Source organism: Leucopleurus acutus (assembly GCF_964270905.1).
Source record: "Leucopleurus acutus genome assembly, chromosome: 5".
NCBI classification, from domain to species: domain Eukaryota; kingdom Metazoa; phylum Chordata; class Mammalia; order Artiodactyla; family Delphinidae; genus Leucopleurus; species Leucopleurus acutus.
In genome coordinates this window covers 44,706,685-44,778,773 of record NC_139147.1, presented here as the reverse complement: position 1 = coordinate 44,778,773, position 72,089 = coordinate 44,706,685, and positions in this window count along the sequence as shown.

Genomic DNA, 72,089 nt, shown 5'->3' with positions numbered 1-72,089 from the left:
GTTCTTTACCTGTTGATCCTTAATGTCGGTGACATACTGTCTTGATTATGGTAGCTTTGTATTATTTCTTGAAGACATGTAATACAAGACATCCAAATTTGTTTTTTCAAGAATGATATTTATTTTCTATGTTCTGTGTATTTCATATACATTTCAGATTAAGATTTGAAATTTTCAAAAAATAAGTCCTGCTGAGATTGTTTTTAAATTGCTCTAAATATAGAAAAATTTGCAGAGAATTGACAGCTTAACAATATTGAAATTTCCAACTTATGAACATGTATATCTCTCCATTTTTTAGATCTTCTTTAATTTCCTTTAGTAATATTTTATAGTTTAGTGCACATCTTACACATCTTAAAAAAATTTTATTCCTAATTATTTGGCCTTTGATGCTATTGTACATGGATTTTTAAAATATTCATATTTTTTGTTGCTAGTACAGAGAACTACAATAAATTTATGCATCTTAACTTTGTATACTGCATTTTTTCTAAATTCACTTAGTACTGTGGTGTATATACGTGAGAGTAATGCATACAAATGTCCACTAAAATCATGTGAAAAATGTTCATAGTGGCACCCTTTTGTAATAGCCAAAAATGAAACCATACAAATGTTCATCTACAGAAAACTGGATAAATTGTTATTTAATCAATGGGATATGATACAGAAATAAACATGAATGAGCTATTACATACAAAAACATGGGTAAACTTTCCAAAAAAAATTTTTTTTTTTTTTCGGTACACGGGCCTCTCACTGTTGTGGCCTCTCCCATTGCGGAGCACAGGCTCCGGACGCGCAGGCTCAGCGGCCGTGGCTCACGGGCCCAGCCGTTCCGCGGCATGTGGGATCTTCCCGGACTGGGGCACGAACCCGTGTCCCCTGCATCGGCAGGCGGACTCTCAACCACTGCGCCACCAGGGAAGCCCCCAAATATTTTGAGTGAAGGTACCCAGACACAAGTAATTTTATCTATATAAGATTCAAAAGCAGATAAAACAAATATATGATGATAGAAGGCAGAAAATATTAAACTTTGAAGAGGAAGGAGGGAGGTAATTAGATGGGGGTAACTGAGAAGCTTCTGAGATAATAAGTAATGACCTATTTTCTCTCATGTTTGGGAGTTAACTGGGTATATTAATTTTGTCCTCATTCCTGTATATGTACAGTTGTTATTTGTGTACTTTTTTTTTTTTTTTTGCACGGTACGCGGGCCTTTCACTGTTGTGGCCTCTCCCGTTGCGGAGCACAGTTTCCGGACGGGCAGGCCCAGCGGCCATGGCTCACGGGCCTAGTCTCTCCGCGGCTTGTGGGATCTTCCCAGACCGGGGCACGAACCCATGTGCCCTAGCATCAGCAGGCGGACTCTCAACCAATGCACCACGAGGGAAGCCCCTATTTGTGTACTTTTTATGTGTGCTGTATTTCAATGTCAGAATTTTACTTAAAACATTCCCCTACTTATTCTTGTATAGACTTTGTAAACCAAAGTATTATAATTCAGTATTGTTTTGAGGAAATTATATTCAGTCACTAACTGATGAAGAGTAAAACTGTAGTGAGGAAAGGATGAATGACTCTAATATAACAACGGATGAACTGAAAGATTTTACAATACACTAAAAATAGGGTAGGGGAAATCACCTTACAATTGCTTAAGCAAGTTCCTTTTTTTTTTTTTTTCCGCAATGTAAGTAAAAGTCATTTTGTTTACTATATCACTAATAAACTTCTGGGTAACGTATTTTTTAAATAGTTCATATTTTCCTAATAAAAATTCAACAATGGGGAACATTTATAAAAAAATAATTGGGCTGGACACATGACCAATTGTGGAGTAAAGAAATATTGCCTCTAGGATTTTCCTTTCCTTTTACTTCTTTTCTAAGCCATTTAATCCAGAGCCTGCTGATTGGGTAGGACAGGTAACTGCCTAAAGTGACCATATATAAAGGTTTCTGAAACATCAAGGGAATGGATTAAAATACAGTTTTTAGAAGTAATTCTTTATTTAACTAGCAAAAAGGAAAACTGAAAATGCTTCAGTTGCGATAAATACATACACATCTACAGACACAAAAAAAGGGAATAATATGGTATTACAGAAAAGTGCGAAATGTTTTACTAATTTTTTCAAGACATTTCCCATGAATCAATTAGGAGTTAATTATTGAATTTATTTCTCAATGTAAATTTTATTTATAGATAATAAGGAGGTCTTTCCATTCTTATTAGATAATATTGAATATATTCAATATTATATTGAAAAACAATTAAAGAATATCTATTTCAAAATAAACCTTATTATTAGCCTGTCCATAGCGTCTACTATAGGTTTCCATATCACACTTTTTATACTGTTTGCTATGTATCCTTCCAGGTACTTGGCCCTGGGGCATAGCATGCAGAGGGATGAAACTGAGTATTAACTAGCCTCAAAACCATGAATAATTCTGCAAGCTCATAATATTAACTGAGCCTTTGCTTAGAGAGCTATTGTCATTGCCTGAACAAGAAAGAAACTTCTCTTAAAAATATTGTTTATAATTAAGTTCCAGAGGCATTGGATGGTTTAGAGGAGGCACAGGCTCAATGGAACATTAGGAGACGATTGTTCTCCAGCAGAGGGTAATAAACAGATCACATGCTTCCACAGAGGCAACTCTGGCTTTCATGCTTTTCTTTTAATTAGTATTTAATTGCTTAAACTGGTAATTTTCTCTCTTAAAAGCATCAGTAGTTCTCAGTAATAGGCACCTGATTAAATAGCCTTTATAATTCTTATTTGCCCTATACCTCTCTAATGTTAGAGATAAGCCAGTCCATTTCCTTCCACTCCTCCAGTTCACTGTGTGTAAAAATCTTAGTAATTGCCTTCTACAGGATGTTAAGAAACATCAATATCCCAGTATGGAGAGACGGGATTCTTATTGTTTGCTAGCTGATGCATGACTGAACTCCAGAATCCTTAGAATCTGCTTCTTAGGGCCATTCCTGTACTAACTCTCTTAGATTCAGTTCCTGGAAACAGAGACTAAGACAAGAATTTGAGAACACACGATTTATCAAGGATTTTCTCTTAGGAGAAAAGATTTACATAAAGAAAGAGGGATAACACAGTGGAGACCCATGCAAGGACGTGGTCTCAGGTCTAAACTGCATACATTGCAACACAAAGTTGATCCCAACTTGAGGCAAAAGGAGTAGGAATTTGTGCCCCCTTTTAGTCAGTCCTTGGCTGTGGGCTTCCCCTGGATGGGCAAGACCTCTCAATGAGGCATCTTCTATTTTGCCAAGGGCAATTTTACAATAAGAGGGAATCTTTGAGCCATTAGAAGTCAACTCTCACAACAGCTGGGAAATAAATGCACTGGCTCAGAAAAGTGGGCTGGTAACTCTGCTATAAGAAGTGAGTTATGGCAAGAGTGAACAGTTAAAATTTGAAATTGATATATAATTTCATAACTTGCACCCTATCTGGTAACTGATATTTTATCAAAAAGTGATAAAAATGTCTGCAATGAATATGTTTTATTATCTTTCAAGAACTGAAATAAAGATACCTCAAAATGGTATTACATAATAATTTTTCCTTATTTTTGTAATCTAAGATTATTTATTACCTGTATTATAATTAGCAATAAAATAGTATTTAATTAACTCTAGTAAGTAGCTAAATCATTGGTTATATCAACACTTGAAATCATCTATCTTGGGTAGAAAACCAAATATATAATAAAAAACATTTAACATGGATGCAAGGGAAGAATACTCTTGGTTATAATATCATATTTGTATAATTTTTGTTATATATCTTATTGGAAAGTGACATTCCCTTATGTCTGAGGTTTATGCTAAGATAAACCACCTATAAAACAATATATAAATGAGGCTACATATAAATTTTTTGGAAAACCTTCTGGAATAACTAATAAAGAAGCAGTGTAGAGGCTGGACTTCTATAAACTCATCAATCTGGCTGAGCTGTCTATAGGCAGGAGTCCCTACTAACAGCTTCTGCCAGTGTCCTGATGGATCTCACTGGATTTTATTTGTAGTGAGAGACTGACAAGATGCTCTATTGTGAATGAAGGTCCTCTTCACCACCAGATTTATCAAGCAGGCACTCATTAACAAAATCACACCACTCATTTTTTCATTCGGGGACTGTTTGCTGATTTGTGTTCCCAGAAGAGGACGAGCAATTTCTAATTATAAAAGAAAGCCCATGAAATGGTGATAAAAAAATGTACATTTTTATAACACTGTGCAGTTTTTCAACCACTGTCACATTTTTCCTCTCATCTGATTGTTGCAACTGCACTATGAAGTTGGCAGGGCATAACATAGCTGGATTTTTGGTTTATTCGTTTTACATTTTTTCTTTATTTTTTTTAATTTTTTATTTTTTGCGGTACGCGGGCTTCTCACTGTTGTGGCCCCCCCGGTTGCGGAGCACAGGCTCCAGACGCGCAGGCTCAGTGGCCATGGCTCAGGGGCCCAGCCACTCCGCGGCATGTGGGATCTTCCCAGACTGGGGCACGAACCCGCGTCCCCTGCATCAGCAGGCAGACTCTCAACCACTGCGCCACCAGGGAAGCCCTCTTTATTGTTTTTGGTGAAAAACAGACATTCAAACATATCCAAGGTAATATAGAAAGGAAGTGTTAGATCCAAGACCAGACTCTAGTCCATTTCCTGATATCTCCAAAGCTTTTTAAAATTTATAATGGTACAGTGTTTTCTTTCAGTAGGTAATGAAGCATTTTATAAATATATGTTTGTAAAAAATACATATCATTATTTTTACTTTATGAATGAAATACATCAGTCACATACTCCTAGAGGTTTAATAACACAAAGTTTAGTAGGCACCATTTGATACTTCCCTGTATTTGGAGAATTACAGTTTTACTAATCACTACCTTTTCAATTGTTAGCAGCGGAACTTACACTTGGTGGAGGATTTTAGCAATGGAATGATACTTAGCAAAGTGGCCCAAATTCAGGTAGCAAGCTAAAAGAGTGTGGCAGTACAATTCAAAATACCTTCCCAACAGGAAGCAGTTTAACACATTTGCTCTGTTCAGTTTACTGCACAGTGCTGTTATGTCAGCTGCTTAACTCAAAGATCACTCAAGTGCAGCTCCCCTCCCTTCTAACGAGGAGACAGCAGGTGCAAAGATCACATTCCTTCCCTGATGTGGAAACATGGCATTCAGCAGAGTAGGCAGGGACTCAAATCAAACAATAGGTGTCAAGAGCATGAACCCTACAGAATAACTGCCAACCTCCTGCACTCCTCAGATGGATGACTCCAGCTTACTCCATCTTCCTGTTCAATCTGATCTTTAGGAATGATTCCAACAGTGGAGAATAAACAGCAGGGGTTCAAGAAAATAAAGAAAATGAGACAGTCAGATAAATTTACGGCCCATTTAGAAATCTGTGTGCTCTTACAAGTCTTACATTCGGCAGTGTACCACAAGGCAAAAAGGGGAAATCTGAAGGGGTTAACACTAGCTTCATTATATGGCAGATGGTTTATATCTGAGGCTTTGTGCTCATGCCAGTCTCAGGCCCAGGTAATTTATAATAGCCTAAAGTTCCAATATAAAAAGCACATACCTGTAGGGAGACATGTCAGCTTCCCTTATGTAGCCTGTCATTTCCTTGGAAACATAATAATTAAGATGTCTGGTATAACTGCTTCTGCCAGAAATATTTTTAGATTTCAGCCCATTTCAAGAAACTCTGAATTCAAGGAGAGAATTATTAAATACTGCATGACAAACTAAGGAAAGTGGTCTTACAGATTTAGTCTGTCAAAAGGAACAGATACTTCATCTAAATCTCTCGACAGTAAGTAGAGGAATACCTAGACTTGAATTAAAAATAAAAGGATTGACAATAGTTTGATTAGAGCAAAATCAGTTGAGATGGGAGAGAAACATGTACTCCTAACCAAATGCAGTTTTTCCATCTAGAAGACTGACATGGTTTTAAAGGTAGAGTGGCATTGTCCCCTCTTCTCAAATTAATGCAATTCCCTCTTCTGATTACCCATATTATTCATAAACAAACTACTCATCGTAGCATAAGGGTGCTACTGAGGGTGCTATTCAGTATCAATTTGCTTGCAGCTATCAGAGGAGGCAACCCATGACATTTGTATGGTAAATTAATTTCCTGGAGGTATGATAAAACTATGTCAATTGCACTAAAATAATTTACCTTGTAATATGTTTAACTTATAGAGGAATATGATTAGATATTTAAAGGAAGATTTAAATTCAATGGGGGTAAAATAATTAAAAAGAAGATGAGAAGTTCCCTTTAATAGTGAAGGCTATTTTTCTGACCTCTTTCAGGTATTTTTTTTTTTTTGCAGTACGCGGGCCTCTCACTGTTGTGCTGTTGTGGCCTCTCCCGTTGTGGAGCAAAGGCTCCGGACTCGCAGGCTCAGCGGCCATGACTCACAGGCCTAGCTGCTCCGCAGCATGTGGGATCTTCCCGGAAAGGGGCATGAATCCGTGTCCCCTGCATTGGCAGACGGACTCTCAACCACTGTGCCACCAGGGAAGCTCCTCTTTCAGGTCTTCTTAATAAAATCTCTTATTATGAACGCAGGTGAGGCCATAAATTCAGTTCAATTACAGTAAAACAGTCAATAGCTGTATGTTGACAGCAAAAACTATATTACAATTTTATGATGAATATTAGGAGAAAGAGTAATTAAAAAGACATTTAGGGCTTCCCTGGTGGCGCAGTGGTTGAGACTCCGCCTGCCGATGCAGGGGACACGGGTTCGTGCCCCGGTCCGGGAAGATCCCACATGCCGTGGAGCGGCTGGGCCCTTGAGCCATGGCCGCTGGGCCTGCGCGTCCAGAGCTTGTGCTCCACAATAGGAGAGGCCACAACAGTGAGAGGCCCGCGTACCGCAAAAAAACAAAAACAAAAAAAACCAGTCATTTAGCTTCAACTAGCATTAGTTTAGAACTTAGTATGTGCCACGTAATGTGCTAGGTTACCACCCTGACATGTGTTGTTATCTCATTTAATCCTCATGACTATCTACTTAAGGATCCATTTTGTTTCCATTTTTAAGCAAGGGGACCGAATCTCAACATCATAGTTATCAAAAGGCAAATTTGTAATTTTTCTCTATTACGCTTAGTCAGTGACTCTTTTAAGTTTGAATTACATTTCTTTAAGATTTTTATTATCTATTTGTTTACATGGAAAACCATTAAAAATAGCATGCTAAATTATAATTCTACCATATATCTACCATCACTCATTACACAAAAAGGTCCTTGAGAATGAGAAGACTTCATTTTGAGGAGCTATTTAAGCTACAATAATACTAGGCTAAATAGACTCCTATTCAAAATATGACTTAGAGGCTTCTATGGACTTTGCTAATACAAATCAAAGAAGTAGAACCTTAATTATGTGATGTTTATTCTCCTTTCTTGCTCTATTTATTGCACTGATAATCTCTTTAACTCTACTTCTACCTCTATTTCTGTATCTATTTCTTTGTATACCTCCATATATATGTATACATTCTCCTATTTAAAGTCTATTTATTTATATTTGCTGCCCCCCCATCCCAATAAAAAGTGAGCAGCACCTTGAAGGCAGAGAATGTGTTTGGTTCATTGACATTTTCCTTCATCTGATTCATAGCAAGTTCAATAAATATATATATATATATATATATATATATATGTTTGGCTGCGTTGGGTCTTCGTTGCTGCACACGGGCTTTCTCTAGTTGCGGCAAGCGGGGGCTACTCTTCGTTGTGGTGTGTGGGCTCTCATTGGTGGCTTCTCTTTGTGTGGAGCACAGGCTCGAGGCGTGCGGGCTTCAGTAGTTGTGGCTCACAGGCTGAGTAATTGTGACGCGCGGGCATCAGTAGTTGTGGCTCTCAGGCTCTAGAGCGCAGGGTCAGTAGTTGTTGCAACAGGCTTAGGTGCTCCGCGGCATGTGAGATCTTCCCGGACCAGGGCTCGAACCCGTGTCCCCTGAATTGGCAGGCGGATTCTTAACCACTGCGCCACCAGGGAAGCCCTCAATAAATATTTGCTGGATGAAGAAATGATGTACTTATTGACTGTCTTATAGAAATGTCTGATTTACAGGTGTATTGGGTTGAATTATATCCTCCCCAAATTCATGTCCATCCAAAAACCTCAGAATGTGACCTTATTTGGAAATAGAGACTTTATAGGAGTAATTAGTTAAGGATCTGGAGATTAGATCCTCCTGGATTTAGAACGGCTTAAATCCAATGACTCATGTCATTCTAAGAGGAAAGGGCACAGACACACAAAGAAAGCGATGTGAAGATGGAGGCAGTGATTGGAGTTATGCTGCCACAAACTAAGGAATGCCTGGGGCCACAAGAAGCTGGAAGAAGCAAGGAGGTATTTTTCCTTACAGCCTTCAGAGTGAGCATGGCCCTGCTGGTGCCTTGATTTCAGACTCCCAGCTTCCAGAAAGAGTAAAGTTCTGTGTTTTAAGCCAACCAGTTTGTAGTACTTTGTCAGGGGTAGTCCTAGAAAGGAAGTACAAAAAGGGAAGTCCTTTTTGTATTTGATCAACTTTGGCTACAAAAAGAATTTGCCAGAGTCCACTCTTCCCAAAGAATTGAGCAAGGCATATGGGATGCAGAGGTGAATAGGATTAAGTGGTACGTAAGGAATTTACAGTTTTCTAGAGGAGACAGAAAAAGCACATAGACAATTGTAAATCACAAAAATAAGCAAGTTTGCTAAATGATAGAGACATAATAAAGTTACAAGGTATAAGAAAATCAATATTTTAGTTATAAGAATATGAGAAAAAAGTTAATACCACTTTTATATGTATTCTGGTTGCTCCTATCTTAAAATAAGACAGTATGACAGTATGGCTACCATGAGTACACATGTGTGTGATGTGTGTGTGTGTGTATCTGTGTGTATACATATATATGCCACAGATTATTGCACCAGTCAGTTGTCTGTTATATTTGTATTTATGTGTGTGTATGTATACACACACAGCCATACATGTGTAATAAATATATGTATGCATAGAAACAAATTGCTAGAATGCTTGGCCTAAAGTAGACGTTTAAAGAAGAGAGTTGTGTCTTTGTCCTGGATCACTTAATTGTCTTAATTTTTAATTACTCTGTTCTTGTATGAATTATTTATTAATACTTCCAGGTCTCCAGATGTTTTAATCACTTGCTGGCGTGTGTACTGAAAAGTGTTTTATCCCTCTGTGTCTAACGTGCAATGTTTAGTCCAAAAATTATGGCCTAAGCACACAATGATCCTCTTCTTTCCTATTCACTATTTTTATTTTCTAAGTTTTACTGAATAAATCTGTGCAGGGAACTAAACACTTTTGTCCAGGTACTATTCTGCAGTTTGGGCAGTTCCTCCAGGCTTGGTTGGAACTAAAGGGGGCTTTCTTGACTTTGGCCCCCAGCAGGAAGGTTGTCACATTCTATCTTAAGTGCTGCTTTGGAGACTGTTTTCTAAAACTCTTGTCCTCACTGGTGTGTTAGCTCTCCTTACCAACTGCAATAAATTTTCTGTGTTTGGACCTGAGTCTTATGGTCTTATGTGGCTCCCTTTGCCAAATATATACCATCTCTTTGCACAGAGTATCTGCTCCATATGGATAGGTAAAAGCAGATAGGCGTATTCCACAAGGCTGAATCTCTCAGGAATTATCCTCATGAAAATGTTTCATTCTTTCATCAAAGATTATTTCAAAAGTACACTTGACATGAGAGGCACTAATGAGGATGAAGAGATAGAATAATTAATTGGAATCAGAATGCTTGCCTTCCTAGCCTTGAGAATGTAATTCTGATGAGGATTCTTGGTTTTTCAGGCCCAATTTTTAATATTTTTCCATCTAGAGAAAGAGTAGGTGCCTCTTACACCATACATCAGATCACCAATATAGCAGTTGGGATGATGGTCTGTCGGTATTTCCAAACTGAAGTTACTTTTTAATCAATACTTCTAATGCTAGCATCCAATGTTTACACGTCTACCATCGCCACTACATCAAACTAAAACCTATCACAATGTTAATTATTCACATTTAAATTTGTTTTTGGAGTGGTGATGATGGGGAGAAAATATTTAAAATTTTCATTAGAATCTCCTAAGTCAATGAGGCCTTGAAATACAATATTTGATATATGTTTATATATTTGTGTTTTGGGGGTATAATTTTAAATTATAACTACATTATATACTCTGGTTTAATTATACTTTATTAAATTATTTATATGAAACAATCATATCTAGGTTTCAAAGATTCACTTATATATTCCTTGACAGCTACTGACCCAGTACAAAATCCATGATTTCTCTATTCACCCGCACTATTGTCAGGTGTACCTTACAATTCCCTTTTGGTCACATTTTACTTCCTTTCTACAAGTTCTAATCATGCCCACCATTTAAGAACGGATTTAACTGTCATTACTTTTTGATAGTATTTGGTTGTAAAATATAAACCTATTTTTATTTATTTTTATTTTTTATTTTTATTTCTTTTGTGGTATGCGGGCCTCTCACTGTTATGGCCTCTCCCATTGTGGAGCACAGGCTCCGGACACGCAGGCTCAGCGGCCATGGCTTACGGGCCCAGCCGCTCCGCGGCATGTGGGATCTTCCCAGACTGGGGCACGAACCCGTGTCCCCTGCATCGGCAGGCGGACTCTCAACCACTGTGCCACCAGGGAAGCCCCTATTTTTATATTTTTAAAACTGGAAATATTTGACAAAATTCAGATTCTTTACCATAATAATAAAAGTCATTGAATGAACTTGTATAATGACTTAACTCTCCCTAACTGTTAAACATTTACTAAGCAGAACTAACAAAGTCTTCAATAGATAGTACTATTACATATATGCTGTGCCTATAAAGATATGGCATAATGGTAATATCTAGAATATTAGTGTGTATATTTGAGAGGACCATTGCTGAAAAGAGATATTTCAAATTTTCTTTGTATAGGATTTGAAATATGTAGCAATTTGCAATCAAATTTGTCATTAGAGGCAAAAATATCACCAATCCTTTTTTTAATTTGGAAGCACTTAGGTCACTCTCTATACATTATTTTATCTCTTTGTTCTCCCAACTCTGGTTAGCTTAGACTGCACACTGTCCTGCAACTGTTAGTTTATATCGCTGCCATTCCCTAGTCTGTGAATAACATAAGGGCAAAATATGATTCATTTATCTTTGGGTCCTGAGTTACTGGCACACCTGTAGAGTTCAACTAGACAACCTTTCAATTTATAAGAATGTTTAAATTTAAAGAGGTTAAGTGACTTGCCTCAGAAAATAAAATTGCGTGTTGACAACAAGCTAGACCTTTGTTTGTTTTTATCTAAACATTGAAAACAAAGACATTGACAGAAAACTATGAAGGATCTTTTACTCACTAAAGATGATCTTTGGCCTAAGCTGGCCAACAGCCCTCAACAGTATTTAATAAAAGATGTATCTGCCACTATAATATCCACACTGCAGATTATCTATAATAAATTACTCTCCTGACAACCACTATATTTTAATTGAGGTCATCTTCCAATCAATTGGTATGTTAGAAGAGGAACTGATTAATTTTAAGCATAGAATGTACTAGATATAATCATGAAGCAAATTTCCCTCAAATTTCAGGAATAAGTAGGAATGAATGTTGAAGGAAGCTGTACTCTAGTTCTGAATAAGTGTATAACCATTTGATAAGCGTTTTTGAAACGTCTGTGAGAGGTAATGGTATTTTGCTGCCTAACTGAGATGTTTAAATCTGATTAATCCATGGTTGTTTCATGCAAAAGTTACAGTTTAGACAATTCTACAGGCCCTGAATATTCCATTTTTTTCCAACTGGTGGCATCCAGTTCAGAAAGTATTCTTTATGTCACTTATCTATAAAAACTTTGAAGCTATGGATTAGTTTTATTGTTATACTTCCCTAGTCCCCACCAAGCAAGGAAATATAGAGATGGATAAATTTCATTTGCAAAGCATAGGTATGACTGTTTATCAAGATATTCTGCTCCAATTCTTATAAGGATTCCAGCACTGGAGAAGAATTATCCAGGAAATAAGATATCTCAGAATTCAGTTTACTGTATAACCCACCTCTTGTCTACTTAGATCAGTAGTGATAGTATTGTATGCCATTAAGGAAAATATAATTTATTGCCCATGTTGATATTACCATTTTCACAGTCTAAATTTTTTAGTCCCTTATGACCTTCTCTGGAACTGGAAACTGTTCTTCTGCTCTTCCCTTCTGACTTCCATAAGCTGAGTAGATATGCTAACTCCCTTCAAACTGATATCAAACATTGCTATTAAAATCCCATCAATGAAGTAATTTTCAAAATTGCATTTGTTTTCCATGACTTGCCCATGGGGCTTTTCAATAAAAAGTAGTGATTTCCATTTTAAAAGACTGTAAAATTGTCACCAGCTTCAATTCCCTGATGACTTTAATCTAAGTAAAGGTCATTGCTATCCTATTACAAGGTTTTTGCGAAGGACCAAGCGAAAACAAAATTGACAGTAGAATCTCTGGTCATAAATATATTCATAAAACCTTATTACTTCAGTTGAAAACCCAGGATATTACTATTTCAGCTGTGCCAGTAACAATAGAAATCTGAATTGGTTTAGATCTATATTTATATTGTTAGCGCCTATTTGGCAAGACATGAGCTTTGTAGCTTTTCCAACAATGGCCAAATAGCAATAACAACAATAAAATAAATATATATTTCTGAAAAAACCTAGGCTATGATTATGTCTAGTAGGAAGTTACCAGGAAATTGCACTAGGACTAGACATCCCTTCTAATAATTCTGTTCCTTAGAAAGAGCCATATTTTGACATTGCTTTACAAATGTTGCAAAGCAAAATATGATTTAATAATTAATACTCTCAAGGATAAGAAAATAACCTCTGAAATAAAATTAATTAATATAATTTTATTAGAAGAAAAAAATGCTAAGCTGCCCTTCCATATTTACCTTAGATACATATGAAATTGTGGAGCTGGGTTTATAGAAGGTTAACCAGTTTTATCAATATGATTCTGGCTACAAATTTTAGAGATTCTTGGTATGGTTAAAACTGCATGCTGTGGGTTCTAACTCTTGGAACTCAAGCAGAGTGTGTTGGGAAATAGTCTTTTTTTTTTTAACATCTTTATTGGAGTATAATTGCTTTACAATGGTGTGTTAGTTTCTGCTTCATAACAAAGTGAATCAGTTATACATATTTGTATGTTCCCATATCTCTTCCCTCTTGCATCTCCCTCCCTTCCACCCTCCCTATCCCACCGCTCTAGGTGGTCACAAAGCATCGAGCTGATCTCCCTGTGCTATGCGACTGCTTCCCACTAGCTATCTTTTTTATGTTTGGTAGTGTATATATGTCAATGCCACAACTCTCACTTTGTCACAGCTTACCCTTCCCCCTCCCCATATCCTCAAGTCCATTCTCTAGTAGGTCTGTGTCTTTATTCCCGTCTTACCCCTAGGTTCTTCATGACCTTTTTTTTTTTTTCCTTAGATTCCATATATGTGTGTTAGCATACGGTATTTGTTTTTCTCTTTCTGACTTACTTCACTCTGTATGACAGACTCTAGGTCCATCCACATCACTACAAATAACTCAGTTTCGTTTCTTTTTATGGCTAATATTCCATTGTATGTATGTGCCACATCTTCTTTATCAATTCATCCGATGATGGACACTTAGGTTGCTTCCACGTCCTGGCTATTGTAAATAGAGCTGCAATGAACATTTTGGTACATGACTCTTTTTGAATTATGGTTTTCTCAGGGTATATGCCCAGTAGAGGGATTGCTGGGTCATATGATAGTTCTATTTGTAGTTTTTTAACGAACCTCTATACTGTTCTGCATAGTGACTGTACCAATTTACATTCCCACCAGCAGTGCAAGAGTGTTCCCTTTTCTCCACACCCTCTCCAGCATTTATTGTTTCTACATGTTTTGATGACGGCCATTCTGACCAGTGTGAGATGATATCTCATTGTAGTTTTGATTTGCATTTCTCTAATGATTAATGATGTTGAGCATTCTTTCATGTGTTTGTTGGCAATCTGTATATCTTCTTTGGAGAAATGTCTGTTTAGACCTTCTGCCCATTTTTGGATTGGGTTATTTGTTTTTTTGTTATTGAGCTGCATGAACTGCTTGTAAATTTTGGAGGTTAATTCTTTGTCAGTTGCGTCATTTACAAATATTTTCTCCCATTCTGAGGGTTGTCTTTTGGTCTTGTTTATGGTTATCTTTGCTGTGCAAAAGCTTTTAAGTTGCATTAGGTCCCATTTGTTTGTTTTTATTTCCATTTCTCTAGGAGGTGGGTCAAAAAGGATCTTGCTGTGATTTATGTCATAGAGTGTTCTGCCTATGTTTTCCTCTAAGAGTTTGATAGTTTCTGGCCTTACATTTAGGTCTTCAATCCATTTTGAGCTTATTTTTGTGTATGGTGTTAGGGAGTGATCTAATCTCATACTTTTACATGTACCTGTCCAGTTTTCCCAGCACCACTTATTGAAGAGGCTGTCTTTTTCCACTATATATTCTTCTCTCCTTTATCAAAGATAAGGTGACAAATGTGCCTGGGTTTATCTCTGAGCTTTCTATCCTGTTCCATTGATCTATCTTTCTGTTTTTGTGCCAGTACCGTACTGTCTTGATTACTGTAGCTTTGTAGTATAGTCTGAAGTCAGGGAGCCTGATTCTTCCAGCTCCATTTTTCGTTCTCAAGATTGCTTTGGCTATTCGGGGTCTTTTGTGTTTCCATACAATTTGTGAAATTTTTTGTTCTAGTTCTGTGAAAAATGCCAGTGGTAGTTTGATAGGGATTGCATTGAATCTGTAGATTGCTTTGGGTAGTAGAGTCATTTTCACAATGTTGATTCTTCCAATCCAAGAACATGGTATATCTCTCCATCTATTTGTATCATCTTTAATTTCTTTCATCAGTGTCTTATAATTTTCTGCATACAGGTCTTTTGTCTCCTTAGGTAGGTTTAATCCTAGATATTTTATTCTTTTTGTTGCAGTGGCAAATGGGAGTGTTTTCTTAATTTCACTTTCAGATTTTTCATCATTAGTGTATAGGAATGCCAGAGATTTCTGGGCATTAATTTTGTATCCTGCTACTTTACCAAATTCATTGATTATCTCTAGTAGTTTTCTGGTAGCCTCTTTAGGATTCTCTATGTATAGTATCATGTCATCTGCAAACAGTGACAGCTTTACTTCTTCTTTTCCAATTTAGATTCCTTTTATTTCTTTTTCTTCTCTGATTGCTGTGGCTAAAACTTCCAATACTATGTTGAATAATGGTGGTGAGAGTGGGCAACCTTGTCTTATTCCTGATCTTAATGGAGATGGTTTCAGTATTTCACCATTGAGGCTGATGTTGTCTGTGGGTTTGTCATATATGGCCTTTATTATGTTGAGGAAAGTTCCGTCTATGCCTACTTTCTGCAGGATTTTTATTATAAATGGGTGTTGAATTTTGTCAAAAGCTTTCTCTGGATCTATTGAGATGATCATATGTTTTTTTCTCCTTACGTTTGTTAATATGGTGTATCACGTTGATTGGTTTGCATATATTGAAGAATCCTTGCGTTCCTGGAATAAACCCCACTTGATCATGGTGTATGATCCTTTTAATATGCTGTTGGATTCTGTTTGCTAGTATTTTGTAGAGGATTTTTTGCATCTATATTCATCAGTGATATTGGCCTGTAGTTTTCTTTCATTGTGACATCTTTGGTTTTGGTATCAGGGTGATGGTGGCCTCGTAGAATGAGTTTGGGAGTCTTCCTCTCTCTGCTATATTTTGGAAGAGTTTGAGAAGGATAGATGTTAGCTCTTCTCTAAATGTTTGATAGAATTCGCCTGTGAAGCCATCTGGTCCTGGGCTTTTGTTTCTTGGAAGATTTTTAATCACAGTTTCAATTTCAGTGCTTGTGATTGGTCTTCATATTTTCTATTTCTTCCTGGTTCAGCCTTGGCAGGTTGTGTATTTCTAAGAATTTGTCCATTTCCTCCATGTTGTCCATTTTACTGGCATAGAGTTGCTTGTAGTAATCTCTCATGGTCTTTTTATATCTGCAGTGTCACTTGTTACTTCTCCTTTTTTATTTCTAATTCTATTGATTTGAGTCTTCTCCCTTTTTTTCTTGATGAGTCTGGCTAATGGTTTATCAATTTTGTTTATCTTCTCAAAGAACCAGCTTTTAGTTTTATTGATCTTTGGTATCGTTTCCTTCATTTCTTTTTCATTTATTTCTGATCTGATCTTTATGATTTCTTTCCTTCTGCTAACTTTGGGATTTTTTTTGTTCTTCTTTCTCTAATTGCTTTAGATGCAAGGTTAGGTTGTTTATTTGAGATGTTTCCTTTTTCTTAAGGTAGGATTGTATTGCTGTAAACTTCCCTCTTAGAACTGCTTTTGCTGCATCCCATAGGTTTTGGGTTGTCGTGTCTCCATCGTCATTTGTTTCTAGGTATTTTTTGATTTCCTCTTTGATTTCTTCAGAGATCACTTCGTTATTAAGTAGTGTATTGTGTAGCTCCATGTGTTTGTATTTTTAACAGATCGTTTCCTGTAATTGATATCTAGTCTCATAGCGTTGTTGTCGGAAAAGATACTTGATACAATTTCAATTTTCTTAAATTTACTAAGGCTTGTTTTGTGACCCAAGATATGATCTATCCTGGAGAATGTTCCATGAGCACTTTTGAAAAATGTGTATTCTGTTGTTTTTGGGTGGAATGTCCTATAAATATCAATTAAGTTCATCTTGTTTAATGTGTCAGTTAAAGCTTGTATTTCCTTATTTATTTTCATTTTGGATGATCTGTCCATTGGTGAAAGTGGGGTGTTAAAGTTCCCTACTATGAGTGTGTTATTGTCGATTTCCCCTTTTATGGCTGTTAGTATTTGCCTTATGTATTGAGGTGCTTCTATGTTGGGTGCATAAATATTTATAATTGTTATATCTTCTTCTTGGATCAATCCCTTGATCATTATGCAGTGTCCTTCTTTTTCTCTTGTAATAGTCTTTATTTTAAAGTATTTTGTCTGATTTGAGAATTGCTACTCCAGCTTTCTTTTGATTTCCATTTGCATGGAATATCTTTCTCCATCCCCTCACTTTCAGTCTGTATGTGTCCCTAGGTCTGAAGTGGGTCTCTTGTAGACAGCATTATATGGGTCTTGTTTTTGTATCCATTCAGCCAGTCTGTGTCTTTTGGTGGGAGCATTTAATCCATTTACATTTAAGGTAATTATTGATTTGTATGTTCGTATTCCCATTTTCTTAATTGTTTTGGGTTTGTTATTGTAGGTCTATTCCTTCTCTTGTGTTTCTTGCCTAGAGAAAGTCCTTTAGCATTTGTTGTAAAGCTGGTTTGGTGGTGCTGAACTCTCATCTTTTCCTTGTCTCTAAAGGTTTTAATTTCTCCATCAAATCTGAATGAGATCCTTGCTGGTAGAGTAACCTTGGTTGTAGTTTTTTCTCCTTCATCACTTTAAATATGTCCTGCCACTCCCTACTGGTTTGCAGAGTTTCTGCTGAAAGATCAGCTGTTAACCTTATGGGGATTCCCTTGTGTGTTATTTGTTGTTTTTCTCTTGCTGCTTTTAATATGTTTTCTTTGTATTTAATTTTTGATAGTTTGATTAATATGTGTCTTGGCGTGTTTCTCCTTGGATTTATCCTGCATGGGACTGTCTGTGCTTCCTAGACTTGATTATTTCCTTTCCCATATTAGAGAAGTTTTCAACTATAATCTCTTCAAATATTTTCTCAGTCCCTTTCTTTTTCTCTTCTTCTTCTGGGACCCCTATAATTCGAATGTTGGTGTGTTTAATGTTGTCCCAGAGGTCTCTGAGACTGTCCTCAATTCTTTTCATTCTTTTTTCTTTATTCTGCTCTGCAGTAGTTATTTCCACTATTTTATCTTCCAGGTCACTTATCTGTTTTTCTGCATCAGTTATTCTGCTTTGTTCCCTTGTAGAGTATTTTTAATTTCATTTATTGTGTTGTTCTTCGTTGCTTGTTTCCTCTTTAGTTTTTCTAGGTCCTTGTTAAATGTTTCTTGCATTTTGTCTATTCTATTTCCAAGATTTTGGATCATCTTTACTATCATTATTCTGAATTCTTTTTCAGGTAGGCTACCTATTTCCTCTTCATTTATTAGGTCCTGTGCGTTTTTACCTTGCTCCTTCATCTGCTATGTGTTTTTCTGTCTTCTCATTTTGCTTATCTTACCGTGTTTGGGGTCTCTTTTTCGCAGGCTGCAGGTTTGTAGTTCCCATTATTTTTGGTGTCTGTCCCCAGTGACTAAGATTGTTTCAGTGGGTTGTGTAGGCTTCCTGGTGAAGGGGACTGGTGCCTGTGTTCTGGTGGATGAGGCTGGATCTTGTCTTCCTGGTGGGCAGGTCCACGTCTGGTGGTGTGTTTTGGGGTGTCTGTGGACTTATTATGATGTTAGGCAGCCTCTCTGCTAATGGGTGGGGTTGTGTTCCTGTCTTGCTAGTTGTTTGGCATAGGGTGTTCGGCACTGTAGCTTGCTGGTCATTGATTGAAGCTGGGTGCTGATGTTGAGATGGAGATCTCTGGGAGATTTTCACCGTTTGATATTATGTGGAGCTGGGAGGTCTCTTGTGGAACAGTGTCCTGAAGTTGGCTCTCCCATCTCAGTGGCACAGCCCTGATGCTTGGCTGGAGCACGAAGAGCCTTTCATCCACAAGGCTCAGAGTAAAAGGGAGAAAAAGTAGAAAGAAAAGAAAAGAAAAGAAAGAAAGAAAGAAAGAAAAAGAAGATAAAATAAAATAAAGTTAGATAAAATAGAATAAAGTTATTAATATAAACAATAATTATTAAGAAAAAATTTTTTAAAAAAAGGACGGACAGAACCCTAGGACAAATTGTGAAAGCAAAGCTATATAGACAAAATCTCACACAGAAGCATATACATACACACTCACAAAAAGAGAAAAGGGGAAAAAATCATCTATCTTGCTCTCAAAGTCCACCTCCTCAATTTGGGATGATTTGTTGTCTATTCAGGTATTCCACAGATGCAGGGTACATCAAGTTGATGGTGGAGATTTAATCCGCTGCTCCTGAGGCTCCTGGGAGAAATTTCCCTTTCTCTTCTTCGTTCCCACAGCTCTCAGGGTTCAGCTTTGGATTTGGCCCCACCTCTGCATGTAGGTCACCTGAGAGCGTCTGTTCTTCGCTCAGATAGGACGGGGTTAAAGGAGCCGCTGATTCGGGGGCTCTGGCTCACTCAGGCAGGGGCGAGGGAGGGGTATGGATGCGGGGCGAGCCTGTGGCTGCTTTCCTCTTTAACAAAGAATGTGTTCTTCATTATGGTTCTTACACACTTGTGTTAATTAGGACTTTAAAATTCTGTTTCTATATTAACCATAATTAATTATTCATCTTTACAATATATTGCAGATCAAATTGCTATCTTGATGTGTATTCATTTATAAACAATAGAGTCAATGTTAATCATATTTTTATGCCTTTTTAGAAAAACAAACAAACAAACTTGCTTTACTTTCAGTTACAAATGTTGATTCTGAATCTGAGTTTTCACTTCCTGACATTTCTCACAAGATGCCATCATCTGAGCTTTGTTGTGAATGATTCATTTTAGAGGAAAGCACATTTAAGAAAGCAAGTTTGATGGTGAACTGGGAAACATTCCATTCACTCCTTTTTTAAATCAGGTAATGGAGTAACTGTCAAGTGTCTGAAACATTTTCCTTTTAAGCACCAAATTTAACATTTATTGTAACATAGGCATTTTTCTAAAATTGCACTATTTTATGCTTTTGTGGAAAGAATTTTCTAATGAAAAACTTTTCTTGATGCTCAAGGATATAATTATGAATGTTATTGTATTCTTTTAAATAAAAAATACTTAAAATGACTGAAGTATATAAAATTATCTACTCACACTTAAAGGCCCTAAACTTATATGATTTGTAAATTCTGTAGTTTTTCAGAATCTCTGGCATCTTGTTCAATGAGACAATACCAGACTAACTTTCTTTTTGTAATTGAGAATAAGTATCTAGCAGTCATTAATACAACAAGTCATAAGCTTTGTTTCAGAAAAATCGTGTTTGAGTACAGGGTATATCATGGAACTTGGTTAAATTAATAATCTAATGACGCCTCAGTTGATGACAATAAGAGGATCTAACCTAGAGTGTTGTGCTGAGATTTAATTAAAATCGAGCATGTAGAGCTACTAGAGTAGTAATAAGCAGTCAATAAATGTCATCAATTGCTAATACTATGACTTTAATGCATACTAGTTACATATTTGAGCTAAAATCTGAGAGATGAAAAGTCAACCATGCAAAGACTGGAGTAAAAAATATTCCAAGCAAAGTTGCAACTGAGACATCCTTGAAGTAACAAGAGTATTTTTGAGTCACAGATATGAAGTCAGTATGCTTTTAGTAAAAATCTGAAATAAAGTTGGAGCTGTAAGAACCCTTCATGAAGGGCCTATAGAACATGGCAGAAAGTCTGAATTTTCCCTTAAACTCATTGCATGAATTTAAGTAATGGAATGTTCATGATTTGATTTCTGTTTTAAAAATACTACTCTCATTGCTTTTTATGTAGGAAAGTCTATGTAGATAAGTGTAGGGAGACAAGAGGTGTAGTATAGGTAAAAAAAAGTAATGGTGAGGCAGATTAGGGTAGTTTTCATAGAGAGTGAAAGGAAAAGATGTTTCTCCCTTATGTTTTATTCTTGGATTCCATAAAATTTGATTTGTGATTCCCTAAGGGAATTATAGGCTTACTCATTTTTTCATGCTTTCACATGCCAGTGTTATCCTATACAAATATATATATTTGTGCATATATATATGTATATCCATTTATATATCACCACTTTATGATTACAACATCCCCTTGAGTTTGTTATGTGTTAAATTGTGTGCCCCCTGACCAGATTCATTGGTTGAAGATTTAATCCTCAGTATTATAGAATGTGACCTTATTTTCAAGTAGGTTGTGGCCAATGTAATTAGACAAGTTTAGATGAAGTCATTCTGGAGTAGGATGAGTCCTTAATCTAATGATGACTGGTGTCCTTATTAAAACAAACAAACAAAAAATGTCATGCCGAGATACTTGGCACAGGGAGAACACCAGGTTCAGATTGTAGTTCGGTTACCACAAGTCAAGGAAGTTCAAGAAGCTACCAGAGAGAGAGGCCTGGAGCAGTCATTTGCTAGAGAGTTTAGAGGGAACATTGCCCTGCTACACCTTGATTTCAGACTTCTAGCCTCCAGACTATGAGACGATAAATCTCTGTTGTTCTAAACCACCCAGTTTGTGGTACTTTGGTATAGTAGCCCTAGCAAACAATTACACAGTTATATGATAGTACTATCATCTGAAGAAACTAAGACAGAGAGGTTATAAATTCATCTAAGATAAGACAGCAGTAAATATTAGAGCTAAAGTTTAAGCCAAGTTTAAGCTAAAGTTTAAGTCACTCCAGAGACTGAACTCTGAATAATGATGCAAAGCTGCCTGATATGTGACATTGAGATATCCCTTCAGTGTGATGAGTTATGTGCCGTCTCTATATTTTTATCCAATGCATAGAAATTTAAGATTCTTTTTATAGCAGTGAAAATATTTCTCAGAAACTTATATTTGAATCAATTAATTTAGCTTTAAAAATAATAGAGTTAATTAGTTGGAATTTATAATACTCTGTACGCTTACGATAATTTTTACATTTTACATGAAAGCATATGATAAGTAAGTTTTGTTTAGAAAATATTTTAGGGGACTATCATTAATTAAATATTAGATACTCTTAATAGACTGAATATTTTGTCACTCTCAATTAGTCTTTTTTTAAAAGGTTTTTAACAAACTATGAAATTTGAAAGCCATTGTTTAACTTTTTATCTCCTAACAGTTGTCCAACTATTATTTAATATGACATAGAGAGATATGATGTACCAAGAAAATGTAGTTTGTAACCTATTTTTATTCATACTCTTGTATTTTTATGATTATTAGAAGTTTAAGCATAAAGTACATATCTTTCCATCAGTGTTGCTTGTATGAGGGAGGAGGTAAACTGCATTTAAAAGTTTAAGGGAACATTGCAGTGGCCTTGTGCAAAACAGACTTGTTTGCAAGGCTCTCTTCTTAATATTTCCTCATACTGTAGTTCTGTACTATAAACCCCAAACACCATATTATAATAAATTAAATATTAAATTGTGTTTATAATTACTCAACTTTTAAAGTACTTTTATCCAAAGAATTAAAAAATGACTTAAAATACTAGCTTAATCAGAGAAAAACATTGTTATTTTATTGACAAAAACATGCATACATAAAGAAAATAATTCAGAGGTCATTAAATTATCTACTCTTACCATGTCATGCTGTAGAGGAAGAATCTGACGCTCAAAAAGATGAAATTCTGGGCTAAATTCCCAGAATGAATAGTTGCACAGCCTAGAGTAATGGCATACTGGTTTCTAAACTTTTAGATTTTTCACTTTCTACTACATTATTCTGCCTGTCATGACTTTACTATATTAGGAAATGATTTTCTTTTAAATCCTCTTTTTCCATATCCTGTCTACTTGTGCCGTGTACTCATTACTATTCGAAGATGTTCCAATGGTCAGCATTGCTATTTTAAAAAGACTCTAAATTTCTTAAACATTTTTCTTGCATCTACACTGCAATTTTATAGTTTTGTTTATCTTGAGAACCTATTTTTCTCAAATAATAAATTTACCTTTAAATAGGAAAAGTCAGCTTCCTTCTATTACCATCTCTATATCCATTGCCCTGGAGATATGCTCCGTAATTAGTCAAATGGGCCACCTAATTAGCTGAACTCTAATTTTGATCTGTCTGTTCACTACCTTCTTCTTGACTGAGACAAGCCCTCGGGATTTGAAAGCTTGTCATCATAGTTTCTGACTGTGACGGGTTATAGTTCACATAATTGCTGAATATTTTATTTGTCATTCAGCCTTTTCTTTGCCTCTTGCTAGGAAAGTACTACTTGCCACAAAAACATATTTGTCTGTCTTAACCTTTCTGACCCAAGCCAGCTCACAATCGCCCAAGCTAGATCACAGTCACAGGTGCAGTTTCTACGTTGAAGTCAAAAACAGATATTGTAATTTTAACCACTCCATACTAACTGTATTTTTGTAAGGAATAAAGGACAAAGGAGAGGTTTGAGGGCATCCCCTCTTCCCACTTAATTTTCTTTTTAATGACTCCAGCCCTCTTGGAAAATACCATATGTTTGGCTGAGTGGGCATCTTAGCTTCTTTTTCAGAACATAGCTGGAATTATCTAAGGAGACAGAGACAATATATCTCAGTAAATGTCCCTTAAACAACATGATTCTTCTGTAGAATAATGCATTTTACTAAGCAACACATAAAATCATAGAGATTATTTTAGCAATTGACAAAAATTATATTCTTTAATACATACCAATATGCCACTTGGGGAAAATAATCATTGCAAGTTGCATGCATTGCATCACAGTACCTTTAAAACAGAATGCTCATTAGGGAGATGTAGTTGTTTGACATCTTTTCATATTGTATTCTGCCAAACACTTAAGTATTTTCAGCGATCTTAGGGCATACCTCCTCTTGGGTTTCAGAAAAAGAATGGTTTCATGGTAAAGAAATGAACACCTAATAAGCATTCAGAAAACCTACTGGTTGATTAGCTGACCTATCTTTATGAGTGCCATTCTTCCATTCATTAATATATTTGATAACCACTTTCCTAGGAAATGAAGGAAAATTGTTTTCACCAATTAAGGCATTAGCTAATCATATGATAGATTAAAATGAAGCCCTTTTCCTGAAAGCAGAGTCCAATAAGGTTTTCAGTGACTACATCAAGATTTATCCCAAAAAATCTCCAAAACTTTTGCTGCCACATTCCCTCCTCAATAGGCTGAAATTCACAAGGTTGAGGAGATAAAACTTAAACTGATTGAATTTTTATTCTTCTGTTCACTGTACATACTTATTACCCAAGACTCAGTCATTCATCGTATTAAAAAATAAATCAGGAAATATAGATAAGAAAAACAAAAGGAAAAAAAAGAATAAACATCACCCTAAATCCAACCACACAAAATTAAGCACTCCTATCATCTTGTATAAAGTCTTTCAGGTTTTTCCCATGATATTATGTTGATACACTGTTGGCATCACAACACACTCTGTTCTATAATCTGTATTGGTTACTAAATATTTTTATTCATCTTTTTCTATCAAGAAACATATAACTACATTTTCATTTCACAGGGCTGTATGTAGTATAATAGCTTTAATATTCCATAGTTTTGATATGCAGACCCCTATTCTGGACCTTAAACTGTTTTCAGATTTACAAAAGTATTTACAAATAGCCATCTTATATATGGTTAACCAGGTATTCAAAATGATTTACATGAAATTTCATCTGTAGCATACACAGGTTTTTTGTATTTGTATATTGTCCTAGCTTTTCTTTAATTTTCATTAATTATTGACATTTTAGTATTATTGGTATATTTTACTATACTGTGTCCCAAAACAAATCTGAATAACCTATTTATCTGTTAGTCATTTTAAGAATAATGGTGTTGCAGGAAGAAGAATTTATGTATTTTATGCATTCTTCCCATTTCATCACATGGAACATGAAAAAAGACGTGTATATAAGTGTCTAAATTGAATACAATTCATTACATTTTTGTTTCATCAAGGGCATTTAAAAAGTGAAACTGACATTTTTATTTTGCTGTGAGTAGATGGCTTTGTAGAATATAATGACTATGAGCATAGTTTGGTGCCACTGTCAGAACTGTTACCCACCATTTCTTTTGGACCATCAGTGCCAATGTTAGCATAGTGAAAAAAGGCAAAGCATGCCTTGGTATTATTATGAAATTAGTTTCCACTTTGGGTCTCCCCAAAAGAAACTTAGAGTCATCTCTCAGTTAAAAAACCACTTTTGTCTACCACTGACCTAATGAGACTGACTTAGTTATGTTGTCCATGTAGTCTTAGAAGCATTCTCTCAACAAGTATCTACTGAGCACATTTCTAGTCTGTGGAGACACATTAATGAACCAAATAGTGAGTCAAACTCACTGATGTCTTTTAAAGTACAAAATAGTCATCATATGTGAAAATATTGAAAAAATATTGAATAGAAGCTGATTATTGCAGAATATTGTAAGATCTTGGAAAATGCTATTCATGATAAATTGATTTTTTTTGTTTTTTTATTTTAAAGGTCTGATCTTACTTTTTTTTTTAATAGATCTTTATTGGAGTATAATTGCTTCACAATACTGTGTTAGTTTCTGTTGAACAACAAAGTGAATGAGCCATATGCATTCCTATATCCCCATATCCCCTCCCTCTTGAGTCTCCCTCCCATCCTCCCTATCCAACCCCTCTAGGTCATCACAAAGCACCAAGCTGATCTCCCTGTGCTATGCTGCTGCTTCCCACTAGCTATCTAGTTGTATATATCTATATATACATATATATATGTATATATAGATATATAGATATATACATATATATGTATACATATATACATATATACATATATATACATATATGTATATATGTGTATATATACATATATATGTATATATATATACATGTATATACATGTATATGTATATACATATATATGTATATATATACATGTATATATACATGTATATACATGTATGTATATATATATACATATATATATATATCTAGATATATATATGTATATATCTATCGGTTGTATATATATGTTGCTGCTCCTCTCACTTCACCCCAGCTTCCCTCTCCCACCCCCGCGTCCTCAAGTCCATTTTCTATGTCTACGTCTTTATTCCTGCCTAGCCACTATGTTCATCAGTACGATTGTTTTTTCTAATTCCATATATATGTGTTATCATATGATATTTGTTTTTCTCTTTCGGACTTACTTCACTCTGTATGACAGACTCTAAGTCCATCCACCTCACTACAAATAACTCCATTTCATTTCTTTTTATGGCTGAGTAATATTCCATTGTATATATGTGCCACATCTTCTTTATCCATTCATCTGTCAGTGGACATTTAGGTTGCTTCCATGTCCTGGCTATTGTAAGTAGTGCTGCAATGAACATTATGGTACATGTCTCTTTTTGAATTATGGCTTTCTCAGGGTATATGCCCAAAAGTGGGATTGCTGGGTCATATGGTAGTTCTATTTTTAGTTTTTTAAGGACCCTCCATACTGTTCTCCATAATGGTTGTATCAGTTTACATTCCCACCAACAGTGCAGGAGGGTTCCCTTTTCACGACACCCTGTCTAGCATTTATTGTTTCTAGATTTTTTTGATAATGGCCATTCTGACTGGTGTGAGGTGATACCTTATTGTAGTTTTCATTTGCATTTCTCTAATAATTAGTGATATTGAGCATCTTTTCATGTGCCTCTTGGCCATCTATTTGTCTTCTTTGGTGAAATGTCTATTTACGTCTTCTGCCCATTTTTTAATTGGATTGTTTGTTTTTTGATATTGAGCTCCATGAGCTGTTTGTATATTTTGGAGATTAATCGTTTGTCCATTGTTTCATTTGCAAAATATTTTCTCCCATTCTGAGGGTTGTCTGTTCATCTCGTTTATGGTTTCCTTTGCTGTGCAAAAGCTTTTAAGTTTCATTAGGTCCCATTTGTTTATTTTTGTTTTTATTTCCATTACTCTAGGGGGTGAGTCAGAAAAGATCTTTCTGTGGTTTATATCAAAGAATGTTTTTCCTGTGTTTTCCTCTAAGAGTCTTATAGTGTCTGGTCTTACATTTAGGTCTTTAATCCATTTGGAGTTTATTTTTGTGTATGGTGTTAGGGAGTGTTCTAATTTCATTCTTTTACATGTAGCTGTCCAGTTTTCCCAGCATCACTTATTGAAGAGGCTGTCTTTTCTCCATTGTATGTTCTTGCCTCCTTTGTTGTAAATTAGATGACCATATGTGTGTGGGTTTATCTCTGGGCTTTCCTGTACTGTTGATCTATGTTTCTGTTTCTGTTTCTGTGCCAGTACCATACTGTCTTGATTACTGTAGCTTTGTAGTATAGTTTGAAGTCAGGGAACCTGATTCCTCCAGCTCAGTTTTTCTTTCTCAAGATTGCTTTGGCTGTTCAGGGTCTTTCGTGTTTTCATACGAATTGTAAAATTATTTGTTCTAATTCTGTGAAGAATGCTATTGGTAGTTTGATAGGGATTGCATTGAATCTGTAGATTGCTTTGAGTAATACAGTCATTTTCACAGTATTGATTCTTCCAATCCAAGAACATGGTATATTTTTCCATCAGTTTATGTCATCTTTTATTTCTTTCATCAGTGTTTTATAGTTTTCTGGGTACAAGCCTTTCGCCTCCTTAGGTAGGTTTATTCCTAGGTGTTTTATTCTTTTTGTTGTGATGTTAAATGGGATTGTTTCCTTAATTTCTCATTCTGATTTTTCATTGTTGGTGTATAAGAATGCCAGCGATTTCTGTGCATTAATTTTGTATCCTGCAACCTTACCAAATTCATTGATTAGTTCTAGTAGTTTTCTGTTGGCATCTTTAGGATTTTCTATGTATAGTATCATGTCATCTGCAAACAGTGACAGTTTTACTTCTTCTTTTCCAATTTGTATCCCTCTTATTTCTTTTTCTTCTCTGACTGCCATGCCTAGGCCTTCCAAAATTATGTTGAATAATAGTGGTGAGAGTGGACATCCTTGTCTGTTCCTGATCTTAGAGGAACTGCTTTCAGTTTTTCACCATTGAGTATGGTGCTTGCTGTGGGTTTGTCATATATGGCCTTTATTATATTGAGGTAGGTTTTGGGTTGGCATGTTTTGATTGTCATTTTTTTCTATGTTTTATTAACATTTCTTCTTTGATTTTTATGCCCATTTCTGGAGAGTTTTTTTTTTATCATAAATGGGTATTGAATTTTGCCAAAAGCTTTTTCTGTATCTATTGAGATGATCATATGGTTTTTATTCCTTAATTTTTTAACGTGGTGTATCACATTGATTGATTTGCGTATATTGAAGAATTCTTGCATTCCTGGGTTAAATCCCACTTGATCATGTTGTATGATCCTTTTAATATGTTGTTGGATTCTGTTTTCTAGTATTTTGTTCAGGATATTTGCATCTATGTTCATCAGTGATACTGGTCTATAATTTTCTTTTTTGTGTGTGATGTCTTTTTCTGGTTTTGGTATCAGGGTGATGGTGGCTTTGTAGAATGAATTTGGGAGTGTTCCTTCCTCTGCAGTTTTTTGGAAGAGTTTAAGAAGGATTGGTGTTAGCGCTTCTATAAATGTTTGGTAGAATTCACCTGTGAAGCCATCTGGTCCTGGACTTTTGTTTTTTGGAAGATTTTTAATTACAGGTTTAATTTCATTACTTGTGATAGGTTTGTTTATATTTTCTAAATCTTCCTGGTTTAGTCTTGGAAAATTGTACCTTTCCAAGAATTTGTACATTTCTTCTTGGTTGTCATTTTATTGGCATATAGTTGTTTGTAGGAATCTCTTATAATCCTTTGTATTTCTGTGGGGTCTGTTGTGATTTCTCCTTTTACATTTCTAATATTATTGATTTGTATCCTCTCCCTTTTTTTCTTGATGAGTATGGCTAAGGGTTTATCAATTTTGTTTATCTTCTCAAAGAACCAGTTTTAGTTTTGCTGATCTTTGCTATTGTTTTCTTTGTTTCTATTTCATTTATTTCTGCTCTGATCTTTATGATTTCTTTCCTTGTATTGATTTTGGCATTTTTTGTTCTTTCTCTGGTTGCTTTAGGTGTAGGGTTAGATTGTTTATTTGAGATTTTTCTTGTTTCTTGAGGTGAGATTGAATTGCTATAAACTTCCCTCTTAGAACTGCTTTTGCTGCATCCCATAGGTTTTGGTTTGTCATGTTTTGATTGTAATTTTTTTCTATGTATTTTTAAATTTCTTCTTTCATTTCTTCAGTGATCTCTTGGTTATTTAATAGCACACTGTTTAGCCTCCTTGTATTTGTGGGTTTTTTTCAGTTTTTTTTTCCTGTAATTGATTTCCAATCTCATAGCATTGTGGTCAGAAAGGATGCTTGAAACGATTTCAATTTTCTTAAATTTTTCGAGGCTTCATCTGTGACCCAAGTTGTGATCTGTCCTGAAGAATGTTCCATGTGCACTTGAGAAGAGAGTATATTCTGCCACTTGCAGGTGGAATGTTCTATAAATATCAATTAAATCTATCTGGTCTGTTGTGTCATTTACAGCTTATGTTTCCTTATTTATTTTCTGTTTTGATGATCTGTCCATTGGTATAAGTGGGATGTTAAAGTCCCCTACTATTATTGTGTTACTGTTGATTTCCCCTTTCATTGTTGTTAGCATTTGCCTTATGTAATGAGGTGCTCCTATGTTGGGTGCATAAACATTTATAATTGGTATATCTTGTTCTTGGATTGATCCCTTGATCAGTATATAATGTCCTTCTTTGTCTCTTGTAATAGTCTTTATTTTAAAATCTACTTTTATCTGATATGAGTATTGCTACTACAGCTTTCTTTTGATTTCCATTTGCATGGAATATCTTTTTCCATCTGTTCACTTTCAGTCTGTGTGTGTCCCTAGGTCTGAAATGGGTCTCTTCTGGATAGCATATATATAGGCCTTGTTTTTGTATCCATTCAGCCAGTCTGTGTCTTTTGGTTGGGGCATTTAATCCATTTACATTCAAGGTTATCATTGATATGTTTGTTCCTACTACCATTTTCTCAATTGTTTTGGGTTTGTTTTTGTTTGTCTTTTTCTTCTCTTGTGTTTACCACTTAGAGAAGTTTCCTTAGCATTTGTTGTAAAGCTGGTTTGGTGGTGCTGAACTCTTTTAGCTTTTGCTTGTCTGAAAAGCTTTTGATTTCTCCACTGAATCTGAATGAGATCCTTGCTGGGTAGAGTAACTTGGTTGTAGGTTTTTCTGTTTCATCACTTTAAGTATATCCTGCGTCTCTCTTCTGGCCTGCAGAATTTCTGCTGAAAAATCAGCTGATAACCTTATGGGGATTCCTTTGTATGTTAATTTTTTCCCCCTTGCTGCCTTTAATATTTTTTTTTGAATTTAATTTTTGTTAGTTTTATTAATATGTGTTGTCTGTGTTTCTCCTAGAGATTATTCTGTATGGGACTCTCTGTGCTTCCTGGACTTGGGTGACTATTTCCTTTCCCATGTTAGGGAAGTTTTCCACTATAATCTCTTCAAATAAGACCCTTTCCTTTTCCCTTCTTCTTCTGGGACCCCTATAATTTGAATGTTGGTTCATTTATTGTTGTCCCAGAGGTATCTGAGATTGTTTTCAATTCTTTTCATTCTTTTTTCTTTATTCTGCTCCTCAGCAGTTATTTCCACCATTTTGTCTTCCAGCTCACTTATTCATTCTTCTGCCTCAGTTATTCTGTTATTGATTCCTTCTAGTGTATTTTTCATTTCAGTTATTGTGTTGTTCATCTCTCTTTGTTTGTTCTTTAGTTCTTCTAGATCTTTGTTAAACCTTTTTTGTATTTTCTCCATCCATGCCTCCGTTCTATTTCTGAGTTTCATTACTATCATTACTCTGAATTCTTTTTCAGGTAGATTTCCTATTTCCTCTTCATTTATTTGGTCTTATAGGATTTTACCCTGTTCCTTCATCTGTGACATATTTTTTGCCATCTCATTTTTTTTTCCTTTTGATGAGTGGGATTGTGTTCCTGTCTTACTGGTTGTTTGGTCTGAGGCTTTCAACACTGGAGTTTGTAGGATGTTGGGTAGAGCTGGGTCTTGGTGCGAAGAAGAGGACCTCTGGGAGACCTCACTCCTGGTGACTCTTCCCTGAGGTCTGAGGTTCTCTGTTAATCCAATGGTTCGGACTAGGAGCTCCCACTGCAGGACCTTTGGCCTGACCCCCAGCTTGTAAACCAAGATTCTGAAAGTGATGCTGGGTGGCAAAAACATAAAAAAAGAGAACAATAACAAAGTAAAACATAAAGTAGACTAGGAAACTAACAGATATGTTAGAAAGAATATAAAAATAAAAATATAGATGAAACAATAACCAGAAGGTAAAACAGAACCATAATAGTAAAAAAGAGGAGGAGAATAAAAGAAAAAGGTAGAAAAGGCCTTGGCTGTGGAGAGGGAGGCCTAAGCAGGGGCTGGGTTTGGGCATTGGGCAGGGCCTATACTTAGGACCCATGGGCCTGGAAAAGGCCCTGGGAGGTGTGAGGGGTGGGCCTTAGGCTCAACGGAACAGAAGGGGCAGACTTGTCTCCTGTCTCTTGTCTCAGAGGGTGGGGGACCCCTTCTTGGAGTCCAGAAGGCTTCCCAGGGGCTCGAGTGGGTGGGGCTATCTCCCTCCACTTCTCTCCTGCTCCTCCCATCCTGGAGGGCCCCTCCCACCTGCCTCTCCTGTTCTTCCCCGCCTTCCTCCTATACCCCCAGGACCAACGCAGCCCAGGGCAAACCTCTGAGGGTGTAGGACCTGGCCTGAGAGCAGACTTTCCTGGCTGATTGGACAGGGGAAATGCTGGGTGTGCTCCCCCCTGATCTGAGCCCCCAAGGGTCCCTCTAGGTGTGTGAACCCCTCTCCTCTCTCAGCCACCCCTCCTGGGTGCTGGTCCTGTCCGGCCTCCACCTCTCCTCCCCCTTCAGTCCCCCCGTGTCCTACCAGTTCACTTGGGGATTCCTCCTGTTTCCTTGGGCATTGAGGTCTCTCACCAGCATCTGGCAGCACCCCTAGTTGTGGGGAGATGTGAACTCTATGTCTTCTCACACCACCATCTTGACTCTATCCCCCCATAAATTGATTTCTATGGGTACTTCAATTTTAAATGAGCTTAAAGGAAAAAACTTGGTAGTTGTCTCATTATTGATGCATTTTTTTAAATAGATGAGTAAATATCTCTAACACAAAGTGTGTTTAAATAGACCTTTCAACTTTTGATCTTACCTTGAAAATTATTTACTGAATTAACTATTTAGAAATATATAGTAATATATATTATCATGCTGCCTGTTTTTTGGAGAGCTAAGATCAATGAAAATTTGTCAGCAAATATAAATCAAAGAAAATGGCTTAATCAAATACCACAAAGATCTGGTGTTAGTGAAATTTTCAGGAAATAAAGCTTAATCAGTGGATTACAAAGTATTTTTATGAATTCCTAGTGTGTTATTTCTCAATATCCCTGTAAAATACCTCTTTGGCAGGGAAAATAGACCCCAGCTGAAAATTATACAGTTAAATCAGTGAAAATTAAGACTTACATCCAACCTATTTCTAAAATCTGAAAAGATTTTTCAGTAGGTAAAAACAGTTGGAGGCATATCAAGGAAGATCTTTGTTGACTTGTAGATGTTACATGTGTCTGTCAGGCAAGGCTTCCCTTCTGTCAGGGAAGGCTTTAGGCTTCCCAACAGATTACTGCTTGCAGGTTTACAGATGCCTTATTTTACCAACTATAAAACCTAGGAAACCGGAAATAAATTGTACTTTTCATCCTTATCCTTTATCCTTTCCAAAAACTTTCTGAGACTTCCTTAATCATATTCAATCTGTCAGAATGCTGAGTAGAGGCTGCTGGCCATGGTTTTCTTTTGGGAGTTATAGCTCAACCACATAAGATTTATAGGCAAAACCAAATCAGGAGGAGCCATAGGGCAATGTATTTTCAAATTAAGATATCTGAATGGCAGACCTTACTGAAGCAATAGCACCCAAGTCTAGGAGAGATGTCCTGTATAAAGGTACTAAAGATGTTAGGCTTTGTATTCATCTGTCTCAAGCTGTAGCCTGGAGAGCAGGGTGCTCTAACCTCCCAGATGAATAGTGGTAATAGTGAAGGAATAGTCCCATATTTTCTTCCTTGGCAAATATTAGGTCTATTTCAACATATATTTTGTCAAAGATAAGTAAGCAGAAAAAAATATTAAAAAATCCAAAATATGGAATATATTTTGAAAAAGAAGGAAAAAGAAATAATATTATAGAATAGTAGGTGAAGCTGTCCACAATCAATGAAATAAAGGAAAAATATTTAGACAGATTAGATTTATGTTCTTTAAAAGGTACAAGAAAACATCACCTCAATGAAATGAAAGTGAGAGGTCATAAAGCACAATCAAGAAGAATGATAGCAGACCAAGGATTCATAAGATCCTATTGAGGTATAAGCACTTAAATGAAGACAGAGAAATTAAAAGTTAATTGAAAATGTAATAGCAAAATTATAATTCATTTACTTAGGAAACTGGAAAAAATGCACTGAGGAAAATTGCAACAGTGATTCTCAGGACGTTTAGAGAAAGTCCCCTAGCATATCAAGTATAAGGCATATAAGCCAAACTTTCCAAGAATGAGATGGTTGGCATTGAGGAGAAAGGAAAAAAAAATGATACAAACTTATAATATTAACTTACTTGCATGAAGGAAAAAAAATAATCAAACTTATGATAGAAGAAAGGCAACTTCCTGATTTGATAAATTACCTGGCTAGCTGTCACCAAAGTGCTTACTGAATCCAGACAAAGTTAGTGAAAAGATAATTTATTACATTTTGAGTTATAATTATAAAGGAAATAACATATATCCATACAAAAACTACGAAGTTACTTAAAAAACACAAAAAACAAAACAGAAAAATTATATCAGATTATATTCAGATATCATCTCTGAAAGACTAAATGTCAGGAAAATGTTGATCAATATTTAGAGGTTTAAAAGTAATATTATATTAATTTGTCACCAAGTAATTTTGATTCCAGATACAATAAGGATATAGAAAATGATCTCAACTTCCTACTCAATAGTCACAGAAGAAGGAAGACCAAATTTGTCAATACAAAATGTGTGACAAAAATATTGTGTCCTGGCCCAAGAACTTGACCTTTTTGGTTGCCATGCCAAATACATTTTGATTTTCCAGATGGATTCTTCAGAATTTGCAAACCTGATGATATTCAAATTTCAGATTATTTTACGATCTCCATTTACTTGGATTCTATTCTTCCCAAACAAAATGTTGTTTGCATATTGGCTGCCAATGTAAGATACCTACAAAGAGATAATTTTCTAACAAGAACACTTGTGTCCAGATTTCCTTTGAAGTTGTTATTTTGCAGTTCTTGAATATGGTAATTTGGCATATGGCTTATATGTCAATCCAGAATATTTTTGAAATAGAAATATCCTTAGTTTGTGAGAAAAGTTTGTGTCTCAAAGACTTAGGGCAAAATTTTGTACTATGAAATATTTACTAATGGGTATAAAGGTCTCTGTGAACCCAAGTAACTTATTTTACCTTTCTTATTAAAATTCTACTTTAGACATTAGGTTACAAATCTTTGTATCTTTGATTTTCATAGTAACTACAGTAGAAATTTCTATTTTTTCTTCATGTTTTATGTGAGATAATTGAGCATCCAAAAAGATAGGAACATTGACAGTATTCAGTTTTTTGTTTTGAAAGCCTCTTTAATTAGCGTATTTTATAGACCTTTGTGCAATATGCAGACAGTAGAAATTCATTTTCATAATAATTCCACCACCACCTTTAAAATCCTGCTTCGGTATATTGAAATTCAATGTATTCATTCTAATTCCTGGCATTCGCCTACAAAGCACACAATATAAATATGTTGTAAATGTTTTTAAAATGTTGTATCTTGAAGCAGATAATATAGAGGTTCCCAAAATTTGATGTGCAATGAAATCTCATGAATCCTAGATTATTCCAGCAATACTTTTATTGCCTCAACTTCTCCGAGATATACTCAATGAATAAAATTGAAAATAGTAGCAATTGCGGTATTTTTACTAGTATCATCAGTGAAATATTTATCACTTGTTTTAAAAGCATGATAAGCTCAGATTTCTTTTTTTTTAATTGAAGTATAGTTGATTTACAGTGATATGTTAATTACTGCTGTATAGGAAAGTGATTCAGCTGTATATATATATACATTCTTTTTTTCTTTTTATATTCTTTTCCATTATGGTTTATCATAGATACTGAATATAGTTCCCTGTGCTATACAGTAGGACCTTGTTGTTTATACATTCTATAGATAAAAGCTTACATCTGGGGCTTCCCTGGTGGCGCAGTGGTTGAGAGTCCGCCTGCCGATGCAGGGGACACGGGTTCGTGCCCCGGTCCGGGAAGATCCCACATGCCGCGGAGCGGCTGGGCTCGTGAGCCATGGCTGCTGAGCTTGCGCCTCCGGAGCCTGTGCTCCGCAACAGGAGAGGCCACAACAGTAAGAGGCCCGCGTACGGCAAAAAAACACTTACATCTGCTAACCCCAACCCTCCACTCTATCCCTCTCCCAGTCCCCTCCCCCTTGGCAACCACCAGTTTGTTCTTTATGTCCATGATTCTGTTTCTGTTTCATAGATAACGTTCATTTGTGTTACATTTTAGATTCCACGTATAAGTGATATCATATGGTATTTATCTTACTCTTTCTGACTTACTTCACTTAAGTATGACAATCTCTTGTTGCAAGCTCAGGTTTCTTAATTAGGAGAGTATAGTTCACTTTAGGCATACTGCAACAATGAAATGATAAAATGGGAAAGCTTCTCTGATAGCTGCATTTTGAAAATGCCAGATCCTTGTTTAGGGCTCAACATCTGGGAATGATATGCTGTGGCTATTGTATCTGGACCCTGAGTAATCCCTCCGTTTTTGAGAAATATAGCTCAAGTTTGCTGCTAAGTTGGTTTCTGTCTTTCTTTGATAGATATGTGATGAATCTGTGTATAGTTAACTAGAGAAATTAATGGATGCTAGTTATAACTTTGCTAGAGGTGTATACTATTAAAATTCTTTGAGTCACATGTTGGAGGATGTAGTTACTAGAATTGCTATATTTTATTTGGATAGAAGAAAATAGAACTAAATTTGGATACCCATCAAAAACAAATGTTTTCTGAAATTGAAGCTTTGTATAAACCAAAGAGGTGCAACTGGCCATCACATCTCCTTATATATTTGAAATAAGGGGATTTTGTAATGGGACTGCTGAAGTCAGAATAAATTGTTCTGTCATATACAGTAGTTTTCTGGTATGAGTTATATTTCTTTTATGTGGGGAATAGAATGGAATTGTTACTGTGTGCATGCATGTGCAAGGACTCCTTGGTAAAAACCATAATGGAAAATAAAATTACCCTTTTTCATCTTGAGACAAAACTGCATGTACTAGTTATTTATAGCTGTATAACATTATCCCAAAGTGACTTAAGATAACTATAAGCATAATAAATGTTTCTGCTTATGTTAATAAATGTTTATGGTTATGTTCAGACCCTCATAATTTTGAGGATCTGAAGTGTCTTGATTGGGCAGTTCTCGAACTGGGTTGGGTCTGTTTCTAAGAGACATTAACCAGGGTTGTAGTCTTCTGAAGGATTGACTGGGTCTGGAAGTTCTACTACAAAGTTTACTCGCACATCTGGCTGGCAAATCGGTGTTGATTGTTGGTGAGAGGTCCTAGTTCCTCTACAAGTGGGCCTCTGTACAGGGCTGCTTCAGTATCCATGTGACATATTGGATGGCTTCTCCAAGAGCAAGTGTGATACAATGAAGGCAGAAAGTTTAATGTGTTTTTTGACCTAACCTCAAAAGTCGCATAGTATCGTGTACAAAATATCTAACTGGCCACAAATCAGCCTTGTTCACTGTGGGAGGGAACTACACACACATGGGTCCTTATAAGATATCCAGGAGAGTCAGAGTCAGAGGAGGGGAATGTGATGACATAACCAGAGGTCAAATTGATGTGACCATGAGCCAAGGACTGTGGATAGCTTTTGATGCTGAAAAAGGCAAGGGACAGATTCTCCCCTAAAGCCCCCAGAAGAAATGCTGCTCTGGTGACACCTTGATTTCAGCGGTCTGAGATGCATTTTGGACTTCTGACCACCAAATTGTAAGAAACTAAATTTGTATTGTTTATAGCCTCTATGTTTGTGGTAATTTGTTGCAGCAGAAATAGGAAACTAATACAACATTTTCCTGCATATGCCTTGGATTTGGTTTTGCCCAGAAGGCATTGCTTACTTTTAACATATTTTGCCACCTGGAGAGGCTGGGCATTTTCAAACCCAGAAGGTTGTTGCTCTCTTATGTTCAACAATTTTATTTTAAATCATTCTCTTGCATTTTACTATACACATCAAGAGGAGATGAGATGGCACATTCAACTCTCTGCTTGCAAATATTCCTATCTAGATATGATAGTATATTAAGTATTTCATCTCCTTTCCAAATTATAATAGACATACTTTCTACCACTACACAGTCTTCTGCTTTCTCTTGTTTTTCTGCTATTTATTATGAATAGATCACTGAGACTTACGTAAATGCTATTCTGGATAAATTTTGTTAGAAACAGTAAGTTTCCAAAACAGTGGGACTAAGTATGTGCTGTAAATTTATATTTTGTAAAACTAATGAAATAAAGAATTTGAACTAATTGGGCAATTCAATTTCAAAATTAAATTATTAGGATTTAAAATTAAGAATTCTATTGATAAATATGGGGCCAATTCATATAACGATTATGTTGATTTTGCCATTATAGTTCATCAAATATTTATTTACATTTATTCTATTTTGGTATAGGTAATGAAAATTTTATTTAGCTATTTAAATAATGTTTGCTTTCTTCAATACTATATTGAATTACATATACAATGCATTTTCAATATATGATTAAATCATATTTTGATTTACACAATAATGGTATTTACAGTATTTTTTTTTAGCACAAACATGCTATTCTGTAAAACATTGACATACAATTTTATTTTATTCATTCGACTATGTGCATGTCTCAGTGCTGGTTTATTATGTCATAATAGTTTAGAAAAAATAAACTTGGGATTACATGCTTGCTTGGAAAATACATGTCATTAAATAAACAGTTTCAGTGTAAAATATGATTTTTACTAAACGGATACATCTGAATTAGCACAAATGGAGGTTTTCTTAAAATGTCTGTACATATTGTAATTATTTCTCTAGGAAAATTTCTGCTAGTCCTTTCTCTTGCTATGTTTCTCATATAATTCATCTCACCACTGATAGACTATTCAAAAAGCAGAACTTACAGATTATACTTTTTCTTCAAATCATTCTTAATTGGACAGGCATACAATGGAGCATGATTATTTTATTGGTTGATATTATGTATATGTGTACTCATCAAACATCTTCCTAGTATAATTTCTACATTCCCCCAAATCCAACCTGCTACAGATAATCTCACCTGCTATATTAAGATTCTGTCCCCATTTCCTGCTCTAATCATCACTCTTTAAAAGCAGTTATTTTGTCTCTGGATACATGAAGTGAGATATTAATATGACATTTAGGTTGCTAACACATCCGGCCACTAGCAACAAGTATAATTTCCTAAATTAGTTGGTCATGAAGGAGTCAGGACCTGAATGAATATAATGCAGGCTAGGTAAATTTGCCGTATCAGTTATGAAGTGTTGACGCAAAATTGCTGACTTGTATGGACACCAGAGCAGGGAAAGCATAAACATCAAGAGGTCAAAGTGAGGACACTGAGTGCTTCAAGTTGGATCCAGGGATGCTGGAAGGGAAGTGAGAGGGCATTGAAAACAAACTTAGCCTATTTCAAAATTTTGCCTACAGCTATACTATACCTCTGTAAATATCGCCATCACTGATTTGTGCCTGTCAGCCCTGTCATTTTGTCACATCATCATTACAGCCTACATCTTTTTGTGTGTGAAAACTGATTGCTGCCACCTACCAATTCTCATGCTCTTTACAAATATCCATGTATTTCCTTCTTCATATCTGATTTTCTTCTGTCTTCTTCACTTTAAAGCATTAACATTTAACTTTATACTTTGATTTCTATTCTTTTTCCAACTAGCAGCCCTCATTTCTCCCTTGTGATTTACAATTAAAATTAAATTTCTCTTGACACCTATTCTTTCTCCCTATTTGAAAACAAGAAAAAATAATAATCTAAAGATCAATGTAAATTTCCTAGAGCAATACAAATACCAGTAATTAATGGAAAGAACCACATGATTACTGTATGCCAAGTATAAAATAATTGAATGTATGACTGAAAAACTTAAACTTACCTTATTTCTATCTAGACATGTTTGTTTTCTAGCTAACTCAAATGCTAATTCACATATGAAAATTCCATCATAATGAACCATCCATATGATGATAATCCAAATCTGAGTATCACCATATCAGATCATGTTGTTCTGGGTCTGATCATTTTAGAATACAGACAAATAAATAATTTTATCTGTTTCCCAAAACATATTTCCTCTGTTCTATTTTTATTTAAAGAAATACCAAGTAAAACTTTTTTTCTTTTTTATCAGTAAGAGTTAATTTTAAGTAGGACTCAAAATGCAAGGAGAGAATACCTTATAAGTGTCACTACACAACTGCTCACAACCAAATTCTGTGAGTCATCCTTGATTTTTTTCCCTCATCTCCACATTCAACCCACTAACAAGTCCTTTTGGTATTACTTCTGAAATATATTTTAAATCTATCCATTTATATCCATTTTTAGTACCACCATCATGGGTCAAACTCTCATTTCATTTTTGATGTACTGGAGTAGTCTTTTAGCTTTGTTTGTTTGTTTTTTTGCTTTTTCCATGCTTGCTGTTTCTCCAACCTCCTGATTCATTTGGAAAGTCTTAACATTTCTCCTGAAGTCTGGTGAAGCTTATGGGCCGTTTCCCAGAATAATTGTTTCTAAACAATATTTTGAGTTAAGGGAAAATAATTTTGAATTACAGGGAAAATAATTACAGTTGACCCGAGAACAACAGTGGGGGTAAGGGGAACCACTCCACCATTCAGTGGAAAATCCATCTCTATCTGAGGTTCCACATCTGTGGACTAAACCAACCAAGGATTGTGTAGTACCATGGTATGTAGTTATTGAAAAAAACCCACATATAAGTGGTCTTCTGTACATTTAAATATCCCCTAAATATTTGTAAAGTGTAAATCAATTCATGTCATAATTCTATTTAATGGATTTTCATTTAATTAAAAAAATTTTTTCTGCTTATCATGACCAAAAAGATTCAACTGACCTACCTCTCCAATGTCTACCAATTGTCCCTTACTTACCAGTCTTTAGCTAAATATATTTTATTTTCCGTCAATACCCAAACTCTTTCTGTCCTCATGGTGTTTGAATTTGATGTTCCCCGTGTCTGTCTTACATGTCACCTTAAATCCTCCTCCAGCCAGATCTCTTTTTTATTGTACACTTAGTTCCCACAAAATTATAGTGTGTAAAGTGTTTATTCTTAACTTATTGATCAAATTGGTAACAGTAAATAAAAAATGGTCATTGCTTTCAAAAGCCAATAGTTGAAAGCTTCATTCCAAGGACGGTTAGATTTTTTTTAAATGTCTGCGCTATTTGAAAAATTTGACATTTTCCATCACCATGTGTCTTGCCTTGAATTTGGACATGATAAAAATGCAATGTTTTTTTATTGACAGATTGAAATGGTAGAGAATGGAGTTTTTTATTAATCTTTTGAAATTGCTTTGTCTATACTCCTGCAAAATATAAAAGAATAAACATACTTTGGGTCATTTTTTAAACTATATTTGGGAAAATCCCAAAACTTAAATATTAAAACAAATTACTTTGTGGTCTAATGAAGTATATAAAAAAATAAGGTTATGTTTTAACATATGCTGTTTTTGAAATTAGTGATTCATGAACATGTATCATATTGCTTAACTGGCTAAGCTCAGCAGTGTGTACTAATAATCAATGACAGAAAAAAAAAAAGAGTTAAACCACTAATGGCCTGAAAATTACTGAAGGGTAGTTCCAACAAATGGATTAAGCTGGGCAAGGATTATTTATGAAAAGAATCAGCTGAGACAGAATGCTATAATGTTCATTAAACTAGTGAGGGAAGCAGAGAATGGACTTAAGGACACGGGGAGGGGGGAAGGGTAAGCTGGGACGAAGAGAGAGTGGCATGGACATAAAACACTATCAAATGTAAAATAGATAGCTAGTGGGAAGCAGCCACATAGCACAGGGAGATCAGCTCGGTGCTTTGTGACCACCTAGAGGGGTGGGATAGGGAGGGCGGGAGGGAAGGAGATGCAAGAGGGAAGAGATATGGGAACATATGTATATGTATAACTGATTCACTTTGTTATAAAGCAGAAACTAACACACCATTGTAAAGCAATTATACTCCAATAAAGATGTTAAAAAAAATCATACTTTAAGGGCATTTCCTTAGGGTCAGAATTCAAACTAATAATGCCATTTTGTTCTGAAGTGTTCATTGAAATTTAGTCTGGCATTTTAAAAATTGGGCATAATATGATTAGGAATAGAAATGGTTGTGAATTTCCTGTCAGATAATTAAAAACAAATTTGTTAAGACATTTTAATCTAAAATGATGACGTTTTGCCAATGTTGGCCAAGTTCCTTTGTAATTTTACTGCATTTGATCTTGGAGATTAAAGAGCAAAATTTCTCATTTTTACTTACAAATAGGGTTATGAGTAAGAGGTTTGGCAGTATACATGAAATAGTCTGCAACTTATAAACTGTATCCAGATGTACTTGCTAATTTTTCTCTACCCAAAGAGCATATTTACTCCAGTAAAACTAATACATGTGTTTTCATCACATGTATTTTATATGTACACCTGAATAAAGAAGAAAATTTCTGTTTCATGTAACTTTTTTTTTTTTTTTTTTTTTTTGCGGTACACGGGCCTCTCACTGTCGCGGCCTCTCCTGGGGCCGAGCACAGGCTCTGGAACCGCAGGCTCAGCGGCTATGGCTCATGGGCCCAGCTGCTCTGCGGCATGTGGGATCTTCCCCGACCGGGGCACGAACTCGTGTCCCCTGCAAAGGCAAGCGGATTCTCAACCACTGTGCCACCAGGGAAGCCCCAGGGAAGCCCCCATGTAACTTTAAAACTCTATGAATCTATTTTAGAAGAAAAATGAATAAATGCTTTGATTTTCTCAGTTATTTTGTTATTTCACCAACATAATATAAATAAAATAAGTATGAATTAACACAAATAACAATGTGAGTAGCAGAGACCTTGGGAATGATGAAATATTAGATACGATCAATAATTTAGTTCAGGTAAAAAGTATACGAGTACGTACAGTTCAACATATTCTTGTCTTCATCAGTCCAGTATTAGTCATTTAGAAAGATGTTTAAGAAAATATCTATGATTGCTAAATGGACGTTGAGGCGGATATTTAACAAAAAGTAGACTGTGTATGTATGTGCTGATGGGGGTAAGTAAGGTGGAAGCCTGTTTTATTCTTAGAAGGTCATGGTCTTAGCATATGGTCTTTCCCCTGTTAACAAAATGAAGTTGATAATCATAATTCAAAGATTTTGAAAATGAATGAAACACTTCAGATCTATATCTGTGCACTACCAAACAGATTTTGAAATTCTTTAGCATGTGTGTTTAAAATGAGGTCATAATTAGAAATATCTCAACATATGCTCTGTTACTAACATTTTATTTTGTGATTATATCCCTGGGATTCTAAAAGTTGGCTGGTCTCACACAATTTGGTGTCATTCTCAACAAAAACAAAACTAAACAACACTCCCTGACTGGGTAAAAACACCAACTATGACAATATCATTATAATAGACTCATTTAAATATAATTTTATTTGGCTAAGGCCTCCCTGGTTAGCTTGACCACTTTATGATTCCTATGTTATGCAGTTCTTTTCTGATATTTCAGTACATTTTCAGTAGCATGGACATGCTATTTGTTGGTCGCTCAAGAAGAAAACATGAACATGTTTTTCCTAAGTAAAGTTGTTAATTGTTGCACCTATTAACTGAACCAGGTAACAAATCCTGATAATGCCTCTCATGATAGTAGGGTCAGAGTCTCTCAAACTTTTCACCACCATACTTCCCTGTTATGACTGTAAAACCTTTGTTCCCAGGACATATCTGTTAGGCGATAATAATACAAATTGTTCCTAGAAGCTTGTGACTGTGACTCTTCTGTGCTTCACAATCTGGTTTTCTTACTTGCTGTATTACCTTTTATGTCTCCAGTTTGGGGCCATTGGGGCATAATAATTATTTTATCCTGTTAATGTTGATGTTAACAGTGGTGGCCGGGTGATGAAAACGTAAAGTAGGAATGCAGCTGTTTCCTCTTGATGTTGATGCTAGTGCCTGAGTTTGGACGATGTCTTTCACAGGGGGTAAATATGTCAATGCCAATAGGGCTGATGCATGGACACTCAATGTGCTAAATCTTTGTTTTCCATTTCATTTTATTTTATTTCTATTTCTATGGGGATTTTTTGTTGTTGTTGTTACCTTGTGACTGAACTATGTGCCCATGAGAACTTATGTATAGAACAATCTTTGGGATGGTAAACCCTTATTTACAATCATCCTTCTCTTCAACTTTGACATAATGACCATGAATCTAATTTGTGAGACTCTACTTACTTTTTCCTTAGGGTGACTTTCTTCATAGGAGGCTACTCATATCTTCTTGCCCAGGCAAATTTGATTTCTAAGCTGTGCACAATGTAGTTTCAAACTTGAATCCTTGATGCTTGGAGCTAAACCAGCCAAATCCCTTGACGATGGCATGGAAGAAGACATAAAAAACACTTTGAAACCAGAAAGTGTGGTGTATATACTGTTGAGTGTTGCAATATTGGCAAAAAAATGTGTTACATCTCTCTTTTTTCCTTTTATAACCAGAATCAATATTCCCAGGTCACTCCACTTTAAAGTTACATGACTATTTATTTTTCAAGCATTAAATACAGGTTTCTTTTAGCATCGATACTTTTTGCTCTACTGAAAGAAAATAGGAAAGGGAAAAAATACCGTAGAAGTTGCATTGTTTGATAAATTAATCTATTGACATGTGTCTGTGTATATGTATGTCTGTGTTTAAAGCAACACCACTGTTCTTGAATGGAAAACCAGCAAAAAGAGTAGACAAACAGATAATATCATAGTAAGAAAATTTTCTATTTATTTTGCTATATCATTTAAACAATGTTAAATAAAAGTTACGTTCAGTGCTACTCTCTCGTTGAATGTGTGCATTTTTTCTGCAAAATGAATGAACTGTAGCTGATAATATTATCATTGCAACAACAAATGTAAAATAGTAAAATGTTAATGTACTGTGATGTCATTTACACTTGAACATCTATTCTATGTTTTTTGGCCTAGATTTGCTCTGTTAATTACCAACTATGTTTAGTTCCTCTTAGACTAAGCATTTGTTTTGGGCTTCTGTGTAATCTCAAGTTTTCTCCATTAATTTTGGTACCCAAGATAAATTACAAAGTCAAAATAAACTAAGTTCACCCATTGTGTGTTTCTCATGTCTATAGGATGTGACATTTATGTCCAACTGGTAGATTTTCATTTTTCTAATAACTGTATAACAGTTGATTCTCCATCCAATTTTAATGGCATTAAATTCTTTACTTTTTTGTTTGTTTACTAAATATCATAGTAATTTTTCATCATACCTCTTTTTTTTTGCATTCAGATTCACATTATTTCTGACAAATAAGCAAACACCTAATTGTTTACAAAGTGAAAGAAAACTTACTGCTTATCTGCAATACTAGTTTTCATATTTAAAATGAAATTATAAAATATTTGCCCTGTATAATATGTCAGGTTAGTAGCTTTTAAAAATTGAGATTTTAAGAAGGCTAATTTCTGAGTGAGTTTATTATTCCTATGTGGATGAACTTTTTCCTTTTTGCTTATTTTAAAACATTTAATAAAATACAACTACTTGTTTTAGGGACAGATGCTGAAATAGGTGTTACAAATTTATGAAATAGGTATAATATTAAAAATTTTATGTGCTTCTGATATCTGATCATTGACATAGGACATTTCTCTTCTTCTTGTGGAAGAATTTAGGATTTTTCCATTATTTCTTTGTTCTACATTTCTCCCTGTTATGCCTAAAGTTGATATTTTCACATTCACTGTCCCAAACTACTCAGAGCTTTTTAAAATTTCATATATTTCCTTCCACACTGTAAACTTATGATTATGTATTTGAATAACTGTCTTCTTCCTTTTCCCTGTTCTCTCTTTCTGAAACATCTAGTAGTTTTTTTCTTTTAGCATTTGAGAGAAGTTTGCCACTTACTTATACAGCTCTGATAATACTTTCTCCTTGCTTCTGAAGAGCAATCTGTTACTTGAATTGCTACTTCTCTGTAGATAAGGTGTTATTTCCATCTTGCTGCTTTCAAGATTTTTTATTTTAGTTTTGGAAGACTGACTATGATGTGCCCTGGATTATGATAGATTTCTTAAGGTATATTGTGTTTGAGGTTTGCTCACTTCTTGAATCTGTAGGTTTATATTTCTTGGCAAATTTAGGAAGTTTTCAGCCATGGTTTATTCAGGACTTTTTTTAGCCCTGTTCTCTTTCTGCTTGCCTTCTGGGATTCCAATGGCAGAAATGTTAGTTCTTTTGTTATTGTTCCACAGATCACCATGTCTCTATTCATTTTTTTCCCTGTATTTTTTTCTTTGTTATAGTTTCCAATTTATTTGATGTTTATTCTGTCCTCTCCATTCTGCTGTCTCCATTCTGAGCCTATCTTTTGAATTTTTAAATTTTATTTATTTAATTTTTCAGGCATTTTATTTTCATTTGATTCTTCTTTATATCTTCTAATTCCTTGCTGAGTTTTTCTATTTTCTCATTTGTTTCAAGCATGTTCATAATTATTCATTGAAGCATTTATATGCTGGCTGATTGACTTATTGATTGATTGATTGAGGTACCAAATACTTTTTATTTGTGTTTTCATATGATCATTATAGTGCTTTGATAGTTCTTCTTCTTATTTAGCTTCCTTAAAGTCAAAACTGGAAGGTGGCAGAGCTAAGATGCTGGCTGCTTTAAAATCTTTGTCAAATAATTCTAATCTTGTCATCTTGATGTTCATATATAATTGATAATATTTTTTCATGTAGTTTGAGATCTTCCTGCTTCTTAGTATGATAAATTATTTTTAGTTGAAATCTGGACATTTGTGTGCTATGTTATGAGACTCTGGATCATATTTAAACTTTGTTTTATCTGGGCTTCCTCTGACATCTCTGGCAAAGCTACCGCTTCATTACTGCCAAGTGGGGGTTTATCCCCTTGTCCTCCATTGTTACCTTGGTGGGCACTCCTCATTATTGCTCAGTGGAATGGGAGCTCTGGCTCACCTCTGACAGTTTCCTGAACAAGAGAGGTAGGAGTGCCTCATTACAGCACCCCATATGGCTTCCACTGACACTACAGGTGGGAGTCCTGGGGATAAGTGGTCTCCTTACTGTTGGATAATGATGAGGAGGCCTTTTCTAGTCCCCTCTGACATGACCTCAGAGGAAGGAGGAAGTACCCCTCCTTACTGCCAGATGTGGATAGAAATCCAGGTTCCCTGCATGGTCTCTACTGTTATCTTGGGAGCTTGTTACAGCCCAATGGGGATGAAAGTCCCAGCTCTGTACTCTACCTTCACTGACACCACAGCTGGAGGTAGGGGAATTGGGGCTCCTTGTTACAGCCTGGCAACTGTGGAAATGTAGACTACCTCCTTGGTCTTTGCTGGCAAGGCTAGGAGGAGACACAGTTTTCCCATCCTGTGGTGTTTAGTTAGCTAGCACAATTATTCCTGAAAGTTTCCTGTTTTTTCTATGCTGTGCTGCCCCTTCCTGAGTCTGTTGACTTTTGTTGGGGCTTTTTAAAAAATATTGTGCCCATTTTTGTATTTCCAGATTCTTTAGCATCAAATTTGTAGTGTAGGAGGCAAAACGAAAACCCAGGCAAGTCACTACCATTTTGTTCTTTGGACATGAGATTCCTAGCTGGTTGCTGTCTTCTCTCTACCTGTATTCTTATGTATGTCTTATATGTAATATCCAGAGTTTCTATTTATACTTAGAAGGTGGAATAGGGAAAAGTATATCAACTCTTTCTTCTTGGAAATGGAAGCTCTTGTTCTATTAATTTTAAACTTTTGCTGCCTGTTCTTAATTTCTAATTTTTTTCTGATTCTCTTTGTTGCTTTATTAGAACATCACAGTTCTTGTGAACCAGGTCAAAGTATTCTCTTATCCATAGAATGATATTATTACATATTTATTTATAATTTTATTTTCCTTTCTGCATTAACTCTCTTTACTTATGTTTCCATTGGTTCTACTTGTTGGTTTTGTTCTCTTTCTTGTATATTAGAGATATTCCATAAGAGATATCCACAGACAGTTTATTATCCTTGTCTGTCTACTTTTATTTATGTTTCATGAGACGCTAATCAGAAGTTCTAGTAGAGTACATAGGCTTGTTAACTGATTGGAGTAAAACAAGCGTGACTGGGCAGGGACTTTTTTGTTTCATTGGAGTCCTCTAAATACAATGATTTATAATTTTGTTGTTTGGACAGGTGGCACATAAGTACTTATACTATTGCAATAGGGAACTGGCAGTTAAGAAGGAAGGAGAGTAGGAAGGAAAGATGGGAGGAAAAAGATATGGAGAACAACTTTAGTATACTTATTCAGATTACAGAGGAAGAAACAAAATGATGAAAATGACAAGAGAGGAGGAAATGATAGTAATCACTCATGGAAGAGAGAGCCAGAATAAGAATTACTTTCTATTGGAGTAATGGCCCAAAGACAATACATAAAATGTAATAGAATCATATGGGTAACAAAGTGTTAAACATATTCTAGGGAAAAATTATTAAAAGAGACCAAATCCAAACAAAAGAGACAAAATTCAAAACTAGGAATAAATGTCTTAGTATAGAAAAAAACAATCTGCCATCAGTCCATGAAAACACAATAACAGGTTGGTTCATTATTGCTCTTAGACAAAATTGAAATGTGTGATTCGTGGATATTACTTTATTTTCATGGAGAGTAGTTATTTAGGATATCACATATCTCAAAATGCATTTACATTTTATTCACACATAGAAGTCCTCATTTGGTTAAGCAGAAATCATATATTGAATACCTTAGTGATTGTAACGTTCTTATCTAGAGTCCATGTGTTAAAAAAAAATCACACTAGAGAGTTAGGTGTGTAGAGATAGTAATTCACTTAGTTTGGATTTAATTTTTTAAAATAGACTTCACTTGTCTTTCTGTGTCTGACTTACTTCACTCACTAACGGCAATCTCTAGGTCCATCCACATTGCTGCAAATGGCATTATTTTATTCTTTTTTTATGGCTGAGTAGTATTCCATTGTATGTATGTGCCACATCTTCTTTATCCATTTCTCTGTTGATGGACATTTAGGTTGATTCCATGTCCTGGCTATTGTAAATAGTGCTGCACTGAACACTGGGGCACATGTAACTTTTTTTTAATATATAAATAAATAAATAAATAAATTTATTTATTTTGGGGCTGTGTTGGGTTTTCGTTGCTGGGTGTGAGCTTTCTCTAGTTGCAGTGAGCGGGGGCTACTCTTCATTGCAGTGTGAGGGCTTCTCATTGCACTGGCTTCTTGTTGTGGAGCACGGGCTCTAGGTGCGCAGGCTTCAGCAGTTGTGGTGCACAGGCTTAGTTGCTCCGCGGCATGTGGGATCTTCCTGGACCAGGGCTCGAACCCATATCTCTGCATTGGCAGGCAGATTCCTAACCACTGTGCCACCAGGGAAGTCCCACATGTAACTTTTTGAATTATGTTTTTTTCTGGGTATATGCCAAGAAGTGGGATTGCTGGGTCATATGGTAGTTCTATTTTTAGTTTTGTAAGGAACCTCCATAATGTTTCGATAGTGGCTCTACCAATTTACATTCCCACTAACAGTGTAGGAGGGTTCCCTTTTCTCCACATCCTCTCCAGCATTTATTGTTTGTAGATTTTTTTGATGATGGCCATTCTGACTGGTGTGAGGTGATACCTCATTGTAGTTTTTATTTTTTTATTTTTGGCTGTGTTGGGTCTTTGTTTCTGTGCGAGGGCTTTCTCTAGTCGCAGCAAGCGGGGGACACTCTTCATCGTGGTGCGTGGGCCACTCACTATCGCGGCCTCTCTTGTTGCGGAGCACGGGCTCCAGACGCACAGGCTCAGTAGTTGTGGCTCATGGGCCTAGTTGCTCCGCGGCAAGTGGGATCTTCCCAGACCAGGGCTCGAACCTGTGTCCCCTGCATTGGCAGGCAGATTCTCAACCACTGCGCCACCAGGGAAGCCCCTCATTGTAGTTTTGATTTGCATTTCTCTAATAATTAATGATGTTGAGTATCTTTTCATGTGCTTTTTGACCATCTGTGTGTTTTCTTTGGAGAAATGTCTATTTAGATATTCTGTCCACTTTTTGATTGGGTTATTTGTTTTCTTGATATTGAGCTGCATGAGCTGCTTGTGTATTTTGGAGAGTAATCCCTTGTTGGTTGCTTCATTTGCAAATATTTTCTCCCATTCGGAGGGTTGTCTTTTCACTTATATGTGGAATCTAAAAACAAGGATACAAATGAAGTTATTTACAAAACAGAAGTAGAGTCATGGATGTAGAAACCAAACTTATGGTTACCAGGGGATAAGAGGGGGGAGGGATAAATTGGGAGATTGGGACTTACATATACACACTGCTATATATAAAATAGATGACTAATAAGAACCTGCTGTATAGCAAAGGGAACTCTACTCAATACTCTGTAATGGCCTATATGGGAAAAGAATCTAAAAAAAAAAAAAAAGGAGTGGATATATGTATATGTATAACTGATTCACTTTGCTCTGCATCTGAAACACACAACATAGTAAATCAACTATACTCCAATAAAAATTTAAAAAAATAAAATAAAATAGACTTTACTTTTAGAACAGTTTTAGGTTCACAGAAAAATTAAGCAGAAAGTACACAGAGTTGCCATATACCCCCGACCCCACACATTCAGAGCCTCCCTCTATTAACATCCCACACTAGTGTGGTACATGTGTTACAATTGATTAACCTACATCAACACATCATTATCACACCGAGTTTATAGTTTACATTAAGATTCACTCTTTTGTAGTACATTTTGTGCATTTTGACAAGTGTATAATGACATGTATTCACCTTTATATTATCACACAGAGTATTTTTACTGCCCTAAAAATCCTGAGCTCTGCCTATTTGTCCCTCCCTCTACCTTGACCCCTGGAAACCACTGTTCTTTTTACTGTCTTCATAGTTTTGCCTTTTCCAGAAAGTCATATAGTTGGAATCATACAGTATGTAGACTTTTCATATTGCCTTCTTTCACTTATTAATATGCATTTAAAGTTCCTTCATATCTTTTCATGGATTGTACCTCATTTCTTTTGAACACTGAATAATATTGCATTGTTTGGATATACTACAGTTTGTTTATCCATTCACCTATTGAAGAACATCTTGGTTGCTTTCAAATTTTGGCAATCATGAATACAACTACTATAAACATCCCTGTGCAGGTTTTTATGTGGACATGTTTCCAAACCACTTGAAAGAATACCAAGGGGCATGATTGCTGGATCATGTGGTAAGAATATATTTCATTTTGTAAGAAACTGCCAGTCTTCCAAAGTAGTTGTGACATTTTGCATTTCCACTAGCAATGAATGAGAGTTCCTTTTGCTTCATATCCTCACCAGCACTTGGTGTTGTGAATGTTTCAGTTTTTGTCCATTTTAATAGGTGTATGGTCATATCTCAGTGTTGTTTTAATTTGCCATTCCTTTATGACATATGATGTTGGGCATTTTTTTCATATGCTTACTTGCCATCTGTGTATCTTCTTTGGTCAGGTGTCTATTCAGATCTTTTCTCCAGTTTTTAATCAGGGTTTTTATATTCTCACTGTTGATTTTTAATAGTTTTAATTGATTGATTTTTAATTCTTTTTATATTTTGGATAGTACTCTTTTTTTTTTTTTTGCGGTATGTGGGCTTCTCACTGTCGCGGCCTCTCCCGTTGCGGAGCACAGGCTCCGGACGCGCAGGCTCAGCGGCCATGGCTCATGGGCCCAGCCTTTCCGCGGCATGTGGGATCTTCCCAGACCGGGGCACGAACCCGTGTCCCCTGCATCGGCAGGCGGACTCTCAACCACTGCGCCAACAGGGAAGCCCTGGATAGTACTCTTTTATCAGATATGTCTTTTGCAATTTTTTCCTAGTCTGTGGTTTGTTTTACTTTCTTGACAGTATCTTTCAAAAGTAGAAGTTTTTAATTTTAATGAAGTCCAGGTTAATTATTTCTTTCATGGATTGTATCTTTGGTGTTGTATTTAAAAAATTGTCACCAAACCCAAGATCATCTCTATATTTTAAAACACATTTGAAAGGCAAATAGACAAAATGTATCAACAGTAAATTTTTAAATTGGCTTCCAGTAGCCCAAAGTTTGACTGATACTTGTGATATTTTATAGAAAGTGAATGGTTGGATAATCATTTTTAGACTAGATGCAAAAATAAAAGAATGCTTGGTTAAATGCCACTTAGTGATTTGGTTGCTGGGAGAAGGGTACTTGGGTATGTAACCGGTTGCCAGTTACCTTTTAACTCTATGTATTTGAACTACACCCCCGCCAAGCGCGCGCACGCACACACACACACACACACACACACACACACACGCACACACACAATTTCTTCCTTATTTAGAACTGAAATCTTTCCTTTAGCCCATCTGTATCTTGATTTTTGGGGTTGTGTGGGGAGAAGGAAATAATTGTTGTCTCCTTTTTTGAACTCTTTAGAACTTCTTTAGAGCATACAAGCTGCACACTATCTTTTAGTCACTTCTCTAGTATTTTTAAAATGCTTTTATATTATTTCATACACGCAGTTATTTTCCCATCTTCTAGATGCAGATTTCCTCAGGCCAGTACAAGAAGACTCTCTTACTAAGTTTCACATTTTATTGCATCCATAACTGGGTTAAGATATAAAATCTGAGCATGGTGTAGTCAGCAGGTGTCAGGTACCCTGCAGGAGAAGAAAGGATGGAAAGAAGCCTGGTTACTGTATGTGACACCAAGACCCTTTACTCTAAACTGGGTAGGGAGATAAAGAATAAGCAAAAGTTGAGCAGAAGACAGAGAATATAGAATGGAAATAATTATTTCCCAGGGTAGAGATCACTGAAAATTAGTACTTTTTGTATAGGAATTATAGAGCAATGTATACTTCCTGCGAAGACTTGATTTTAAGAAGATGAACATGAATCCAGAGAGGTAGCCATGATGACAAGTATTCAGATAACCTCAGGGGATATGTTTGGGAAAATGGTCCTCAAATCAATAAGAAAGTGAAAGCTTAATTTAAAAATTCTTATTAGTCAAGAAATGAAAATATTTGATTAACATTAATATATTTAATTAATAATCAGATTTACTAATAAATAATTTTGTTCAATTGTTGGAAAAATATGTGTTCCAATCACATTAGTCTCTCATAAAATATTTAATTAAAAAAGTTGCTGGTAATTTCTAAGATGATCTAAATTACCTAAAAATATTAAAAACTATTTTCAATAATCTTGTAATTGAACTAAGAGAAAATTATTTCTGTTCAAACAATATATTTGGTGTCATATTTAACTCTAAATTTCTGTCATACGTCTTATATTTGAGGAGTGTTTAAGCCTTTTATATAAGGAGAGGTTTTTATAGAATTACCACTGTTTTGCTGTCCATCTGGACTTAAATATCTTTAATGAACAATTTAATCTGGAAAACATTAAACCTAGAAGAAAACATTAAACCTATTGCAATTCCAAGTGAGTTCAGTTTGTGTGATAATTATGAATCACCAGGTTTAATATAGAATCTTATTTACAAAGAGCCTTCCTATCTGTGTTCTGGGTGGTTCTCTAATAATTGTCAGAAGGATTCTGGATATTCACTGTTTATACATAACATCTAGTTAAATATGTTTTCTGCATCTCATGCTACTCTGACTGTTTTATTTACAAAATTTCCTTTCTGAACTTCAAGCCTGAGTGACTTCTTCCTGATGCAGGTGAAATTCTAGTAAAGCTAAGGTTTTGATCAATGACAATTAGAAGCTTTCTAGCCAAGCCAAACTCTTATCACATTTCTTTATTGTGTTTTCTAACTCATGTAGTTAACATGTAGCGGTTATTTGCTTGTAATTTTCTTTTGAGAAATCACATTATTAAAGGTAACTTTTTATTTTAACTATATCTGAATCATTTTAAAACAGATAATTTAGATACTAGCTTTACCATGTTTCAATTTTATTTATAGATATTTATTTAAATAAAGCAATAATATCATAGAAAAACAGAAGATTTTACAAGTCTTTGTAAAATATATAAACTTACAATTTATTATATAAATGCATGCCGTTTTCCTCACCTTTCACTCATTAATTTTTGAAACAATTATCTTGATAAGACAACTTACAAATGAGGGAAAAGACTGTTTTGAATCAAGGGGAGAAACTATTCAAAAATTTTTCTTAAGTCTTAACCTGAGGTACATAAAGTGCTCCTTTACAAGCAAGGGAAAATGCGGGAAAGGGCAATGAGTGCATAAATGAGTACCCTGATTTACCAAAGAAAATCGTTGGGAAGAGGAGTAAATACCATGTTTATACACTTATTTACAAATCATGGGTTGTTTTTAAAAAGATGAATAAATTGTGGTAAATGTAGATATTGGAGGTAAGTAGAACCCAAGGAAGGGGAAATTACCCATTCAGAAACGAAACCTGGTACATCAGTCAAGAGCCATTCAGAAAAATGGAAAGTACTCTATGTATGTAAAAAAGAAGAATTGTAATTTGTTTTTTCATGTGAAGGAATACCTGAAAATACAAACTATGTAGTGATGCCACCTAGAAATTAGCAACATCCGTGTGATGGTTAATTTTATGCGTCAACTTGACTGAGCCACGGTGCACCCAGATTTGCTCAAACATTATTCTAGGTGTTTCTGTTAGAAGGTTTGGGGATGAGATTAACATTTAAACGGGTTGAAGAGTAAAGCAGATTGCCCTGTCTAATGGAGGGCAATGTGTAAGGATGGGCCTTACACATCAGTTGAAGACCTGAGTAGAACAGAAACTTTGACCCTCCTCTGAGTAAGAGTGAATTCTTCTGCCTGACAGACTTTGACTAGAATATAAAAATTTCTTCTGCCTTTGGACTCAAACTGAAATATCGGTTCTTCCTGGGTTTAGAGACTGCCAGACTTCGACTGGAACTACCCCATCAACTCTCCTGGTTCTCAGGCGTTCAGACTCAGACGAAAACTACACCACTGATTCTACTGGGTATCTAGCTTGCCTGCAAATCTTTGAATGGCCTTCATAAGGAGACCATATCTATATGTATATTGATATATCTATTTATCTATTGATAGATAGATATGGTCTCCTTATATATATAAATCCTTGTATATCTATACCCTTGTATATATTTACAATCACATGTGAACAAGGAATGTTGCCCACCATTCCAGTTCTGCAAAGATTAAGCCATTAGCCACTGCAGATGCCCACCCTGAGGGGAATTCAGAATGAAGAAAACCAGGAAGCATTCTGTGCTTTGGATAGTGGCCCTAGATAGTTAAGATGCATATCAAAGGAATAATTTCAATTAACCCAGGTTCTTACATCTTCCCACACATAGAAAAGCACTAAAATCATTAACCCGAGATGTCTGTTTTTTGTGATTAGCAGTCATCTTTCGATGTTCGACTACATATTCTATTCCAGAAAGAAAAAAACCTCCTGTATATCCTGGCTCCTCCCCTACCTCTTCAAAGCAGTTCCTCAGAGTTACTCAGAGGCTGTCTTCCAGGCTACAGTCTTCAGTAAGATCCCTTAGTAGAACTTAACTCACAGCTTTTATAGGTTGTGCATTTTTCTTCAGTTGACACACATACATACATACATATATACACACACACATACACACATATATAGAGTGTATGTATATATGCATCATATATATATCTTTATACATACATATCACATGATATGTATATGTGCATCCTATTGGTTTTGTTTCTTTAGAGAACCCTGACTTATACAATCAGTAAGGAAGCTATCTTCATCCCTATGACTAGAGCATTTAGTGTGGACAGAGAGGAGCTGTGGCCAAACAACTGAATTTGGAGACTTAGCTGAGAGTAGCTGGAGCTATGATGGAGGTGCTGAGTATCAGAAACTAGAGTGATGGAGAAGACTCAGTCTCTTCCAAACATGCTACCCAATGCAGTGAGTGAGAATACCTTAGCTTCTTTCTTTCTCTTGTCCTCCATACATCCACTAAGACCTCCCATTGGCTGAATAGAACTGGAAGTTAGTTTGCAAAGGAGTCAGGAGAATTATTTACCAGCACCATAAAACATAGAAAGTGAGGGTGGAGAGTTAATCTGAAAGCAAATACAGATGAACTGCTTATCTATTAAGATGAAAGAAAAAGTACTGCTATAGAAGATTTACATTTGCATTGAAATTCATGAACTTAAAGAAAGAAGAGACACTGAAAACATTTGGAGCTCTTTTCAAAGTACTATACAGTTCAAGAGTTACACTTATAAATATCCTGGATAATAAAGACCGTGTAGGTTTAACTTATTTTATAACACAGACCTTGTACTACCATATTGCATTATAAAGAGTCAAGGGAAAGCATTACAGAGTAAAAGAATTTACAAAGACTTATAATGAGTTTGGCTAAATGGGAAGCCATGTATCGGTTGTGTAGTGATTAAGTAAGTAGGAGCATTAGATGAAGTATGACATTTTATACAGGAGTCAGATTATGCAAGGCCACATTGAAGATTATGACATTTACACTAAATGCAATGGAAAGCTGTTAAAATTTTTTAAGATAGATAATATGATCATATTTTTCTTTAATGAGACCAATTGTGGTCACTAAGTGGGAAATGCACTGGAAGAGTGCATAGTGGTAACCAGTCAGGAAGTCATTCCAGGAAAGGGTAATGTTATCTTGGGCCTGGAAAGTATAAGTAGAAAAGTAGAGTAGAGATTCAAATAATGATTTGGAAGGACAATGTGTTAGGACAAATAATGACCCCCCAAGATAGTCACATCCTAATTCCTGGAACCTGTGAATATGGTACTTTCCATAGTGACAGAAACTTTGAGGATGTGATTAAATTAAGTATCTTGAATATGGAGAAATGATCTAGGGTTATCTGGGTGGCCCAATGTAATCACAAGGGTACTTATAAGAAAATAAGGGAGGAAGGAGACTCAGAGTCAGAGAAAGGAATGTGATGATGAAAGCAGAGGTGAGAAAGAGAGGCAGGGGAGGAGAGAAGGAGAGAGGGAGAGAGGAAATGTTACATTGCTGGCCTTAAAGATACAGGAAGGGGCCATATGCCTAGGATGTAAGCAGCTTCTAGAAGCTAGAAAAGGCAAGGAAATGAATTCTATGAATTCTTCAGAGGGAACACAGCCCTGCAAAGTCCCTGATTTTAGACTTCTGGCATTCAGAACTATAACAGAATAAATTTGTTTTGTTTTAAACCATTAACTTTGTGGTAATTTGTTATTGCAGCAATAGGAAGTTAATATAGAAACTCAGAGGAAATTGTTGCTGGTTTAAATGTAGGAGATGAAGGAGAGGAATGGTGTCAAGAAAATGTCTCACTGGCTAGTAAATGGAGCATCTATTTGAGGGGTGGGAGACTGGAGGAGAAGTATTTTTATTATGTGGACATTTTAAGTTTGAGATATTCATGAGATGACTAAATGGTGACATCAAATATGCAGTTGTCTTTGTAGGTGTGGAGCAGAAGCAAAGATAATTCTGACTATGTTAATGTTTTAATTACCCTACAGATGGAATTTAAAATCACAGCAATAACTGAGATTCCTGATGGAAGTGATATATGAGATGTCCCAATATTGAACTCCAAGAACTTCAACTTTTAGAAATTGGATAGAGAAAACAGGACTAATGCATAATATTAAGAATTAATCAGGAAGGAATAAGGGAAAATATATTTTGTTTTAATGGAAACTAACATCAGAAATTTTAAGGGAAAACAAGGATAAATTTTGAAAAGAATATTAAGATGTGGAGAAAACAAAATGAATAACTCTTTCAGAAGTTTGACTATGAATGGAGACACATTACTTTATCTCCCCAATTTATCTTACATGTGGGAGATAAGACAAATGGAAGTCAAAGTGTGACCCAAAAGAAAATAAGATGAGTGTGATGGTTAATTTTATGTGTCAGTCTGGCTGGGTCATATTGCCCAGATATTTTCAAACATTTTTCTGGATGTTTCTGAAAGGTGGCTTTTGATGAGATTAACAATTAAACTAGTAGATTTTGAGTAAATAAGATTACCTTCCATAATGTGGGTAGACCTTGTCCAGACAGTTGAAACCCTTAACAGGACAAAAACTTACCTCTCCCAAAAAGGAAGGAACTCTGGCAGCACATGGTCTTCTGAATTGAATTACAGCATTTCCTGGTCTCAACCTGAGGCCTATCCTGAACATTTTGGGCTTTCCAGCCTCTACAATTGCATGAGCCACCTTAAATCTCTCATTCTCTCTCTCTCTCTCTCTCTCTCTCTCTCTCCATATATATATATATAGATAGATAGATAGATAGATAGATAGATATAGATATATACACATGCACACACACATTCTGTTGGTTCTGTTTTTCTGAAGAACCCTGACTAATACAATGAGTAACAGTAGGGATGGAAAACAGGCACATCTGAATGTGGCAGGAGGTGAAAGCTTTTGTGTATATAATTTGAGACAGTTGTCCTCTGCAGGATTCATATTCCTCTCCATGATGTCACTGTCCTTCTGCTTGTTTTTAATTTCTGATATAAAAACAAATCAATTTTTTATCTTAATGGAAAGTGAGAAGGAGTGACAGTTTGATATCACCAGAAGTTTTCAAATATAGAGAAAGAATGTTACAGAAGGAAATGCCTAGGACATTGCAAGTCTGTAATTCTCAGTAGAGTCTATATACTAGAACTTAAGTCAAATGTTTCAAAGTTATTTTCTTTTAATAAATTTATTTATTTATTTATTTTTAAATTTTTGGCTGTGTTGGGTCTTCATCATTGGAGTCTTGCTGCACGCGGGCTTTCTATAGTTGCGGTGAGCAAGGGCTACTCTATTGTGGTGCACGGGCTTCTCACTGTGGTGGCTTCTCTTGTTGTGGAGCACAGGCTGTAGGCGCTCAGGCTTCAGTAATTGTGGCTCTTGGGCTCCAGACTGCAGGCTCAGTAGTTACAGTGCATGGCCTTAGTTGCTCCGCGGCATGTGGAATCTTCCCTGACCAGGGATTGAACCCGTGTCCCCTGCATCGGCAGGCGGATTCTTAACCACTGTGCCACCAGGGAAGCCCCTCAAAGTTATTTTTTGTTACAACATATCTAGTTCCCTTTTTGATTTTTATACTCCTTTCCATTTTTTCTTTTTCAGCTGCATCTTTCTTCAAACCCCATAGCCTCCTATCTCTGTATTTACAGTGCAGTCCTTAGATCTAGACAGATACAGACATACACACATACACCCCAGATCAGATCTCTGGAATGGGCAAAACACAGTCCTCTGTTGTTCTTCAGTGGCTGATTTTTTCTATTTAATAGTTTATTTACCTTAAAACAACTTTCTAATTATTCTCTTCTAAAGAGAAAAATGAACAATGTATAGTTCAGATTCAAAATCCAGCTTGGTTCTATTTTCCTTTTCTTAATTTTGATTTCCAGTTAAAGTGTATTCCTCAGTGTCATAGTATGCTAACATTTATAAATACATTTATTTTACTGTCTAAGTGAAACCCAGGTCTTCCATAGCACATATTCGCTGAACCTTTACCAGACATGTTCAAGGCTTTGGCTTCTTGATCTTCTTAAAATCAAAATGTACCATTCATTTCCATAGATATTGGAACTTTTCCACATATTTGAATTACATTTAAGGAATCTCCATTTCTCATATTTATTGTTGAAATGACTTATTAGTCAGCTTTATTATTCAGTGGAAGAACAGTTAATCCTGGTTTTTCATATTGTCATTTAAAAAGAATAAATAAGTCACTATTTAACATGAAAACTGCTGTGGTAACAATAAAACATGTCTTGGAATAATTTCCAGTGTAGAAATGACTAAACCTTAAGTGTTTTTGGTCCCACTGGGTTTCTTGAGTTTTCATTTCCACATCTGTTTACTCTTAAATAAATGTTTTTCTCTAACAGATTCAGCTTAATAAATAGAATTATAGTTGATTCTATATTTCGTTTTGTTTTCTTTTTATGGCTGTTATTTTGAATTTCTATTAGTTTGACAACTTTATTCAAGATTGTATATTTAAGTAGTTTTTCTGTAAGTTATTTCTTAATCAACATTTAATATATTAGAACAAATCTATTAGGGAAAATTAATATACTCTTTAGGTAATGCATGTGTTTCTTATCTTCGTCATTCATGACAACCACTGATTAATCTAAATAATAGTATCCCTAAAGAAAATATACTTACTCAGTGACCTTGATTTTTTTCCAGTAATATTTGTAGGCTGCCTGACTGTGACTTTTTTGTGTGTATCTGTTTAATTTTGTTTTTCTCTTTTACTCACTTCTGTCACATCTCTCAGGAGCTATTCAGATTCTGAGTTTAAGAGAAGCTGACATTTGAATGGCTCCTTCTGAGTGTCAATATAATGAATTCTTGCAATTGGAAATGTACTCAAATTGATGACTCGCATAAGCGGATGTACTATACTTGTCCCATTTTAATGCTTAGAAAGATATATTATTATGTATTTTCTCTAATATGTCGGTTTTGATAAGCTCATTTCCACCGTAAAGTGGACAATAATTTATAAACAAAATCAAAGCTTTTCAATATAAAATTTCAATATATGAGACAGATGAACTCTAGCAAATATATATGATACAGGAAACTGAAGAAACAGGGTTCTATGGATGAATTATACTTTTAAAATCAAACAATAGAATTTAGATAGTTAATGAAGAAGTGATGATAATTAAACATAATATGATGTACAAAGGGGCTGAAAACAATAAGTAGGAGGTTATTTCTTTATAAATATGTCATACCCATGAAAGTGGAATTAAAATTTGAATTATATATGCTTTTATAATTACCAACTTCAAGAGAAATCCAGTAAACTATAGCTTCTAATTAGGATGTAGAAACTTGCAAAAGAAGATTGCTCCCACCCTACACATAAGAGCAAACTGGACAAGTAAAAACAGTATATTTTTTCAAGCCTATCAGGTGGTTGAGCATGAAAGAAAATTAATTAATTGAACTAAATTTCAGAATGTAAGTTGTCATTTCTAGTAGAGAAGTGATCCACCTTGGCTTTCATCCTTGATAAAGTAGTGGGACAAAGAGGAATACACACAGATGGGATTAAGGAGAAACTAGCCATGTTTTAATCATATTTAACTAGCTGCAACTGGCCTGGCATAAGAGATTAAAGACTGCAGGAACCACAGCCACAGAATGCATCTGTAGCTACTGACCAACACTTCTCCATGGACTTTTAGCAAGTGTATAGTGATAGTAGTCCAAAGACTGGAATCAGGGTAGGAAAACTGAGAGAGGTATCCTCAAAGTCTGCACACATCCTCTATAAGTGAAAGGCAATGGCTTGCTACAAGCTGCAGTCAGGAGAAGAGAGCCACAGGCAACCTGGTAAGAAATGTCAGGTCCTCATTGTGTAAGGCAGGTTTATAGAGTGGGAAGTGCCCCTCTATGATGAGAGATAGAAAACTGCTGGTGGGATGATAGAACAAGGAGAACTAGAGTAACCCCCAAATCAGGTGTCCACATTTCAAAGCAGAGGGCTCTTCCATAGTTAGGAACATTGGTGCCTTGGATGCAGATCAGGTAGTGAACACCAGAATCTCCACTGTGTTCAGATCCAGTGCTCTACTGAGGGATAAGTCCTCATGCTGCCTTCGGAATATGTGAAGCTAGTGGTGAGCTGAATCAAACTAAGGCAATACTAAAGTCAGATTCAGCTCACATACAGATTTTATTAACTTGGCATGACTTTTCCTGTGAACAAATAATAATACATACTGCAGTCTCTAATTTTGTAAAGCAAGATATTAGCATTTAATCAAAAACCAAGAAGCAAGGGAAGGTAATTTGACCCATTGTTAAGAAAGAAAAGTAACAGAGGCATACTGAGTGATGACCTAGATTAGATATATGAATTATCAGTGACAGAAATAGACAAAAAATTTTAAAACCTCCACTATTTCCTTGAATCATATAAAAATTACCTCATTATGGATCATATGAATCTTCATGTCAGTATTACTTCTATAAGGAATCATTCATTGTTCATATCAATGTTTAACTGTATAAATGTGTCTGTTCACTTTGGATACATGCAAGATGCTTACTCTATCACCAGTTTTTAGTAGTTTTACTGTGTTGTGCCCAGTATGAAATCTCGTATATTGGAGATGCCAGTTATTCAAATATGGCCAGAAGCAAATTCACTTTTTATATATCTTAGCTCTGGAACTTACTTCAAATGAGTTGACCTATGTATATATAAATATAAACCTGATAGTTAAGGTATATGTATGTGTATGTAGATGCATAAAATATCAGTTGATCTTTTGTATCAACATTTTTATATATTTGCATTTATTTCATAATAAATATTGGACAAAAAAGGAATATGAAAAACTATTTTCTTCAAGGAACTATGACTTGTTGAACTATTAATTTCAGGTAAATAAGAACAGTGGCAAAATAGTGCAATATAGACTAGTAGAAATTACATTTAATCTAGTACTTCATGAAATACCAATATATATATGGTCAAAAGATGTAATTTACTGACTTCTCTCCATGGTGTATTAAATATACATGTTACCAACTTAGAATTCATAGAAAATTAACTTACTCTAGTTAACTTCATTCTAGTTTTTTAGTGAAATAAATACTTCAAAACATACTTAAGTTATGTATATTATTTATGTTATTTATAAAACACATTTTGTATTTTTCCAAATGATAAAATCCATGTGAAAATATAATTTATGTTATAAACTGTGTCAAGAGCTATGTTTAGAGGCTAGAGGGCTGTGATAAACCTGCAAACTGATTTCAAAGAGATTCTGTATTCCTAGTTGAAAATTTTCAAAATACACATGGAAAAAGAAAACAAAACATTTGTATTACAATAAATGATTATTAAATAGAATGAGTATCATGGATAATAAATGAAAGAGTGGCAAAAAAAGACATGGTGTAATTATACTACAGTACATCATGATAGAAGCCTTCAGTTAAGGTTTTCATAAAATTCAAAACACCACAAAAATGAAACAGAGTGCTTTAAAATTTGTTTAAGTAAAGGAATGTCCCTTAATCCAAATTCTATTTTACATTCCCATTTTCCTCTCATAGTGAGAGCAAGGAGGAGCATACAGTGTTTTGAAAAGAAAACAAGTCTTTAGAGATCACCAAACAACCAATTTCACACTACAAGCAGTCACAAATAGAGCTACATTCCCTTTACACTATTTATCTTTGTGCTTCATTGAGTTCAAAGAAGAGCATTTTTCAGAGTTTAAGCAATTAACTTCTCATTTTTTTTTTCTATTCTAGAAAGGGCGTTGTCAGAAAAGCATGGGATTAGGAAGCTATAGAGCTATCAGAGTTATTCTTAGTGTATGAAATTTCAATTTAGCAAAACATGTAAAACCCTAAAGGCAGTTAAAACCCAATACAGGGCTTCCCTGGTGGCGCAGTGGTTGAGAGTCCGCCTGCCGATGCAGGGGACACGGATTCGTGCCCCAGTCCGGGAAGATCCCACATGCCGCGGAGTGGGTGGGCCCGTGAGCCATGGCCGCTGAGCCTGCGTGTCCGGAGCCTGTGCTCTGAAACGGGAGAGGCCACAACAGTGAGAGGCTCGCGTACCGCAAAAAAAAAAACAAAAACAAAAACACAACAATACAAGGAAGCCACTTTGTTTTCACAGTATATTTATTTTGCATCATCACTGACCCAACTGATTTTCTGCTGAATTGAAGTGCGTAGGTGTTAGTTTCAGAAATTATTCTGTGCTGTATATTTGTTACCAAATCAATGTTATGGTTTACCTAGAAAATTCCCTGAAAAATCCCATCAAACTACTTGTATAATATAAAGCTCACAATGTAGGCATTTTATATATCTGACATCTAGATTTTACTTTCAAAAGAAGCTGAAATGTAGTAAGTTTGCTAAATATGTACTTCACATCCTTAAGGCAGATTAGAAATTGTTACTGAGTGACTACTCATTAAAATAATTATAATTTTCTATGCTTATTGAAATTTCTCTATATTTTAATATCCATAGATTATAAGATAATTTATAAAATAATTCATAGATGTCTAAAGGTCAGTTATATAAAATGGGGGTAAAAGAGTTACAAGAAGAGAGCTTTTGGAAAAGATGGTGGTGGCATGATCATAGTTATTGTTTTTTATCTCCTCAAATTCTTCCATATAAACAGGCAAAGCCAGTAGGATAGTAAAACTAAAGACATTTAGAAATGTCTGTTGCAAAACTTGGTGGCAGAATATCTCTAAAGATTCATAAATACAAGTGAGTGGGGACAAACCACTGGCAACTACAAGACTTACATTGTGTCTGTATGGGAAGAAGCACAGGACCCAAACCTGGCTTCTGCTGAAATTTTGAGTTACCGGAGAAGTGTTGGGCCATTCTGAAAGAACAGTGGGAACCAGGGAGAGTTACTCAAGACTAATTTCATGAGTAAAGCAGGAATTAAAGTGCCAGAGCAGTTTGAACCCTATAAATACTCTAAATTAACACAACTCAACCCCCTGCCAACAGAAAGCTCCACACTATGGAGACAATTCAGGGGGCAGAATCCAAATTTAGCAGGATAGGGCCAATGAGGAAAGGAAAGATAAGTTCCTTGTAAAAAGCAGGACGAGAAGCCGAGGTGACAGATTTCATGAAGTATAAGTACATATAAGTATATATAATTTCATTGTGAAACCATAAAAGAAAGAGGTAGTATGTGAGTGTAATTATAACTTATGAAAATTTGTTAGGATGCAGCTAAAACAGGACTTAGAGGAAAAGTTATAGTTAAAATAATAAGAGAAAACAATGTTCTAAAATCAATGACCTGAGTTTCCATTTTAAGATACAATAAAAGAAAAAGTAATACAAAAATAGATGGAAGAAAATGATGAAGGTAGAACACCGATGAAATAGATAAAAGACTAAAATCAGAAAAAATTCACAGAGCCAAAACCTAGTTCTTTGAAAATATAAACAATATTGACAATCTTTCCCCATACCCCTGCAAAAAACAGAGAACCCAAATCAGCAAAAGCAGAAATAAAATAAATGGATTGTCAGCAAAGAACCTACAGACATTAAAATGATAATCAGAGAATACTATAAACACTTCATGCCAACACATTTTGAGAACTTAAAGTGTTTAAATTTGTTGAAAATATAATTTACAAAAGGTTATGTAAGAAAATAAACTCTGAATACATCTATATATTGAAAATTTAATTCATTATTTAAACTTTTCCCAAAGAAAACTTCAGGCTTAGAGGCTTTCGCTGATAAATTCTATCAACCATTCAAGTAAGAAATGGCGTTAATCTTACTTTTTTGTCTGCAAGTAGAAAAGGAAGGAATATTTTCCAACTCAATTTATAAAACTGGCATAACCTTAATAGAAAAATCTGGCAAGGCTATTAAAAAATAAAATTACAGATCAATAATTCTCATGATTATTGGCGTAATAGTCTTTACTATTACAAATCAAACAAGCTAGAAAAAAGCTAGCTATGACCCAGTAGGATTGCTTCTTCATTCCCCTGCTGCCCCTCAAATGCTTGGAAGCAGCTGCACTACACCTTAGCTCTGTATTGCACTGACAAAACTGACTCTTCCTGGCATTAAAAAATTTCCCTAGAAATTCAAGCTTTGTATAATAATAAAAAACTAATAAAAGTTACTGAACAAATTTTATGTTTTCAGGCAATATTTTAAGTGCTTTACATGTATTAAATAGACCAGTAAGTATTGAGAAAATCAAGGCATAATTAGTAAGTGGCAGAAGTGTAATAAAAATGGAGAGAAGCTAGCTTCCGAATCCATACTCTTAGTCATTATAGCATGTTGTGGCCAAATGGGTATTGGACAAGATATATCAGATTTTACCTAAAATTCTGCCTTAGTTGTTTAGTGTTCAGTTTTATACAACCATTGTAGGTTTACGGCTCACACTGTTTATATATCCATGTGATACATAGAGTATTTGATTTGTTTTTTTTACATCTCCAATCATTAAGGCGATATATACAATAATCAACCTAGTAAGGGGAAATTTTTTGAAAGGCAAATAGTATATCGTTTATATAAAAGAATAAAATTCAGGCTGAATAGCTATCTTTCTGCACTTCTTTAATTTCAGAGGAAGATATCATTTCCCTAGAAATTCATACTTAGCTGAGACATTATTTAGGAGAAACCACAAGTATAATTCCAAATATTCAGCAAAACAATATATTGATGCTGCATCTTTCCTGGAAAATTTTGTATGGTTTTTATCTTAATGCTAAGAGAAACATAAAAAATAAGAATATAAGGGTAGGGAAGTGAGAATAAAATAGAAATCAAAACTCTAGTCACAAAAATATACTCTACTTCTATTTTCTCATTTCACAATTTTTGCTTAAGATAGTACATTTGTTTTATACATGTGCTGTCTTGCATCACTTTATAATGGTTTTCTTGGTGCTGTGTCAAGAATTCTGAGACTGTATCTAAGCTATTCAGGAACGATTACCTTGACAAATTTAGGATGTTTCAATTTCTGTCACTACTGCTAAATGTGGCCTAAAAGCTGAATATGCCCAGTTTTCTTAAATTTCACACGTGCAAAACAAAGCTGAATAATATCACTGCTATTTAGTTTCTTTTAGTTAAAACAAAAGACAATGGTCCTGTTTTAAAAACTCCTACTAAAATGTTGAATTATAAATAGTGAATTTATTTTTATATTTTAATGTTTCTCTGTTCGAGATATATCTTAAATAGAATATTTTATGTAACCTGAAATAGTAATAATTGTAATAGTGTGTTTGTATCCTATGGCTGCAATAACAAATTACTGCAAAATTGGTGTCATAAAACAACAGAAACTTAGTCTCTCATACTCTTGAGGCCAGAAGTCTGAAATCAGTGTCACTTCGCCAAAATCAAAGTGTCCATAGGGCTGTGCTACCTCTGGAAGCTCTAGAGGAAAATTTGTTCCTTGCCTCTTGCAGCATTAGGTGGCTGCCATTGTTGCTTAATTTGCGACTGCATCACTCTGATCTCTGCCTCCACTGTCACATTTCCTACTCCTCTTCTGGCTCCGTCTGTGTGAACCTCCCCCTGCCTCTCTCTCAGGAGGAGGTGCGCAACTGCATTTTGGGCCTACCCAAATAATCCAGGATTATCCCCTCTCAAGGTCTTTAATAACGTCATTTGCCATATAAGGCATGGCAAAAGAGTCTCACAGATTCTGGAAATTAGTGCCTGTTATTTTGGGGAAACATTTTTTCAGCCTAGTGCAAATGGAAATAGTAAAAACAAAAGTAATAATAATATCTAAAATTTACTGAGTGCTTATTGTGTGCTGTGCTTTGTGCTAAGTGCTTTAAATATATTATTTCATTTAGCTTCTCATAGTCCCAATGATATTGCATTTTTTATGAATCACTATATTAGGGCAACAATTTGAAAATTTAACAAACTTAGAAACGAGAGTAAATGCAATAGTGGTGAAACTCATTGATGATAGAATAGATCCTTTGAGCAAAATTAGAAAATATGTTAAAAATGGTGGAATTTAATTAAATGTACCAAGCAAATGCAGCAGAAGCACATCAGAAAAGAAGAGATATCTTTAGAAATTAAGATGAGAATATTTGAATTTAAAAATAGATATCTAGCCAAAATGTCATTTTTGAGCAAAAATTTCAATACAATCCAGCATATTAATTGGCTTAGAATAATGTATCATTGAAGTATGTTTGATTTAGATTCTGTTCACAATTTTACAAAAAAATTTTGTACCTGAAGAATGTACCAAGTATAGGAAATTCAGAATTAAAAATAATGTGTCATATCTTAAATTATAAAATGAATAGTGATGACATATATTGTATTTTTCAAACAAGAGAACCATTTAAATATAAAAGTTAATAATGGTTGGAAAACTAATGGATTTCAATAAAAAAAATAATGAGATTTGAAGCAAAACCTAAAAAAAGGAGGGTTCAGAAGAATATAACATTTCCTATATTTTTATCATTAATAAGGTATAAATATTGTATTTGTCAAATATGTGGCTATTACTATAATGTATAATACAATAAAAATCATCTTCTTCACATAGGTTCCTTAAAAACTGGCTTGAGGCAAAGCTTACATTGCTGCTTCTTTATTGGTTACAATCCAGTGAAGCAAGAGTGATTGAAAAAAGGAAGTACCATAACTTTAGAGAGAGCAAATAAAAAGTGTTGCAAAGCTAAATTTATCCCTGCCTCATAAGAAACTTAGTTGTTTTCTTGGTCACATTTGTCATCCCTGGTGAGATGTCAGAACATCCATCTGGGCCAGAAGAATGAGCAAATAATCTGCTGGCTCCTTCTTATCACCTGTCTCTCAATGTTAAATGTTTACCACATGGCACTTTACCTTTACTATATCTGGTTTATGTTATCCAGCCCCTCTTGGCAGCCAGAGTCCCTCTGATTTAGGATTATGTTATCCAGTACTTCTGTAAAAACATAGTCTCTGTGAGTTGCATTAGGTCAGACCTGGGTGCTGGAGTTTATATAACTTCCCACTCAGGTATAATAGTGAGAGTTATACTGAAGTCTTACTCTTGTCATACAAAGCATATGAGGGAGGCAGTGGTTTTAGATGAAGAGCAATGACAATGGTGAGAAGGATGGAATTGACCATCAGCCAAGGAACACAGCAAGTGGCCAAGGCCAATAAGAAAGTAGAGCTGACCAAATGTAGAGAAAGGCATAAACTACCTCTGCACTACTCAAATCTACTAGTGTCTTTTTGTTATACCTGAAACTTCTCTTGGGAATAGGCTGCCATCATTTTCTTCTCAAGAATGTAGGTGCTTCCATATCTTGGCTATTGTAAATAATGCTGCTGTAAATATTGGAGTGCATATATTTTTATGAATTAGGAACACACCTCCATGCTGTGTTCCATACTTGCCGCACCAATTTACAATCCCACCAACAGTGCATGAGGGTTCCCTTTTCTCCACATCCTCCCCAACATTGGTTATTTGTTGTCTTTTTGATGATAGTCATTCTGATGTGAATGAGGTGGTATCTCATTGTGGTTTTGATTTATATTTTCCTGATGATAGTGATGTTGAGCATCTTTTCACATTGTCCATCTGTATGTTTTCTTTGGAAAAATGTCTATTCATGTCACAAAGGTGACACAATAAAACAGAATGTATGAGGTAATATGTCAGAATTTCAAACATACAAGCAAAGAGAATATCTGTAATTAATGTCATTAATAACCGTACTAAATAACCCTGTCAGCTTGGGTTAAAAATTTATCTGTGTGCTCTTTACAAGGGAACAAATCATAAAAATAAAGGTCAAATTTAATTATATTGACAAAGATTTATTAGGCAAATGCACAAACATAAAGAAATAATGTTATAGCAATACCAGAATACATGGCAGTATTTATTATTTGTAGACTTTTTTGATGATGGCCATTCTGACCAGTGTGAGGTGATACTTCATTGTAGTTTTTTGACTTGCATTTCTCTAATAATTAGCAATGTTGAGCATCTTCTCATGTGTCTGTTGGCCATCTGTATGTCTTCTTTGGAGAAATGTCTATTTAGATCTTCTGCCCCTTTTTTGATTGTTTTTTTTTATTTTTGATATTGAGCTGTATGAGCTGTTTGTATATTTTGGAAATTAAACCCTTGTCAGTCACACCATTTGCAAATATTTTCTCCCATTCTGTGAGTTGTCTTTTCATTTTGTTTATAGTTTCCTTTGTTGTGCAAAAGCTTTTAAGTTTAATTAGGTCTCGTTTGTTTATTTTTATTTTTATTTCCATTACTCTAGGAGATGGATCCAAAAAAACTATTGCTGCAATTTATGTCAAAGAGTGTTTTGCCTTTGTTTCCTCTAGGAGTTTTATAGTATCTGGTCTTCATTTAGGTCTTTAATCCATTTTGAGTTTATTTTCGTATATGGTGTTAGGGAGTGTTCCAGTTTTATTCGTTTACATGTAGCTGTCCAGTTTTCCAGCATCACTTGTTGAAGAGACTGTCTTTTCTCCATTGTATATTCTTGCCTCCTTTGTCAAAGATTAATTGATTATAGGTGTGTGGGTTTATTTCTGGGCTTTCTACCCTGTTCCATTGATCTAGATATCTATTTTTGTGATAAATTTTATTCAAAAGATGCTAACTCTATACATTCAAGACTATAGAATATGGTTGAGAGACTTCCGAAAATCTAAATTAATGGATAAAGATATGTTAATGATGTTAAAGAACTCAAAATTGTTAAAATGTTAATTTTTTTGAAATCAGTATAAAACTTCTAGATGAAAGGAGGAGAGGCTGAAAGTGAAACTTAGGTAGAGGTTGTTTAAAATAAAAAAACCTCATGAAAAATAGAAGAAAATATTGACACCTTGGACATAATTAAAATTTTTAAAAAATCTTACCCTTCAAAAGACATTGTTATGACATCGAAAATGCAAGTCAATCACTGGGAAAAATATTTGCTAAACATTTATTTAATAAAGGCCTTTTGTCAGAATTAAACAATGATGTATGATTGTACAACTTCTAGAATGATTAAAACAAACAAGAAAACAAAACCCCCTGACAGTAGCAAGTATTTTTGTGTATGTAAAGCAAATAGAACTCATATTTTTCTGGTGAAATGAAAATGATAAAGTCACCTTGAAAAATATTCATAAATTAAACATAATATAAAACAGTGATTCTACCCCTGGCTTTTATTCAAGATAAGTGAAAGTACATGTTAACACAAATACTTGTACTTCAAATTTCATAGAAGTTTTGTTAATACTTATTAAACAAAAACAATTGGGAGAAGCCAGCAAATATCTTTGAAATATGGAGGAATAAACAACTGGTATATTCATACAATGGAAAACTACTCAGAAATAAAAAATAATTAGCTACAGATACAGAGAACAATATGGACAAATCTAAAAAACATTATGCTAAATGAAATGTTAGACAAAAAATACTATATACTCTGATTCCATTTATATGAAAATTCTAGAAAAGGTTAAGAGTAGAGTGACAAAAAGAAAGCACCCCGGGGATGAGACAGCAACCTGACTACAAAAGTGCAGGATAGAACTTCAATGAATGATGAAAATGTTCTGTAACCTTGCTTTTTTTTTAAGATACCAGAGTGCACAGATTTCTCAAAATTCATCAAATTGCATATTTGCAATTTTTGAAAATTACTGTATATAAGTTACTGCTCAATAGAACTGATTAGGAAAAATGAAAGAATGTATCTTTGTTGCTTAGTAAGATCTCTATGATATAGACCATGATCAAAGTAAACAGATGCTAGATTAGATGAAGGTATTTATATCATGAAAAATGAATACAAGAATAATATTAAGAATATATAGGAAATCCGGTAAATCCAACAAGAAAAATAGAAGAACTCCAAAGAATAATATGTAAAAGAAGTTAATAAGCAATTTACAGGTAAGGTGACCCAAAAGCCTAACAGTAATATATGTGGATATGTTAACTTATTGATATAAAATATATATGATTAAAATATAATAAAATATCACTTTGTATTATACTGGCAAAATTTAGAAATCTAGTTATTGCCATGTATTTGTTGGCAAGTGATTTATGAAGCCATTTTGGGGATCAATCTCAAAGTATTCAGTCAGATTAAATATATGCACATCCAATATTCCAGTGTGCTTGAATATTGCAGAATTATTCCTGTCCTTGTGAGATTACTAACAGCACCCCCTTTTACTCTCCAGCATGTCACAATCTAATGATGAATTATTTGGTCACCTTATCTATGACTAAGAAAACTTACTTCAGCTATACATCCTAAAGACATCCTACACAAGTCCATAAGAGAACATATATTATTATGTTCTTTGCAAGCTTTTGATGTCAGCGATTTGAGAATACATTAAGCATCCACAAACTGGATACTCAGCAGTGGGAGCGTGGGCAGGCAAAATAGATACACATCATGGTGTGGTCTACAGGAACTAAGATTAATGGGCTCTTCTCAAACTTAAGAGCTTGTGTGGATCTTAAAATATGTAGCTTATTTCTTTTTAAAGTAAGAAACAGAATGCAATACATCATGTAATATATGCAATTTAAAATATGCATTAAAATTTAAAAGGATACATTCAAACTAAAGGATATTCATAAAACATATGAAAATGTTTTCTTGGAGTAAGGGAGGTAAAAGGAAGAGGGTACAAATAATAATATTGTTTTGTGAAATTTGGAGAATTTTTGGACCTTCTTTTTACAGAAGATCCAAAAAACAAAATTAACTGTCTATCTCTATATCTATCTGTGTGCATGCATTTCCATTTCTGTTTGTTTTTATTATGTCAGCATAATATAATGGCAATCAATACCCTATAGGGATTATGTTACATATTATAGTGAAAAAAT